At 37.5% G+C, this 71,047-nt stretch overlaps 7 protein-coding genes and 3 pseudogenes across 10 annotated transcripts; 2 read left to right on the forward strand and 8 right to left on the reverse strand.

Annotated features, from left to right (window-relative positions):
• Nucleotides 1-12,862: 12,862 nt before the first annotated feature.
• On the reverse strand, nt 12,863-15,424 carry LOC147920726 (uncharacterized; annotated as a pseudogene).
• An 891-nt stretch (nt 15,425-16,315) lies between these two features.
• On the forward strand, nt 16,316-18,239 carry LOC104766732 (B3 domain-containing protein At2g16210-like). The gene is made up of 4 exons (XM_010490673.3): nt 16,316-16,576; nt 17,107-17,401; nt 17,484-17,746; nt 17,823-18,239. Exons 1-4 carry the CDS (start codon nt 16,478-16,480, stop codon nt 18,060-18,062), a joined length of 897 nt encoding a protein of 298 aa, XP_010488975.1. The 5' UTR covers nt 16,316-16,477; the 3' UTR covers nt 18,063-18,239.
• A 102-nt stretch (nt 18,240-18,341) lies between these two features.
• Nucleotides 18,342-20,664, reverse strand: LOC104766731 (pentatricopeptide repeat-containing protein At2g15630, mitochondrial-like). 2 transcript variants are annotated; one of them, XM_087500454.1, is made up of 2 exons: nt 19,467-20,624; nt 18,342-19,204 (listed from the first exon to the last, which is right to left on the reverse strand). In XM_087500454.1, exons 1-2 carry the CDS (start codon nt 20,518-20,520, stop codon nt 19,158-19,160), a joined length of 1,101 nt encoding a protein of 366 aa, XP_087356580.1. In that variant the 5' UTR covers nt 20,521-20,624; the 3' UTR covers nt 18,342-19,157. The 2 variants fall into 2 exon arrangements, with proteins under 2 accessions (XP_087356580.1, XP_010488974.2); XM_010490672.2 differs by having other exon boundaries at nt 18,342-20,664.
• A 1,585-nt stretch (nt 20,665-22,249) lies between these two features.
• LOC104766730 (ferredoxin--nitrite reductase, chloroplastic) lies at nt 22,250-24,652 on the reverse strand. The gene is made up of 4 exons (XM_010490671.3): nt 24,123-24,652; nt 23,654-24,008; nt 23,279-23,567; nt 22,250-23,197 (listed from the first exon to the last, which is right to left on the reverse strand). The coding sequence occupies exons 1-4, from the start codon at nt 24,490-24,492 to the stop codon at nt 22,457-22,459; spliced, it is 1,755 nt and encodes a 584-aa protein (XP_010488973.1). The 5' UTR covers nt 24,493-24,652; the 3' UTR covers nt 22,250-22,456.
• Nucleotides 24,653-27,125: 2,473 nt separating this feature from the next.
• On the reverse strand, nt 27,126-27,913 carry LOC104766729 (uncharacterized). The gene is made up of 2 exons (XM_010490670.3): nt 27,488-27,913; nt 27,126-27,398 (listed from the first exon to the last, which is right to left on the reverse strand). Exons 1-2 carry the CDS (start codon nt 27,849-27,851, stop codon nt 27,304-27,306), a joined length of 459 nt encoding a protein of 152 aa, XP_010488972.1. The 5' UTR covers nt 27,852-27,913; the 3' UTR covers nt 27,126-27,303.
• A 5,203-nt stretch (nt 27,914-33,116) lies between these two features.
• LOC104766728 (uncharacterized) lies at nt 33,117-33,929 on the reverse strand (annotated as a pseudogene). Its single transcript, XR_015591658.1, has 2 exons — nt 33,457-33,929; nt 33,117-33,362 (listed from the first exon to the last, which is right to left on the reverse strand). The product of XR_015591658.1 is annotated as an uncharacterized LOC104766728 (transcript).
• A 1,268-nt stretch (nt 33,930-35,197) lies between these two features.
• Nucleotides 35,198-37,768, reverse strand: LOC147920727 (uncharacterized; annotated as a pseudogene).
• Nucleotides 37,769-40,139: 2,371 nt separating this feature from the next.
• LOC147920728 (uncharacterized) lies at nt 40,140-41,437 on the forward strand. Its single transcript, XM_087501199.1, has 5 exons — nt 40,140-40,491; nt 40,553-40,712; nt 40,777-41,068; nt 41,120-41,196; nt 41,278-41,437. Exons 1-5 carry the CDS (start codon nt 40,140-40,142, stop codon nt 41,435-41,437), a joined length of 1,041 nt encoding a protein of 346 aa, XP_087357325.1.
• A 4,518-nt stretch (nt 41,438-45,955) lies between these two features.
• On the reverse strand, nt 45,956-49,640 carry LOC104768004 (uncharacterized). Its single transcript, XM_010491955.2, has 9 exons — nt 49,148-49,640; nt 48,972-49,037; nt 48,499-48,864; nt 48,372-48,443; nt 47,879-47,971; nt 47,264-47,539; nt 46,785-47,086; nt 46,453-46,694; nt 45,956-46,028 (listed from the first exon to the last, which is right to left on the reverse strand). The coding sequence occupies exons 1-9, from the start codon at nt 49,638-49,640 to the stop codon at nt 45,956-45,958; spliced, it is 1,983 nt and encodes a 660-aa protein (XP_010490257.2).
• Nucleotides 49,641-57,873: 8,233 nt separating this feature from the next.
• On the reverse strand, nt 57,874-59,330 carry LOC104766727 (uncharacterized). Of its 2 annotated transcripts, none has more exons than XM_010490666.3 (3): nt 58,824-59,330; nt 58,564-58,676; nt 57,874-58,182 (listed from the first exon to the last, which is right to left on the reverse strand). In XM_010490666.3, the coding sequence occupies exons 1-3, from the start codon at nt 59,004-59,006 to the stop codon at nt 57,894-57,896; spliced, it is 585 nt and encodes a 194-aa protein (XP_010488968.1). In that variant the 5' UTR covers nt 59,007-59,330; the 3' UTR covers nt 57,874-57,893. The 2 variants fall into 2 exon arrangements, with proteins under 2 accessions (XP_010488968.1, XP_019096735.1); XM_019241190.2 differs by having other exon boundaries at nt 57,874-58,187.
• Between the last annotated feature and the right edge of the window lie 11,717 nt (nt 59,331-71,047).

Raw genomic sequence — 71,047 nt, forward strand, 5'->3', positions numbered from 1 at the left:
GCTGTACTATTGATACATTAAACGAAGATAGGACGTTTCGAAATCAAAAGGAATCTTAAAACATTTGCATTATTTATACGTATACATTCTTGGGCAAATGACACTCACACCCACTTTCTCACAAACAAATACCACCCACACCCACTTTCCACTCTTTCTATACTTTCTACCTGTAAAATTACATCTTACCCCTCAAAACTCTCTTCAGTCAATTTATTTTTACTTACCGATCTCATTTTCTTACCGATCTCATTTTCTTACCGATCTCAATTTTTTTTCCAATCAGTACATTTATTTTTTACAACCGTAAAAAACACAAAACCCCAATTCCCCCCCCCAAACCCGACATCCCCAATTCTCTTCAACCCTAATTTTGCATTTCACGAGTTTCGAATCCCTTGTTTCCTACCTCTCCTTAATTTGTTCCGTTTGTTCCATTAGCTCCATTTGTTCCGTTTTCCGATTAACTTGCCGCCGATAACCGCCTTCGGACATGGCAGAGCCCCGTCGTCGCATCTCCAAATGTTCGACCGATGAACCGTCATCTACAACTGTTGGTGATACTTCTGGAGAAAAATCTGCAGATTGGGATGATCGGCTCCCTCTCTGTCTGTTTGCAACTGACCGTTTCCCCGACGCTAGGTTGAATGTTTACTCACAACCTGATATCCTGACGACAGTCCACAATGTTCTCAAAGGCACTCCCCAATTCGATACGATTCTTAGCTCAAGTCTGGGTTCTCTATTCCGGCTTCGTATTGGTGAGTCTCCTATCTCCTGCAAATTACTCCACGCTTTGCTATGTAGGCAGGTTCTGTCCAAAAAAAATACGAGTTGTGGACTGTATTCGGTGGATACCCTTTGAGGTTTTCTTTAGTTGAATTTGGTGTTGTGACTGGCCTTCAATGTGACGAATTTCCGGAAGATTACGACCCCGAAGACGACCCTGCTCCCGAACCTCATGATGAATGTTACTGGGACACGTTGATTGGTAGAGATCGCAAGGGGACCCTGGGTGATGTGTCCACTATTTTTGAAGACCCTACTATCAAGGATTTGGATCGGAAGCTTCGTCTAGCGTTGCTACTCATAGTCGATGGTGTACTCATTGCCTCCAGCCAAACGAGCCGACCAACTTTGAAGTATGTTGAGATGCTTGAAGACATCGACTCGTTCCTAGCATTTCCTTGGGGCAGAGAATCCTTCTTGAAGAATATTTCCACTATGAGACCTGATCTCAAACCGCAATCCATACCAGTGGCTAAAAGACTTAAACGGCAGGGCAAGGTTCAACCAACGGACTCCGTGAAGAGTTTCACGGAGAAGTTACAACAGAAGTCCTTCCATTTGCATGGCTTCCCTCTTGCGCTTCAACTGCTCGCATATCGTAACATTTCTGGATTACGAGACAAGGTACCAGGTGCTGGTGACAGCCGCACTTTCCTGGAATGGTGTTCAGTTGGCCTACCAAAGAATAATTTACCTTTGACAGACGTCATAAGTGTTGAGCATTATCCAGATGTAAGTTGTCTTATATACACATTATTAACTTGGATTACATTATCCACGTGGATACACACATTATGACATTTTGTCTATCCCAACCGCAGCTATTAGTTTCTCCGTTTTTGGAAGCTGTCCAACACGAAGGGATTGTTGAATCTGGTTGGGGAGAGTGGGACGATAAGATTAAAGACAAAAGGATTGCTTATATGGAAAGTCTCATTCAGGCAGGACATATCTTCACCAAAAAGGAATGGCCAGGGGGTGATTGTTCTTTGCCTTTAATAACTCTACCTTATAAGAAGGGCAAAGGGCTTCACAGGAAGCACATTATTCCTAGGCGGAAAGAGATTTCTGCCAAACTTCGTGTCAATCAACCTTCTCCCAAGTCCAAATGCTCGAGTTCTAAGAGGCCCCGTGTTATCTTCTCCAATACTGAGGATAATGGTTTCGCTGATTTCAAAGCTGTTGTAGAGAAAGAATTTAATTCTATTAGGGATGCGGCAGATAGTAAGTTTAAAAAGCTGCAATCTGAGAACAGGAAACTACAACAGCAGATTAACTCCCTTCGATTCCGTAGGCGGTTAAGACTACCGCTAAGGCGCACCATTAGGAGGCCAGCATCCGTCTCTCCCTCTACTGTCAAGGAATCACCACCGGCCCCTGTCGCAGTCGATGAGTTTACCTGTCCGGAGAACGCAGCAGAGAATGTTACGGTCGGGACGTCATCCCCAACTCCTCAACAATCTCCGACCAAAGCAGTAACGTCTCCTGACGATATCCTTCTTAACCAACACGACTGGGAACAATATGTCCACCCGTTTGGGACAACGGTATGTTGTTGTTTTCCATCATCTTGGAGCTAGTCTGAATGCATTGGTATTCATCTTAGTCAAATTATACAGGAACATTCCGTTGGAAACTGCTCGTCCCCTATGAAAGATGTGATTCAGGATGATTCAGGATGTCCGAACTCTTGCCTCAATCCCATTTATGACACCGAGACTAAGGTTAGACACACTTGTACCTTTTATATAAAACTTCGAGTAGCTTCCTTTTTGTTAATTAAACTACTTTTTGGAAAACAACAATCCCCGGTATATGACACCGTCACCAAACCTGTTCCCTTGGATGACCAATCGGTACATATCCCATATTTTTTCTTTTTCAACATTTACCCCAGTTTACAAACTTACACTGTCCATGTGGATACATTTACAATATCAACATTCACCCCAATTTCCAAAACTTTACAAGCTTACACTGTCCATGTGGATACATTTTCAATATACAGGCTGCGACAGATATTGATCAAAATGGAATTAACTCCGCTGCTAATGCATCTCCACAACCCCTACAACCTTACACCAGCTTGTTACAGGGATGTGTTGGGAACTCTAATGTCAATCCTCAATTGCCTGCTCCTAGTCCTGTCCTTGACGGTACACCTTCTGACAATATTGAGGTATCTTTTTACCAAATTAATATACTTTCCGAGTAAGTCTCTATCCTCAACTATATCTCACTACTCAAACACTTGCTAACCTTCACGCAGAAAATTGACGCTGATAATGTGTTGGAAGCCACTCCCCTAACGTTAATTGAGGTAAGCAATTCCGTTTATTAATATTTCCTATCATGAATATCCTATCCACATGGACACCTCACTTAGGCTAGTTGTTTAATCACAACTTTAATGTATTCACATGGATATGCATCATCAATTCGTTGCCTTTTTCTTGCAGGACACCAATGTTGACATTGACAGAGCTTGTGCCGATGAGGTACGTCAGACAATTACTACTTCAAAATCATTTTGTTAACTTTTACCTCATAGTTATTTAATTGGGACCCCAACTTGCTTTATTAGGATGATGGTCGTGAGTCCCCCATACAACCTAACGAATCCGACAGCGAAGCCACCGAGGTATTCCATCCTTCTCTACTTTTCATCGAATCCCTGCCTAGTTTTTTGCTGCCTAATAGTTTGCTGAAAATGAAATCTTCATCACCTCACAGAGCAATGCTACGCCCACAGACCTTGTTGATGTCAGTGATTCTTCGCCAGGCAAACCTACACAAAAGGGTGTTCTCTCGGGGCCAGAAGAGACCCTTATCTCGGCTGTTTTGCGGATTCCTACACTTTCACCGTCCCAACTGCCTGACCTACTACTCATTGTCGACAAAGATTTAGCATCCCTCATGAAAAAGTCTCTGAAATCATGTCCAAACACGTAACTTTCTACACACCCTATGCCATTTTTTATTCTAACAATATCGGACCACTGAGCTAACCGTGGATACCATTTTCAAAACCTCCAGGGTACACATAACAAAATGTGGATACCCAGTTGACAACTTGTTTTTCAAACAGTTAGCGAAGCCTCAGAATTGGGTTAGTACATTGGTAAGTATTTCCTATCTACCAAAATCTGAAATCGTTTTTAGTTAATCTATACTTACACATTATTTTCACCCTCTTCTCACAGCATATGGAGGTTTTAGTGGATTTTCTACAAAAAAAGCTGCAAAAGTTCCTACTCATTGAACGCTCTCTCTTCCTCTCACCCTGGCTTGGGAACTACTTACAAGGGAAGTATCCTTCCTTCTGTCAAGCAAAAGTGAAGGCCAGAGTCAAGTGGGACAATAAGCTAAAACGTAAAACCTATGGTTCTCCTTCAGAGTGGTTTGTGGATTGGAACACAATATATATTCCGATGATTTGGGACAATTCTCACTGGGTTGGCTTAGTCATTAACCTCTCCAATTGGAGCATAGAAATCCTCGATCCTAATGTCAGTCTGTACGACGACGCTAAGGTTGCCACCTACATAGCCCCGTTCACAGAGCAGCTGCCATACCTTATTTCAAAACTTTGCACACCACCTCCAACTCAAGATCATGGCTGCACTCCATTCACTTGGTCGAGGGTACAGGACATTTACGTCAATGAGAGATGTGGTGATTGTGGTCCCCTTGCCATGAAGTTGCTAGAGATCGTCGCAACTGGGTTTGGTCCAGAACTCATGTCTCAGATCACCGACCAAATCGTCAATGATATCAGGTCACAATACGCGTTGGACATCTATAAGGAATATGTCGCACCCATCTACTCCAACTAGTTTAAAAACTTTTATTCGCACCCTCTGTTAGGTTTCTCTCTGTATGTTTGTATCATGTCGTACTTTTAGCGACCTGTATCCTTGAACTTCTCTGTCCGTATGCCTATCTACGTTAGGATATCGTTACCTTCAATAACCCCTCACAGTTATCCCCTGTATCCAAATGGACATGTTACCTACAATAACCCCTCACAGTTATCCCCGGTATCCACCGATGTCTGACCACATGACAAGTATGATTGCTCAGCTCATGTACACTATCTATTTGCGGCTTAGTATTAATCCATAACATACACCCATAACCATATCATATAGCCACGTATATCCACGTGGTCAGACATCGGTGGATATCTCTCACTACTTAACTAGTTAGCAGTTTTCACTCAAACTTAATTTACACCAAAAAATACATGTTGCTATGGTAAACCTGATAATACATTTTTTACATAAACCACTACGATCAGCTCCCCCACTGTGTTGATTCCAGAGTGTAGATTTAACAAAATGGAAGGAATCAGCCTAAACCCTAAACCCTAAACTCTACACCCTCAAACCAACACCCTAGACCCAACACCCTTTAAACCCTAAACCCTAAACCAACACCCTCTAAACCCTAAACCCTCAAACCAACACCCTTTACCCAACACCCTCTAAACCCTAAACCCTAAACCCTAAACCCTAAACCCTAAACACTAAACCCTAACCCCTAAACCTTAACCCTACCCCATGAACCCTTAACAGTAAACCCTAAAACATCGTCTGGAAATAACCCTAAAACCCTAAAAAACTCCCAACTGAATGAAATTTTGTGTCAGAAATTTGAAGATTTGGTTGGTGAACTCTAGAGACTAGAGGAGATGCGAGAATTGGTTCCTCCTCCAATTGATTGGTTGAAGATGAAAGTGAAATTCAACGATGAGTAGTGTTATGTCATGTCTTTATGTACTCGTTTTAAATTTTGAACTCTCTAATCCACGTTCTTTCTCACCACATCCAAACAATTTAGAACATTGTTTTCCGTCCCTCTTAAGCAAGCACCAAATGGATACACGTACATGTCAACCGTCCATGTGGACATATATATTTGGATACAGTTACATACATATCCATGTGGACTCGTACAATTGGCCCTCGTTACCCTATTCTACACTCATCAGATGGCCAACATTTTAGAAATAACTTGTCGAGAAGATCATAAAACAAATAAACACACAATCCACTAAAAAAAATTAGAGAAAAAATAAGGGATTGATTACATTTCCAGACCACACTACATCGTCCACATGGATACGAACTTTGTTCTTGTAACTTTCCAACCTCTATGTGGTTACAACCATGTGGATAAAGCGTTCCGAGTAGTGGCGTATTCCGCTGGATAAATCCATCTACTCCATTTTTCAAAGATTTGTCAGAACTTTAAACGTGTTTTCAGTATTCCCTCTCTCTCATAACTGTTTGCTCTGTTACACATTAAATGCTCCTTCAAAAGCACTGTCGTGATGTAACATTTTTGCGCCTACAACCGTAGGCTCACTGTGCTCTTCCGTAGACTACTCCGTCTGTTGGCTCAGCTTTTAAAGATGTCTACACCAACTGCAATAATTACCCCACAACCATTACTCTTGTAACAAATAATCAATAAGAACTTTTATGACCACAATATACTGTCCATGTGGATGTCTGTACTTAGCCCATTGTTTTGATATTAAAGTTGTTTCTTCCTAATCATGCAGAATTGAACATTATCTACTATCCACTAAGATGCTTACGAATAAAGTTCCCCCTGGAAACGTCCGCATGGTTAGGTTTTTGCAGTTACTATTTAGGGCTACGTGTTAGTGTCTTCGTTTTCTGATTCTACATAACCAGAGTATCTATCTGTTATGAGATAGCTGAAAATGATTCCGACGTACAAAATCGTCTGTGAAAACTGCTCTCAGGGAAATTGCGGACATGGCCGAATTTTACCTAAAAGACATTTCCCTCGCCCGCACAGTGCACTGACACCGGTGACTGAACGCCAACCAGCGGAAGAACCAACCACCCAACCTCTTGTTCGCCTGAATCCTGAGGTTTGTTTCATTCTTTTTACAGTACGAATCCAGATAGATTTTTAAGCACTGGTAAATTTAATATTTTTACTTGTCACTATTAAAGATTCCAACACGTAAAGATCTACACTTCCCAGCACCAATTCTGGCGAAAATTGTCAGCTGCGTAGCTCAGGATGGCATCAATCATTTGAGGAACTGGTTTGTCGCAGGGCGTGCAGGTAGAGTAGCAGTTCACTCGTTGGACACACTTTCATCAGTTAGGTTGGATCGCCATTCCAAATTCGTTAAGTGGTCAAGACCGGATTCTGTGTACTATGTTTTTTTTGGGTGGTGTTTATACGCTAAAAATCCTTACGCTTTGTATGTGAAAAGTTTATTCTTAGCTTTCCAATGTTGTAATCTAAAAGAGGCTGTCTCTTGGGTGAGTACCATTAAACATGTGTACCCAGTTGCTGAGCTGTTGTGGATTATGTTGAAGAGCTGCGAAGGGACGCTGGATTCGGATTGTTACTGGAACTACAAAAAAAAGTATCGTTTTGGTGATGTTGATAGGATGGCTGACTCTCTAATGTACCACATCTTCAGCATGCGGCCAAAGCGATGGGGGACTTATTCTAATACTTGGCGCTTTGAAGATGTGCCAAGTTGCGGTAATAAACACACAGCGTTCGGGGAATTCAATGGGGAAAGGTGTATCGACTGTATCTTCTACTATCTATCCAGAGATATAGTGCTTCTGTCTTAGATATAATGTTTGTATGTTGCTTTTAAATCCGCTAAAACTCCTGTCCTATAAGATCTGCTTAAGATTTGCTACTCTAATATGAATTCTACTTTTAGCATTTGAATTTTCTTAATTCACCCGACAATCTAATGATGTCCACTCGACTCAACAAAGAGTATCTACACACATATCCACAGCAAACCTATCCACAAGCTACTGCAGGTTAACTCTACCTCTACATACATTTCCTAAAAAGACAAAGGTTTCGACCCACAGGGTAATTGTAGGTGGCTATATTAACGGGTTAATTGCAGGCAAAGGTTGCTTTGTAGTTTTGTACATTATCCGTCGGCTAGATAAGAAATGACTATCTGTCCACTTGGATACTAAATATGTGGATTACAATAACAAAGATCATACGTCGTTGAGTTTACATCCTTTACACAATATTCCACAAACTGTTAAGATTAAAAGTTCCAAACAACTTTAACCCAAAAAAAAAAGGTTGGAAACAACAGCATAATAGGTTTAACGATACTTAGTAAATGCAGACAACAAGTCTTACCCGTAGCAAAATATAATATTCATAGTAAAATGTCGTACAAAACAGCAAACCCTAATCTTAACCTTTCACCAAAAAAAAAACAGCAAACCCTACTTAAGAAGCTTCTTAGACGTGAAATCCCTTCCATCAATCTGCGCTGAGACGAACAGCAATTTTCGACCAATCAATCGGAGTAGGAACACCACACTGCTTTGCGTCGCCTCTAACTTCTTGTGCTCTGCCTCCAAGTCCACAAGTTGCTGTGCCACTACTTCATTCAGTAGGGAGAGTTTGGCGTCAATTAAATCGACTTTATGCTTCAGGCCGGTACACTGTTCCTTCTTCTTCATATGATCTTTAATCATATGAAGAATATCTTTGAAGCGCTCAGCCGCCTCGGCCTCAGCCACGGCTCTGGTCTGACTGAAGGCTTCGCTCACGGCCAAAAGAGCTTCCTCCTCCCACTCGAAGTCAGCTTCCCGTACTGGGCGTTTGCTGGAACTCTCCCCGGCAACGGTCAGCGAGCGTGTTGCTTCGTCTTCCCACTCTGACATATGTTTTGAACGTTTCCTTGAACTCTCTCCCGCCATTGATCGACTCTCTAATGGAAGAAATCGATGGATCTGAGAGTTTATTTATAGTTGAAATGATTGAAGAGAAGGGAACGTCTCACCGCTTTAAGAGGGAGAAGGGAACGTATTCAGAGAACCAAAAGACAAGAGGCGCCAACGTTTCAATGCCATAAATAACCTCCAGATATCGGAACGACACCTAGGAATTCGAAACGGTATATGAAAATATCGAAACGATGCACTGAATATCGATGTTCATGTACACATAATAACTACCACGTGGATAGCAATACCCGATTAACACCCACGTGGATAGCAACAACGCGCACACATAACAAAACGATTAATGCTATTTGTATCCACAAAATAGTAATCCACGGACTATGTGTAAGTTATCTTCTTTATTTATGTTCAATTGTCCTTCCAATCACATTCAAATGTGTACACACCTGATAAACAAAACTCTAACACTTACTAATACATAGAAAAGTATGCGTTTGATCAGGTCTACTCGTAACTTTCCAACCAAACTTCTAGATTTATCATCAATAAAATGAGTTTAGTTAAAGTAGCCACAGAAATTCACCCAGACTACAATAACTTAGGATAAATACACAATATCTTTAGCTAGGTAAAAGTAGATACACTCCATGCATCTCTCCCCGTTCGCTTCTTTAAGAGCTTTGTGTTCCCACAAACACTCTGGAAAATCTTCAAAATACCATGTCTTCTGGTATGTGCTTTTTCTTTGAGGTCCGATAGAGTAGATTTGGTACATCAAAGAGTCCGCGAGTGTGCCTACTTCACTAAATCCATACTTCTTCTTAAACTCCTAGTACACATCCATATTTAGAATGCCAGCGCAGCTGCTCAACATTATCCACAATAGTTCTGCCACTGGGTACAGACTCTTCACCGTACCGACCAATTCAATTGAAGACATTGAAACGCTAAGAACAAGCTTCTCACATACAAAGCATACGGATTCTTCTGGTTTAGACACCTTACAAAGAAACCATAGAAGACATGCGAAGGCCTAGACCATGTCACAAACAATGGATCTCGATTCAACTTTACCGACGAAAGCGTCTCTGTGGAAAAAACAGCTACTATTCCCTCGCGACCAGCAAGTATCCAGTTTTTCAGCGCCATCGGGCCATCATCAGATACCAAACTCACGATTTTGGCAAGTATAGGGGCTGGGATGTGAAGATCTCTTCGCGGAGGTAGCTACAAAAAAATCCAAAGAAAAGGGTCACACATAACATATTGGTTTGGAGATCTATAACAGTATATGTAAGAAAACGAACCTGTAACTTTAGTTGCTCAATAGCATCGCTGATTGACTCCTCTTCATTTTTTCGGTCACATTTCATTGTCAAAGCACCGACAGGGCCAGGGTAATGTCTACGGCTAATCAAACGTTTAGCAGCCTCGTCGGCGGTGTAGTATGTTGGATCCATGTTCTCCTTTTCTTTGTGCTCTGTTTGCGAGACCTTACATGCTCCTTATAAAGCTGATTCTCCTAATTCAAACGAATCCACATCGATAATGATTACTTAAACTACTTCCTACTGAAAAAACGTAACCGATGTACATTGGGGCGACATTACTATCCACTTTTTATTAACCACATGGATATATTTACCATGGTTCCCTATATACTTGCCTAAACATCAGAATCCACAACAAACCATCCATGTGTTCGAAACATTCATTATATTAGGTACCTGTAGCTAATAAATACGTGGATAGTAATTAACAAAGGAACAACACTATATTATCTAAATTGATTGAATACCTACTAGTAAACTGCCTAAAAACATTGGCGTACAACGGTTCATGTATACAATCCATATCTCCAAAACGACAGACCACATGGGGTTGACAGGTGACCATGTGGTTATAGGCTATGTGGATACAATCAACAAGTCTTAAGTAAACCTAAAAATTACTCTACCTCTATATAAAGATTTTCAACCAGTTTACGCCCCCTACCACGACTAAAGAAGCAAAACATTTAATTCTGCTCATGGCCAATCTTGAGCGTCATGAGGTTTCTCTTAACGTAAGTTTCGTTTCACTTCATTTCATCCTTATTGAATTCACTAACAATGACAAACACTTATTTAGCTAAACAAAACTCCAAGGTCGAGTCCAATTGAGACTTTCACATGCCCACCGACTTACTAGACAAAGTAGATTCAATTCTGGGTGAAGATGGTGTGGAGGCCTTGAAGAACTTGCTACTCTCTGGAAAACAAGGTTTGGAAGCTGTTTATTCCCAGGAATGTCTCTCTACGGTCCAAATAGACAAGTCGAAAGATCTTTTGTGGTGGTCAATGCGATACTCAAAATACTACTGCTTCTTTTCTAAATGTCTAGATGCCCCCGTTGTGCACGACCAAACACTAGCGAGCATCAATTCACAGATGAACCGGCATGTCCTCATCCTTTCCACCTCTAAGCGTCGAATTTTGAAACTCCCCTAATCTGACACATATCGTTACTTTCAAATAATTCTCTTCTATCATTATTGATGTTAAAATATCGAATTGTTGACCCGGTATCCAAATAGAAGGCACCTTCGCTTTTTCGATAATTAACAAATACATAAACGTTTCAATATCCACATGGATTATTCTTTATTGTTATCCACATTTAAATATCCACACAGATATCCACACTTTAATTACATGTCTATAGATATCCCAATAATTTGCATCTGTTGTGGATAGCCCTAATTAACATATATACGTGTCCACATGGATACGTTTCTAAGAGTTTTAATTTAAACGTGTCCACATGTATACGTATCTTATAGTATCCAAACCGTAAACTTCACCATGACTTTAACGATTGAGAATAAAATGGAATATAGAAAAATTAAACACGTAGAACAAGGTTAGAAATAGTGCGGAGGTTGTGAGAAAGAACGTAGTTTACAGAGTACGAAAATAGAAAAAAACAACTAAAAAACATAAAATAAATCTAATAAACCTTCAATTACGCTTCAACTTTCGACCAATCGATTGGAGGAGGAACCCGACACCCTGCGTAATCGGCGTCCGCCACTTCTCGCAACTCCTCAAGACTCTGCAACTCTCCCACCAAATCTTCAATTTCCAGAGACATGATTTCATTAAGTTGATGGATTTTTGCATCGATGGTTTCCACTTGATGAAGGAGTGCTGCTTTCTCTTCCTTTTTCTTAAAATGTTCCTCCATCATATGACATATTGCCAAGTAGTGATCCTTAGTCTCCGCCTCGGTCACCTCTCGTGTCTTAGTTAGCGCGGCTCGCATGGCCTCCAGAACCTCCCCTTCCCATTCGAAATCATCATTCCTTTTGGGGCGTTTGCTCGAACTGGCTCCTGCGGTTGGCTCCTCTGCGAAGCGTTTAGGACATGCTGTTGAACCCTCTCCGGCCATCGCTGCACTCTTGAAATGATACGGTTGCTTGCAGAAGTTTCGGTCGATAATGAGAGGAGTTTTATAGGGGTCATGATCGAACATGCACATAAGGAGAATGAGACGATAGAATGCATATAGACAGATTCAATCGATACAATGAAATATCGGGGATGGAAACAATACAACGTTTCGGACTCATTTATAGTGTATTAGAATACGACAACGTTTCTACTTCAATCCCACTTGCTATTGGTTTGGTTAGGGATACAAATCTTAAATAATCTAATTTTTTGGTTCGGATAACCTTTACAGTATGTATCTTAACATAAACCTGAACGACAGATTAAAGTAAATGACACCCAACTATCATGTACACCCAACTATCATGTAAATGACAGTATCCACATTAATAAAATCCATATGGATACATTAACATCTCTATTTTGATCTACATAATATACACGTTTAAATATCCACATGAATTATGTTCTCCACATTTTTAATATCCACATGGATTATATCACGTCTGCGTTTCCGCATAATATAATCCACGTGGATACTAAAGCGTGGATACTAAAATCCTAACCTCAGAATATTTTACTTTCAATTCCACATCAAACCATAAGAAACTAACAACGTGGTTACTAACCTTTCTTCTCGATTACAATCCAATAGAGTACACCAAAAAAATCCGTTACTGACTACCCAAAATAAAACCATATCCATTAAAACAAGATGGAATGGATACCTTATGTATTTTCTAAGGTAGCAATGTAAGCAACAGTGTTCCCAATTACATCCACAAAAAACAACAAATCTGGACACTTCCAATTGACTACTATCCGCTCCTAATCCGGTTAGCTTCACCTCAAGAATAACCCAAAAAACAGTGCTCTCCCAATCTACCGCCAGACTGTCTACCTTCATCCTCATGGCAACGGGTTCGAACAACTTGTTCGATTGTGTCCAATCTCTTTGCACCTACCACAACGATTCACTTTTGTTTTCCCGAGTCCATTACTCTGCAAACAACATAACATATCCAAAAAAACGTGTCACGTTACACAAATGTTTATGTGGATACCAACACTACACATTTAAAAAAGGATTTCTCACAAATTAAGCCCACTTACACGAAATTCACCAATTGAAGGAATCCTACTCTCTTTTGGACGCCCAGCGGGACGTCGCGCCTTAGGAGGGTATAAAACACGGTTCTTTATTTCAACAGGAACTTCAGCATCACCAATTTCAGGATTAATTATCCCTTCGTAAGTCCTTCTCCATGTTTCTGTCTTGTAACAGTCACCCACCAAAGTCCCATAAGGGATCCCGTGCGTATCAGCTGCTATCAATGCATGCCCGCATGGTATTTTCAGCCTATCGTACTGCTTACAAGAACACTGCTTCATATCAAGCAAAACATGATGCTTTCCATTCAATAAACCAACCACTTCATAACTCCAACTAGATAGACTGCCTACTTTGCTACCACAAACACCAACCACGCTCTTCTGCATCTGTTTATCTACCTCCGGTGTAGTCAACCCTACATGTGTCTCAGCTTTCTTGCGCCTCGCACTAAACCACCTACTTAACATCGCACGAATGTACTTAAGTAGTTCAATAATATGACAGGATCTACCCTTTCCTAACACATGGTTTAAAGACTCTGCAATGTTGGATGTCATCAAATTGTAACGGTTCCCTTGAAAATAAGCCCTACTCCAATGAGCAGCTCCAATTTTATCCAGAAAAGCAGCACATTTGGCGTTTTTAGCTTTGATTTGTCTGTAGATTTCGAGGTAACCAGTTACCTTATAGGCAAACGATGCATTTGTCACAAGTTTTGCAAGTCCTTTACTATGAAACTTCGCATTAACATTCCGGGCTAGATGTACTATGCAAGCTCCATGATGTGACAAAGGAAACACCCTCTTCTTCGCGGTGTATATTGACGGGCACCTATCTGAAATTATGGTCAGGCTCTTACTATCAGCAACGATTCGTTCTAATTTCTCAAAAAACCAAGTCCATGAGTCTTCGTTCTCACTGTCCACAACAGCAAAAGCAAGCGGAAACACCTGGAAATTAGCATCTTGTCCACTCGCGGTCAAAAGAACTCCATTATACTTCCCATTCAAATGAGTCCCATCCACAACAATAACACGCCTAAGCTTCTTAAAACCTTCTATGGAAGCCCCAAAAGCCAAAAACATATACAAAAACCTTTCTCTACCATCTTCAACCACTTCAGTTTTAATATCGGTTATAGTACCAGGATTCGCTTCTTTTAAAACATGGAGATAACAGGGAAGATCCTCGTAAGACTCATCATCAGGACCAAATATTCCTTCCAAAGCCTTCCCCTTTGCCCTATGACATTTGCGGTAGGACGCATCGACCCTCAATTCTTCTAATACCATCTGCTGGAGATCCAAAGGTGCCGGTCCTTTAGTAGGATCACTGAACTTCGACTTGTACACTGCTGCAATCACCTTCGAGGTCGCTTTCTTTTGGTAATTGGACCTAGTCTCTATTGGGCATGTGTGTTCTAGATTAGCTTTCCTGATCACATAGTACCCGGATTCTTTCATTTCACAAGCTAGTACCCTCTAGTCACACCTATCTCCAGAACAACTAACTACAAACGACTCTTTCTTGGTCGTCGTCTGCGTGAAGTGAAACCTGTTCTTGATGGCGTATATAGCTAAAGCTATCTGGCAATCCTCTTTATTGGCAAAAACCTTACCCTTATAGATACCTTTCCCATCATCCTCATAATCAAGATCCGGTATTTCAGAACTAACATAATCTGTGTCATCAAACAGAGGAGGAATTTCAAACTCCTCGTCATCTATATCTTCTAGCCTGCGACCATCCAGTGCAGTTGAAACTCCCTGACCACGACCACCTGTCCACGTGGTTACATCAACAGATTCGCCAACAACTACTCCAACCTGTTCCAGACCACCAATTGTCCTCACTTTATTCTCCTCTTTTAAAGGAACAGCTCCGTTAACTAAGACAGTGTGATCAAAACAGGAGTTTGTGTTACACATAACCTCCACCACGTTCACCCGACCAAACTGATCGCCAATGAAATTCCCCCAAAACTCTTTATCATAGCTCCTTGGGCTCACAGCTACATCGGCTAAAACAGATTCTTCTTCTTCGTCTACATCTTCAAAATTATCTTCCAAACCGTCAATTTTTTCAACACAACCTAATTGTGTACTTGTCATCCCACGACCAACCCCATCTTCTACACCTTTACTGCCCTTCATCTTTCCCTCTATTTCTGCCAACTCAGCCATATATTCTTCATCAACCTGGCTTGTTTCAAAAGAAAATGGCTTCGAACCGGCTGTTGAGGCTTCCCCTAAAAACCCTTCTTCACTACCGCTGTTACTAAGCCCAAACGAAGAACCCGAACTACGTCTCTTCCGACTTAGCTCTCTCCAATCGGAAACCTCAGCGTCGTTACCCATTCCTCTCTTCTTAACATCCTCAAATGTTACAAATAAATTCAACCCACAGTTCTGACTAAGCATCTGAATATAATACTGAAGTCCTAAATTCGTTGTCACAACCACCGGAGGCGTCCTCACCCCGTCGTCAAATCCATAAACGTTGGTATGCAGTAACTCAGATTAGCCTTCTTCTCCACCAATCCGAATTCACCAACGACAAAAACTTCTAACTCTCCTAACGTTGTGGTCGAAGACAGTGGAACAACACGCGAGAGAAGTTTATTGTCAACTTTGAATCCCCAAACGCCGTCGTCAGAACAGCTCCAGCTACCGGAAATTACCACACAAAAACTCGGATCTTCACCCTACATCACAAATCAAAGGAAGATATCACACCCATCCACGAACATCAAACAGAGTTGCATTAATACGACCCTATCCACACAACGTAAACCCTACATCAACTTATGTCTCCTATCCACAAACAATCTTCAAATCTAACAAGGAGCATACATCCAACGGTGGAGAACAAAGAGAGGTAAGTAAGGTAATTTTTAAGAAGAGAGGTAAGTTGTTAGTAAGGGCAAAAATATAAAAGGAAAGTGGACACATAAGCAAAAAACTTGGGAAAGTATACCATGAGTGGAAAGTGGGTTTTCGTGACAGAACTCACACTGAAAATGGGTTTGAGTGACATTTACCCTACATTCTTTGGATTTCTTAAAATTTAGAAGATATCTACAGATTAATTAAAATGTCTTACGAATTCGTTAAAATATATTTTGAACGACCAAGATAACTTATAAGTTATAATCTTCGTAAATTGATACTTTATGATGAATATTTAAGGGGTCTAACTAATCACATACATTGGTATAACTCTGAACCGGTTTCCCTTGGTTAATCTGAATCCAACAAGAATTCTAATTCACTTGGGAAAATTTTAAGGCAACTACAAGAGAGAGAAGTAGATAGGAAGAGAAGGAGATAGAGACATAGAGTGTGTCTGAGAAAGTGAGAGAGAGAGACGAGAGGAAGTAGTAGAAACTCTGATTTTCTAACGAGAGAGAGATGACAAGGAACTCTGATTTTCTTGGGGCCATAAAAGAAAGGAATAACGGAAGCTTCTTCATGATTCTTCAGACTGTAAATGTTTCTTCAGAATGCATGGTAACATGGTCTAAACTCTTCTTGTTCTTCTTCAATTTAGTTTGGAAAGGTTGAAACTTTTTTGGTTCTCTGTAACAATGAGTCTTGCTTGTCCTAAAAGGTTGAATCTTGTTAGCTTTCTGTAACAATGGGTTTTGTCTTAAAAGGTTCAATCTTGTTACGTGTGTTTTAAAGGTAGGATCTTTTCGTTACGGTCTCAAATAACTCACTAGTTTTGTTGCTTCTCTGTCTGAATGTGAGCTGTGTTTCAAAGGTTGAATCTTTTGTTCAATTGTATTTAAGGGTCTCAAAAAAACCTCACTGCCATTTTTATCTTTAACGAACATGGTTTTGTTGAATCTCTAGTTCTCTTTCTGGAATGTGGATCTCTGCTTTATAGTTCACGTTTGTTTCTTCTTGATGTGAGTTCTGTCCTCTGTTCTTGTTGGGTTTGTTTTTGTGTTTGATGGAACAAAGTTCACTATATTTTGACTATTGTCATTTCAGTCTTCTTATATATTTGTCTCTTCATCTTATTTGCATAACCTAAGCGAGCACTTCCTCATGACTTTACGAGAAGCTTCTCGGACAAAGAGCTCTCCTGTAAGATGAAGATAAGAACGCAATGGGGACGCTCTTGGGAAGTAGGGATTTCCAAAAACCCGAGGTTCTACTTCATGGAGATGTCCGGATGGGAGAAGTTTGTGAGTGACAACGCCTTGGGACACAGTGAGTTTATTACCTTCACTCACAAAAGGAAGATGGACTTTACTGTGAATATCTTTAAGCAAGACGGCAAGGAGATGATCCAACCTCCACAACCCGCAGCCTTCTTGGCTTCTTCAAGTAACAAGATTTGCTTTTCGGATTATGAAACAGTGAACTGGATGAAGTCATTTTGATTCTTTACTTTTGGATGATGAATCAGGCAGTATCAAAATAGAACAAGAGGGAGATGACAAGAGGGAAGAGGTGGTGGTGCCTTCTGAGTTGAGTAATCGTGGCCGGACAACAGCAGCTGAATCTAATGGTAGGGAGCTCAAGTTTGGGAAGAAGCCAGCTGAAGGATCCCAAAGTTCTAAGAGGGCTGAGAAGCTGGTTTTTCCCGGGAGAGGTTCCCCAGGAGCCTCTTCCTCTACTGCTTTCAAATTCACCATAATCATCAAGAAACCATACTTGCTACAATACCTGGTGCGATAAGACAAAGCAAGACACTAATACGTGGTTGGTTCTCTAGTTAAAACAATTTTTTGTTATGTTTTTTCAGCTGATACCAAAATCTGTTGCAAACTATCATCATATGCCGAAAAAGAAGGCAACGTTCAAGATCCATCATCCAGATGGGAAAAGGTCATGGGATGTGACTTATCTGTTAAGAGAGACGCAAGACATTTTCTCTGCTGGATGGCTACGTTTGTGTAAGGATTACCCTCTTGCTGTTGGGAATACCTGCGAATTCACACTCATCAAACCAAAAGAGCTGCTTCTTGTTGTCTCCATACCCTAAGAGAGTCGCTACTCGCTAATAATGATGGATGTGAGGGGTGTCTTGGAGAAGAACCCACTGAGGAAAAAAGACTTTGTAATGGTGTTGTCTTTAAGTTTTATGTTATGACTTTAGTTTGGTTAAGTTGCCGTATAACTTTTATTATTATTTATCTATGGATCTTGATATGCTTCTGACTAATTTTAGGACAATACTTGCGAGGTTAAAAAAAAAAGACTCTCTGCTTCTCATTTATGTTGTTCATAAAAATGTATTGAGGCAAAAAAAAAAAAAGAGAACTGTTCATCAACAGAGCTATATTTATAAAATCAAGTTTCTGAAAAAATGTATGAACCTAAACCGACAAAATGAAATTAGAACTTGCGAACCAGATTTAGAGGTTACAGAATAACTCGGTACAATCAAGTTTCTCAGGCAAATTCGTGTCCCAAACGACCAGGTTACAGTATTCAACAGAAGCAGAGATCATTCAGATGAGTAAGTGGAACCGCAGATCTTCCTTACTGACTTTTCAGCAGCTAAAAATGCATCTCTTCGGTAAAAAGATCATGGCCTAAGCTTACAATGGTCTTTAATTTGCCATGACCAATCAATTATCCGATTTTTCTGCATCCAAATTAGACATTGCCTCAATGACAGAGCAGAAGGAGCTGTCATTAGGAGTAATGCCTTCACTTTTCATTTCCCTCAGTAGCTCCTCGGCGAGTTCACCATCCTGGTTTTTACTCAAACCTTTCAACAGAGCATTGTAGGTGAGAAGGGTAGGATTAAATCCGAGACTCAACATCTCATCCCGAACCATAAAAGCATGCTTTGTATCCCCTTTCTTACTATACCCACTTATTAGAGTGTTGTAACTAATGTGGTCAGGTTTGATTCCTCTTCTCTTCATCTCCCCCATCAGCTCACGAGCTTCCTCAAACTTTCCTTCTCCACAGAGCCCTCGCATCAAGCAATTGTATGTCACATCATCAGGATTGACATTCATCCTGTCCATCTCCTTAAGCAGTGAAAACGCACGGTCCATGTTGCCTGTAGCACAGTGACCATCCATCAAGGTGTTCATCATCACAAGATCAGGCTTCATTCCCATCCCTAGAACTTTCCCAAACAACTCATCGGCCTCCCTAGTTTTATTTCTTCTACAAAGGACATAAATAAGCGACGTGTAAGTAAACTGCGTAGGCTGAACTCCATCAGTCAGCATGTCATCGTGCAAAGCAAATGCTTTCTTTGCATCTCCATGCTGGCAATATCCATTTATGAGTATATTGTAAGTAACAGAATCCAATGCAATACCCTTCTCTCTAATCTCCCTTATCAATATTTCAGCAGCTTCTATCTTATTCTCCATAAACAAACCATGAATCAATGTGTTGTAAGTATAAAACGTCGGCTCCATACCTTGTTTCACCATCTCATCCCTATAAGCAAAAGCTGTCTCCAAATCCCCATTGTTACTACAACCACGGATCAAAATATTATAAGAAACAGAGTCCGGAACCAACCCAATCTCCTTCATCTCCCTCAACACATCAGAGGCTCTTCCTTCATTACACATCCAAGACAGAATCGGGTTGTATGTCTGCAAATCTGGTTGAAAGCCTTTAGATTTCATTTCACTGATAATCAAACGAGCTCCTTCGATTCGTCCTCTCAAAGAATACCCTTGAACAAGACTGTTGTAAGTGACAATGGTAGGCTTAATTCCAAGACTCTCCATGATCCATAAAAACTCTTTGGCCTTCTTTAACTTCCCTTCTTTGCACAGTACATTGATCATTATATTGAAAGTGTATACATTTGACTTAATCTCCATCCTATACATATCAGCATAGAAGACCCAAGCACTCTCTGTACGGTTCAACCTTGATAACAAACTCAAAATGCAGTTACAAGTTTCTGTTTTGAGATCAAAACCTTTCTCCTTCATCAGGTAAAAGCACTCTATAGCTTCATCGACCATTCTCACTTGACAGCAACATCTGACTAGAAGATCGAAAAGAATCGTGCTTTTAGTCTCCAATCGATCACGGGCAAGCACCAGTTCATCGAAAAGGTCTCTAATTGAGTTCTTATTAACAGCTTCTTTCAGCAACTGAGTAACGGGTTTGGGAGAAGAGAGCTTAGAGACAACAGCGATGGCTAAACACTGTGTTTGAAAGTCCAGGCGACGAAGGTCGATGTGGTTGACGAAGTTGAAGGCTAAATCAGGAGTCTTGACGAGGTTGAGCAGAGTTGTTGATACAAGCGAAGGTGTGAGTTTGTCTGCAAGGTGTTCGACGAAATGCCACTGAGAAGATCTTATTGAATCGACCAAAGCAGCAGAAGTTACCGGCGGTAAATCTGACTCCGTGGTTGACGTAAGGGACAAAGAAGAGATACGTGCGGCGGTCGGAGAACAGCCGGTGCCGGAAAGAATTGAGATTCGGTGGCGGGCTAATGTGAACCGTCTCATGGCGCAGGCCAGGGTTGACGAATTGAAGAGGTTCCCTCGGTTTATAAGTGATGATGCAATCTCTTGGTCCAATTCGGGGTTTAATTTGGGAGTGGTTATTTCATTTTTATGTTGAGGTTGATTTCGATTTTTTGGTTCAACTTCAAAGTAGATGTAATTACAAAACAAACCGAAATTAATTCAGTACATTTTGGTAAAAGTATCTATTTAGATATACAATTAAAATGAAATGATACAACATTTTGATTGATTTTTTGTTAAGTAAATTATATAAACTTTTGCTTAAATATGTCAAAAATAATTTTATTAATATAGTAGTTATGTAGCTTGTGGCATTCTCGTCATCATTTAATAATATAATTTATATAATATTTTATAATAGTTGAAGATTACATCAATCAGACAAATATAGAATGAAAAACATGTTAACAAATATTCCCTCCATTGATGTTTTGACACTTTCACACATATTAAGAAAAATTTTAGTTTTTATTTATAAATTAATTTGTAATTACTTTTTGGTAGAGAGAGAAAATATAAACTAATAACAATTCAAAAAATTTAAATATTTTCAATGATTACTTCTTGAAATTTACAAAACATCAATCTTTGTGGGACAAAAAATATGTCAAAACATCAATCTTTATAAGACAAAGGGAGTACATTACTAACCATAAAAGTCAATGATGAATAAGTGAATTTACACATGCTTTTTATACGAGAGCCTTATTGGCTAACAAATAATTAAAATCTGCTAATTTTTATTTTCATAATCAGTCTCAATCTAATGAAATTGTCATTCTTAGTTATCATTTTCGTGATGACTTTATAATAGTTTAAAGCTACTAATGATACTCAATATATATTTTTAATCAATTTGTTACGTCTATGTAAATATGATTTTTTATGTACAAAATATGATTTTCTTAAACTCGTAATCTAACACCAAAATATATCTGTCATTATTTCCACCGTAGTATTTTCCATGAGGATTGTTTCTAAGAGTTATGAAAATTTAACAAAGGTGGCTAGAAACTGAGATAAATGATTGTGAGGAGATTTATGTTTCCAACAATGAAAATAAAATAATAGCAGTTGTCAATTAGAAAAGAAAATCATTACACATGATCAAAACGCTTTTGAAACTGAAATTAGATAATCATCCTTTTACTCGCCTAAAGAAAATAAATTTTTTAATTATGTATGAGATTCCACATAAACAAATATATTTCTAATAATTTTAGATTTCTAGAATTTACAAATTTTTCTCTTTGCTAATTATGCTTTATTGTCTTTTACTTATTTTTAATACTAAGTACAATATATGTTTGATATGATGCACATATTATTTTTGATATGAAAGTTATATGTCTTATCCATTTTTTTGCACTAAATATGTCTTATCCATTAATATGGGATGTATAGGATTAAAATCTGATTTTTTATGATGTAAAATAAAGCTAAATCGTATTATAAGATGTAGTGGGTGAAATTTAAATCCGGTTAAAAAAATATTAAATAAAATATAAAATCAATATGCAATGTATTACTTATTTTCAATTAGTTTTAACTTTTAACTAAATTCAACATACTGTATATTTTGTTTACCCGCGTAAGTAGTGTTTTATAAATTGTAGTATTAATTTGATTTTGGTTACTATATCTGATTTGGCTTTATTCAGGTGATCAGGTCAATTAAATCAAATGTGTAGGTTGGATAAGACAAGAATTACGGAAAAGAATCAGAATTTATACTACATTAATAAAAACGAGATATTACAAAACAACCAAGGACAATGTTACAAAGTTACAACAAAGGGAAGCTACAAAACCCAAAATTATGGGCATAAATACAAGTATCAAGTATAAAAGTCTGAAACCAGAGAGAACCATTCATAGGCCTCTTGACTTATTAAGAATCCCAACAGCTTTTTGATCAATCTTCATTCTCTTCTCTCTCTCTAGGCACAGCACCAAACTCTTTGATTAGAATTTCAGCCACCAATGGAACCAAATCTGTGACACGAACACCTTTCTTATAGATCTCTCCAATATGCGAGTCACTTCCTATTCGTCCCCCGACATACACATCAGCTCCCTCAACTGGCTTTCCTTCCTCGCCGCGTGTCAAGCATCCCATAAACCCGATATCCGCAACTTGGACTTGTCCACAAGTGTTGGGACATCCTGTCCAATGCATCCTTATCGGTCTTGGCACAGATACAAGTCTCTCTACTTCTTCTGTCACTTTTAAAGCTCTTAGTTTTGTCTCGATGATAGCTTGTCCACAAAACTGGCTACCAGTACAAGCAACTAAGCCTTTCATCAAGATAGATGGCTCAGGGGAGAACCTGTTCTTGAGAAACGGCTCTTGAAGCAAAGCTTCAGTTTTCGAGGAATCCACATTTGGGATAATGATGTTTTGCTCCACCGTGAGTCTAAGCTCGCCTGAGCCGTAGGTGTCAGCTAACCGAGCAAGCTCATCCATGTCATCAGCTTGTAGCCTACCAACCGGAACATGAAGGCCAATGAAGCTAAGACCTTCTTGTTTCTGAGGGTGGACTCCAAAATAGTCTCTCCTCTCCCATTGTTTATTCACAAGATCCTCTGAAGATCCTCTCTCGAGTTTCCCATTTGGCATTCTCTTCTCTACTTCAGCTCTAAAACCTTCAACACCCTATACATATATTTACAGACAAAATCAACAATCAAGAACTTCAAAACAAGTAAATGATTGCAAGAAGAAGAATGTACTTACAAGTTCATCGATAAGCCACATCATTCTTGTCTTCTGTCGGCTTCCTCGAGTTCCAAGATCTCTGTAGGCCTCTAGAACAGCTTTGCAGAGTGGAAGAACATCATCAGCAGGTACCCAAGCATCAAGAGGAATAGCTTCTTCACATCTTTTGGGACTAAAGAATCCTCCAACAAGCAAATTGAATCCAAACCGGCCATCTTTATTAGCAGGCATGTACGCTAAGTCATTGATATGTGGATGCTCATAGAGATCATGAGTCCCAACCACACACACATTCCACTTTCTTGGCCTGCAATTAAACAAAAACAAAAACCCTTTTAGCTAATACATTCACGTACTCAATCTTAGCATCAACGACTCAAAAAGTGAACTCACAAGTTGGTGAAATCTGGATTGCCTTGAGAATTAGCAGTGATAAACTGTGAAAGAAGATTCGTGTAAGGCCTAGTATCAACAATCTCCTCCGGGTCAATCCCAGCTATAGGATTACCAACAGGGTTCCTAACATTATCCATTCCACTCTGTAGACTCGTTAACCCTACAGAAGCAAGACCTTTCAAGATCTCAGGCACATCAGGCAACACAACACCACGGATCTGCCAATTCTGTCTAGTTGTCACATCAGCACAACCATCTTCACCATACTTCCTAATCACACTCGCTAAATACCGAGTCTGTGCACTTGTAGTCACCCCATTTGGTAACTTCAACCTCATCATAAACTTACCATCTGCAACAACACCAAAAATAGATAAATCCAAATGTAGTAAAGATTCAGAGTAAAGACAAAACCTTTCCACTATTAGATCCCACAACTGAAAACAGAGGATTAGAGAGAACATACACTGATGCTTTCGACGGTGGAAGAGACCAAGCCACTTGAGTCTAACATCAATATCATCTTTAGAAGACTTTTCACTATCAAGCTCTTCCATTGACTTCTTAGCAAGCTCTTCAATAACATTCTCCATAAACAGCTTCATTGGCTCTCTCTCGATCTTAACCTTCTCCTGAGGATTGATCCCTTTGCGAAACTTCTCCTTGAGGATATAAAACCCATCTTTCAACTCAACCCTTGGCTCAAGCCGATCTGCGTCGACGGATGCGGTGGATTCCGCGGGAGCGGTGGTCTGAGCTGCAGCGACAAGAACGGATCTTTTGGGTTTGGAAGAAGGGAGGAGAGGAGCTGTGAAAGTGAGAGAGAAAGAAGTCATGGCGGAAGAAGGAGGTAGGAGAAGGTTTGAGACGTGCGGCCATTTTTGTAGAGGGAAGAGATGAGCTCTTGAGTAATCCAAAGGGTCAAGTCTCTCTGAATCGCGTATGTTGTGAGGATGAAACAGACACTTGTGATTTCTCTCTTTGTTTTATTCTTTTTTAAATTTTTTGAAAAAATATATATTTTAAAATTTTGTATTATTAATATATAATTTATTCACTTCGTCCATTGACTTTGTGTCAAAATAGAAAATACTAATTAGCATCATAACTTGTTTTTTTCCTTTAATTATGAGTACTCAACATGAGATATATTATTTGATGCTTCGATCTTTAATAATATTTTTCTTATTTTATATTTCAAACATAAAATGTTACAAAATATCATAAAGAAATTTTAATAATAGTGTAACGTCGAAATTCAAAGGTGCAATACATTTTTTTTTAATAGATTGAATAACAATCGAGTTTAAATGAATATGATACATATTATTAGTATACAAATTACTACAGTCTTTACCAAAACAATTTGTGTATGTGCTCATTAGGGATTTAGAAAAAGTTTATGATTCAATTATTAGAGAAGATTCAAGGCTGATGTGCTCATATGATTTAAAGTAAAAATGATTTATCACAAAATATCACAAGGTAGAAAAAAATATAAAAGTCTTGATTAAACAACTAAGACAAGTTGTGAAGCAGCATCTCAATCTAGTCGTGTGTGGAATTATGAATGGACTACTTTGAATAAACAAATGATATATATATTAACAATATAATATTGTTAATTAGGTATTAGTCACAGGCGTTCTTTAGCGTTATTCTAGAGACATGAACCAAACATCATCGCAAAGTCGTCTTTCTTGACAAGACCAAAACGTTAACATTGTTTATTTTCTCATACTTCTGTCTTTAGATTATTTGCACTATGCATGTGACTTCGGTTCTTTGGTTTGGTTGATTCGATTAACCGAGAAAATTAAAGACATGTCGAAATTTTTATTATTATTTTTTTTCTAAAACAGACATGTCGAAATTATCTAAAATAAAAATATTGGGCTCAGTTCACTATTAATTTTGGTTCTGAATTTCAAAAGCAAGATTCTGGTTATTTCAATTATTTTTGATTAAATTCGAGTTTTTGAGTTAAATTTGGATTGATTCGATTCAGGTATTAGTGAAAACCGGTCTAAATTAGTGCTTTCGACCCAAATCTATTGCTCAGGAAGGAAATGATTGTGTTGGTATAACTATTAAGGATTGAAAGAAAATAAAATTTAGGATTGTGTCATCCAAAATTTATCACTTTGGAATTAAAAATTTATCACTAGTGGCTCTTGTAGCTATTAAAATCTTCAGGACATAACGTATGACTTCTCAGAACGTCTAAATAACAAAAGAAACAAGTTGAGAAAGACCCTTCCCCGGTTCGGCCTAAGCCGCCAGCCATCCATCCATCCAAATTTATTCTCCACCGCTACTCCCACGTGTGGCTTCCACACTCCCTCCTCTCTCCTGGCTACTAAAAATATCTATCACATCTTTTGGAATAATTTGACCACGTGAATATCCATAAATCAAAACTTGACCAAACATAAAATCTATAGAGCCTCTCAAGACTATTATACACATCTCTACGTTTCGGTGTTTTATTATCTGGATTAATGTTCGAGTAGTAGAGTTAGACCATTCTCTAGGAGGCCCAAATAGTCTCCCCTGATATGCCCAATGCAATTATATGAAATAAATCCCACTTGAAAGTTTAATGAAGCCTAATTGCAGAATTGGAGTTAATTAATTATATGAAATAAATGCCAAGTTTCATTAATTAAGACAGAAATACTAGCTCCCCAAAATACAATTTTGGAGCATTTGACAGCGATAATATTAAAAGTTATGATTGAAATTTATATTATTTCTATCCGATTTAAATTTCTTCTTTTTAATTCTTAATTTCCATACTTTTCAGACATGGATATGATTTTTTAATTAATGGATTTTTATTCCGTTACTAAAAATATATTAACATAATAGCGACGACTAAACAGTAAATATTCGATATTATAGCAGTGTAGTAATCACTCGTTAACCAGTTGTGATACAATATAAATAATTGTTTATGATCGACAATCGTCATTAATATTTGTGATTTATGAATTAACGATAACAGTATTTTGTCGTTATATTTTTTGTCATTTATGTAATGTATATTCCTACGTCAAATAAGATTTAATGTATATGTCCAAAAAGATTATGTTTTAGAAAAGTTTATAGTTAATATTGAATAGAAAATATAAAGAAGAAAAATCATTGAAAAATTATATGAGTTATATATTTCATAAAATTAAAACGAACTTAAAGTACAGTACCTAATTAATTATTTCTGATCGGTAATCGTCATTAATATTTGGGATTTGTGAACTAGCGCTAGCAGTATTTTGTCGTGATATTCTTTTATCACCTTTGTACTTTATATTTCTAATTCTGCAAATAAGAAATATTGTCTATGTAGGAAAAAAAATTAAGATAATTTTATAAATATTGAAAAAGTTATATGTAAATTTTCTATTCCATAAAATTAAGAGAAATACCATAAAATTAATATGAACGTTAAAACAAAACAACAACAAAATAATTAAGGTTTTTTTTATTCATATTAAGTTTGACCGTACTAGACATTGTCTTATCCTGAGTACTTCACAAACCTCACTTGACTCAGACTAACGGTTGAATACAAACATTAATTGAACATTTTGTTATATTACAAAAGTGCCATTCTTCGGACATAACTAGAAGAGACTCTTATTTCATCAATTTGGTTTGCCGGAGGAGTGCCTCGCCGAACACGCGACCACCTTAGCCCATTGTTTCAGCTTCTTCTTCTTCATCATCTTTCCATCATCACCTTTCCAAAATTAACTTAGTTAAAATCAAACAAACGAAAAAAAAGAAAAACGAAGAAGTGATTCCAAAAAAAAAATGACATATATATACCTTTGTTGACAATAGTCATGGTGCTAGAGTTGCTGACGTCAGGTTCCGACGCAGATGACGAGGTCCGAGACAAGTGGTTGTTGTACTGGCTGTGAACTGCGGTGTACAAATCTAGAGCTGGGATGGTTTTGGAGAGCCTCGGGCTAAAATCAGGAGAATCTGGCTCAAACCCAAACCCTAGGTCGAAGCAGCCTTTAAGCTCCTCGATATCGTCGTTTGTGATGCAGCTCTTGCTGCGACGAAGGTGATCAGATGGATGCCTCTTCTTCATCCGCAGCCAAGCCTCGTCGCGGTTTACCTCCGCTGGCAAAGACTGTTGCTTCATCAGAGGTTTTGGCGGCTGTGGCTGGTTGTGGCTCGACATTGTAGTTGCTAGGTTTTTCTATTTGCCTTTTGAGTGTGTAAGAACCACTTCATATGAGGCTATATAAAACACGAGAACAGTACATACTGTAGTTATATAAGACTAGTATTGTTTATTGAAACGCTTATTCAATTTACTATACCATATAAGAGTCATTTATCACCATACATTTCCATATAATTTGAGTATGACTCATTTAACCACGCATATGGAAATATATTTTCAAAAAAAAAAAATGGAAATTGATATATTTAACATTACTATTTAATTTCGTGATTAGATATCACATTGACACATTATGCATAAGATAGACAGAATGAATTAAGTCGAACGGATTAAAAAATAGCTAGATGTTATAATCATCAAGCACATTACAATTTATATAATACAGTATATATATATATATATTTGTCATATGTTTTTGATTATTGGTAGAAAATGTGTTCTTGTTACAATTTGTTAATTCTCCAGAACCAGAACTCTTCAATCCCTTTTTGGGTGTTCCGTAATCTACTAGTTTAAAAATAAAAGAAGAGGAGGGACATCTTTTATTTTTTGAGAAACAATATAGTTAGAAGTATATATGAGAGAAGAGGAAAATACACTTGGGTAAGAAGAAATAAATTAATAAAATAAAATAAATTAAAGGCATTGCTTTGAAAAATAGAATGCATTTTAACTTAATAAGAAAAACAAAATTAAATTTAATTAGAGGCTTGAATTAACTAGGCTTGAATTTGGAAGTATTTATGGGTTAATACAAACTAATTAGTAACAAAGAAAAGTATTAGGTTGAATTTTAAAACGGAAATTGTAAACCAAAGAACACATTTAGAATCAATGAAGCTTTGATAACATTTTCATAAGTTTTTTTTTCTTGTCAACAAAATATATTGATTAGCTCAGATCAGCCGATTAAGAGCAATGTTATTTACACATATGTGATATAATGTGGGACGGTATGAATTTTTCGTGCCACCGCTTTTACATTTGCATTATGGAGGGTAAGAGACAAAGAGAAAGTTAGAAATTCTTCCCTATCAACTTTGATGAGTTGTATTATGAAAATTTATATTGAAGCTTACAAAAATAAAGTAAAAAATTAATTGCAAGTATATATTGGAGATACTCTACATTCTAATATGTGGTACATAGTGATTTTATCAGTCATCTATACTTATGTGTTGAAATTAGGCATGTTAAGGGCTAAACCGATCGAATCAGCTCAAAACCCGTAAAACTTGAATATATTTGAGTTCGGCTCAATCTGGTCCAAACATAGTTCGAACCTACATTTTAAAATCCAAATTTGGATCCGAGCCTACAAAAAAGATCAAATACGTAAACAGTTTTATTTAAGCATTGTTACAACAGTAGTTACATAATTTTGACGATATTTTTATTTCAACAATCTATTCATTTTTTTTAACTTTAATTTTATAAATGAATTTGAAATTATTTATAAGACGGTTATATATTTATTACTTTTTAAAATCCCTTTTCTAGGCTTGGGCAAACAAATTAAAGCCCAAACTAAATAAAATTGTGATCCTTTTTCTAGACTTACATTTTTTTTTAAGAACAAACTTCTTGGTTTTAACTTTAATTTTATTTTTCTATAAGGCTGGCCAAAATTTTAATTTTTAAATTTAAACTTTCTTTTGCTTCTATCATTCAATTCGTATTTTTTTTTCTTTTTATCATATCTGACATTTTTTAAGAATAAGTTTGACAATCTATATATTAATACTAGATTAGGACCCACCCGATGTGTGGCTTTAGAGTTTTTAAAATAAAATTAAATTTAACAAAGAATATAAAGTATTTTTTTAGTGAGTAAAAACTATCTATAAAAATAAATAGATACACGGAGTTGTCCAATGTGATATTTGATATAAAAAGTGTGACTCTGCGGTTAAGACTTTTAATCATGTTTTCTTTGAATGCCCTCGCTCGTGTGAAGTTTGAGATTTATTTCCGACTCTGGTGTCGTCAGAGGGTTTTCCATATGAGTCGGTGTACTCGAATTTGGATTTTGTTTTCTAGAGGGGTGCCTCTCAACAGGGTGATCCTGATCAACTTCTTCAATTACCATGGATTTTATGGACAATCTGGAAGGCCATAAATAAAAAAGTTTTTCAAGGTTTAGAGATCGAGGCGAATGATATAATTGCTCAGGCTTTGGTGATAAGTTAGTCTGGGAAGAGGCGCTCTCTTTTACGGCGGTCATGTCAGCTCTATCTACATCTTCAGATGTCCAGGTTTCTTCACCTGGTTTTCAGATTGATGGTTCTTGAAAAGCAATCAATATGCATTCAGGATTGGGCTGGTGGTGTTGCGTTGGTGAGGAGCAAACCTTGTTGTTTGGGGCCAAGTGTTTAAGACGGAGCTCCTCCCCACTACATTCGGAGTTAGAAGCATTGTTGTGGGTCATGGAGCGGATAAGTGCTGCAGGGATCGCTTGTCAACATTTTGAGACTAATTGTGCTGAGTTACTCACTATGGTGCAGTCTCTGAAGATTGGTCGTCCTTCTCCAACTTGCTCTATGAGTTTAACTCGCTGGAGTCCTCACTATTCTCCATCTCTTGGCACCCGCGTGCATCAAATACGAAGGCAGATTATCTTGGCCTTGCTTCGCGTTCTCTTATCTCTGAAGTTTCTTTTGTAAACCCCTTCCCTCCAGCTTGGACAACTAACTGAGGAATTTCCTTTCAATTTATCGTTTGGTTGAAAAAAATAAATAAATAGATACACTTTTAGTTTAAAAAATAAATGTAGATGAGTTCAAAGTTATTAAAATAAAATTAAATTTAACAAAGAATATATATTTAATTATTTTCATAAGTAAAACCAATGTTTAAAAGTAAAGAGATAAACTTTTAGTTATAGAAAAGATTTTCTTTTTTTTTGGTATAATACACTAATGTATATCCATTTACAAATCTAATATATATATTACCATTAAAAGTGTATTTGTACACACAAATATATTTTACTGTTAAAATATACTTTTTAGTCTTTACTACTACCAACAAATTGTCTTTATAAACACATTAAATAACATACTATATGTCTCTTTACTTTAACATTTTTATAGTTACAAAAACGCATACGTTAATCTTAAATACTCATATCTTATATATTACGATAGTAGTCTTTTTGAATAAATTATTTCATTGTGAAAAAAATATGAGATGATCTATTTTTTTTTACTTCAACCATCTTTTTTATTATGTAAGGGTGAGTATTTATATTTTTTTTGAAACAGTAATTAATTGTATATATTCGCAATCATTTTTTTTATCTTATATAAAAAGTAATCCTTTTTATTGTAAATTAGCAACTTAAAATTAAAATAAATAAAAATTTATAATTTCAAATTTCATGATATCTTGTTATATAATTTCCTTATAATGATTTTTTTAAATTTTAAAGCTGTTTAAATTTTATAATTTTCTTATAATTGCCTTTTAATATTTTTAAAACTGTTAATAGTTTTGTTTCACATTTGAAGGAAATTTTACCAAGAAAAACAAAGCTAGTAGAAATTATTTTGTTTGGTGTAAAATATATCATCATCTATTTGGTTACATAGAGAGGTGTATTTATAATCATTTTCTTTTTAGGATTAACAAAGTTTTTTTAATATAATAAAACTAGGTTTGGACCTGCACATACGTGCAGAGTTATTTTTACATATTTTAAAAAAAATATAAATGGCAAGCGATCAAACCCGTCTAATATGTCTGATTGCAACATTTAATTTTTTTTTGACTCGAAAAAACTCCATTCCTCGTAATTCATATAAGTAAATAGTATGTCCGCATATGTTTTGCTTGAATTCTTGTTCCCAAAATTCTCATCCTGTATTTTGTCATACATGAATATACCCACACAAAAATCTCATAACCTGATTACTATGGAACTAATTTGAACAATTTCCTAAAATATAATAAATCTGTTGTTTAATCTTTTTTTTCTTCTTAATATTTAAATTGGGTCAGTTTGGCATCATGGATATTTGATATGATTTTTTTTTAACCCTTAAGTGTATTCCCCAATTAATAGTATAGATTTCCTTCAATTATTGAATGAAATATTCTTTAGTTATACTAATCACAATTTAATGTAAATAATATAGTAAGAGAAGGGAAAATAATAAAATGGGATATAATTGGTCATTAGATCCCTTATATAATTGGTCTTAGTTATGATATTATATCACTGGATTTTATAAATTTTAATTGGTCATTAGATCCCTATATATCTCATTCTCAGCTATTGGTATAATATTATTACTTGTTTTCATTTTTATTGGACTGGATTTTCTAAATTTTAAGATTTCTGTAAAAACACTATAAACTACATATTTATATATAATGTTTAACTACATAGTTATCCAAATTAAAATATTTTATTTGGTGATTATATGTTTTTTGGGCAAATATAGTTATTGTTTTTAGTAAAAGAATAAACATTGAGCCACTTTCAAATGATCTTCCATTCTTTCACCATTAGAGCTTTATAAAATTATTAGAAAGGTAACATTATTTATATTTCTAAAGATATGATTTTAAATATATATATTTTTACATCTCATAATATAGTTATATTATTATATTACAATACATAGTGAAATTAATTTAATTTTGAAAATATGTAGGGGATAATATATATCAATTTTTGAATAATATTTACTAATTTTAGAATTTATATGAGCAAAATATTGTGTATATAAATAAATTGAACATCAGTTGCAGTTGACAAAAAAAATATATATATATGGTAGTGGCAGTTTTATGTAATTTTATGGAATACTAAGGGTGTACAATAAATTAGGTATGGAGCTTTCTGGCGACGACACATCAGCTTTTCTCCAGAATGCTTCTCTTTTAATATATAGGAGATTACAATTATTTTATGCTTCATTTTACCAAACTTGAAAATTGTGATTTTTGATCGTTAAAATTGACACGTGTCATGATATAATGAGTTACTAACTTTAATATTTAATAGTTAAAACTGACACGTGTCACAATTTAGTGAAAGTTTAACTTTGATATCTGATCGTTAAAACTAACATATGTCACAAATCTGGTGAATTACTAAGTTTGAGAACCAAACTTTATATAATAATTTTTTTGATGACCCTTAATTAGGGGACCCAACACGATAACTTCATCCCTTGTGCCTTAGGACCGGCTCTGGTGCTCTTTGCAGTGATTCAGGTGCTACTAGAAACAAAATGGAGCACAGAAAGAAACACTCATAACAAAAACAACAATCGATAATTTTGTTAAAAAATTGGTTCACAATGAACTTGGAGAAGAAAGTGTCTAAGCCACTATCATTCAAATACGAAACATTTTAGAGTTTTTTGTTTAACATTATATTACAAAAACTGTCATTCTTCTGACATCAATTTGTTTTCCCGGAGGAGTGCCGCACCGAAAACCCTACCACCTTAGCCCATTGTTTAAGCTTCTGCTTCATCGTCTTCCGGTCATCACCTTTTTTAAATGGCTCCTCAAAACCGGAGAATATTCAGATAAACAAACAAACAAAAACTGATACCGAAACTAGAATTTACACATACTGACATACCTTTGTCGACGATTGTCGTGGTGCTGTTGGAGTTGCTGACTTCATGTTCCGACGCGAATGAAGACGTACGAGACAAATGGTTGCTGTACTGTCTATGAACGGCGCAATACAAATCGAGAGCGGGTATTGTTTGGGAGAGCCTTGGATTCAAATCAGGTGATTCTGTCTCAAACCCAAACCCAAGCTCGAAGCAGCCTTTAAGCTCCTCGATATCGTCGTTCGTAACGCTCTTGCTGCGACAAAAGAGATCTCCTGATGGCCGTTTCTTTTTCTTACGAAGCCAAGCCTCCTCGCGGTTCATGTCTGGTGACCACGAGTGCTGCTTCATTAGTGATCTCGGCGGCTGTGGGGCGTTGTGGTTCGACATTGTATTGGCCATGTTTTATTTTTCTTTTGGTTGTGTAAGAGCCATTTCTCGGATATGTAACATCAAAATCTTAATGTTGTAAGAAAAAGTGAATGGTTTCGGAAAGAGTAGGCTCCTAAATTTTATATTAGTTTTGAAAAATGGTAAAGCCATATTAAAATCCATATTTTCGGGTCTAGTTGTTTTAGTATTAATAAGAAACATATTCGCCAGCACATTCCAGTTATATTACTTTTAATGGAGAAACTCTATCTCTAAAATGTGAATATATGAGGAAAAAAATAAATTTCAATAGATTTTATTTGAACAACACTGTATGTGACGCGTCAGCAATTATTTAAATTCTATATAGAGGGACATTTAAGAAATGAATTAACATCTTGTTGAGATATATTTATAAAGAAATTTTAGTATAAAGATAACCTTCTTAGTTTTTTTTTCAGACCGTTTAGGCAGTAAAAGATTTATGCATTCTTTTTTTTTTTTTAAATATATCTATGCATTCTTAATGATTAAGAAAATGGTTTTAATATATCTATGCATTCTTAATGATTAAGAAAATGGTTTGCTGACCAAAAAAAAATTTCTATAAGAACCAGTTTCAATATTTTTTTTTTTTTCTTTCTATTAAGTTACGACAATTTTGAGAGACGTCCAGAAAAAAAAAGTTAAAATATATTTTATATTCTTTTGAGAATTGGGTTATATTATAAACCGAACGAAAGTTATGGTCAAGCGAGTAAAAAATATGTAAACTTGTCGGGTTTTTGCTGATTTGATTACCATTAGTTGTGTAAACGACCATTGTGTCTGCCAAAGACAAACTTTTTCCGGAAGACAATGTTTTGTAAAGTAATCTAATATAAACACCATTCAAGAAAAGTAAGAAGTTTGGAAAACAAAATGTATAAATTAGGTGTAACCGTGCAAGTATGGCAACCGTTTCTAGACCATGTTGTCCATTATTTGCTCACTTGGATTGATCTTAACTAATGTATGAAATGTTGGTTTTAACTTTATGATGTATTGAATCATTGGCTGCAAATGATGATTAACAAACTGAACTAGCTGAATAGGTTGAATAATGATGGGCTGAATAAAAATGAGCTGAACCATCAAAATGAGCTGAAGGAATTGAACGAGCTGAAAAAACTGCAGAGAAATAAATTAGTATGCTAAATGGTGACCATTAAGTTGAATAGTTGAATACAAAAATATAATATTAAAAATCTATTTATAATAGTATCAGAAATTATATATATAACTAAATTATATATTTAAATATAAGAAATTAAAAAAAAAAAAAAACTAATATATTATTAATTTATATTTGGAAATAAATATTTTATTACAAAATATTATATAAAATAAAATCTAACGTTGCTGACGAACACTACGTCGACTTGCAGACCATATTTGCTCAGCAATTTGATCGCGGACGATCTTCATATAATTTCCATCGTGTGTTTCTTCTTCCACTCTAATACCTTGATCATCATTCACATCATCATTAACATTTTGCTGCCCATATGAAACATCACTATCTTTATCAGCTTCTTCAAAGTCATCATCTTCAATATTATTCTTGCGAATAAAATTATGAAGTCCCATTGTAGCAAATATAACACGTCTTTGTACTGCAATATTATACCTTGGAAATTCATTTAAAACTCTCCATTTTTTCTTCCAAACTCCAAATGTACGTTCAATGACTGAGCGAAGGGATGCATGCCATCTGTTAAACATCTCCTTGCTATTCCTTGGTGGCTCACCATAGAAAAACTCTTGTAGATGATACCTTGTGCCAACATTACTTTGCTTTCTATACGGAGCCAAATATCCACGTTTGTTGGCATAACCAGAATCTACAAGATAGTATTTGCCTTCCGCAGGGGTAGGAAACATAGGATCATCACGAATCGCTGTTGATAACACACGCGCATCATGAGCTGATCCCGCCATACCAACAAAGCAATATGTGAAAAGCATATCAAAGTCGCACATTGCCAAGACATTGAGACTCGTACTTCCTTTGCGGTTCACAAATCTAATGGTTTCTTGTCCTGGAGTCACCATAACAGGTACATGAGTCCCGTCTAAAGCTCCTATGAATCCACTAAAGTAAGGCCAATAGCGTTTATCTCTTTGTAGACGGTTTGATATAGCTTCAAGTTCTTGGGTAGTTCTTGGTCGTATGTAGTCCACAGCCATTCGTTCCATTGCTCCAAGAACTTCATGAAACTTCCGACATATTGTTTCTTGTGCATGACCAAACCTTAGACCAATGTCACCTTGAGAGTCATTCTGGCCACAAATCATAAGAAAGATTGCAACACTCTCATCAACAGCCATATTTTGAGTGTCTTGTAAGCTATACCTCCCTTGTAATATTTCACACAAACGCTGAAATGCCACTGTATTCATTCGTACAAGCTTTCAACATGAAATTTCACTAGCATAGATTTGCTTTCGAATCATGGCCCATCCACTGCCTCTATCTTGAGTTTCTGGTTCTTTGCAGAAGAATTTGCCATAATATTCCATCAATGGAGAAATGTCGGTCTCTAAGATTTCAGCTTCTTCAAGTAAAATCAGTTCAGCTATTTCTTCATCTAATAGATTTTCAATACCTCTCAAATGTAATTCTGCAATACGAAATACCTAGAAAAAACCAATGTTGAGATATTAATATATATACATATACGTATAAAATTGTTTGACATATATATATATATATATATATACATATAAAATTGTAGAAAACAAAATAATACCTTAGAATCCTCCGTAGCTTTAGAACTTGATGATGGACCAGCCTTTTGTTTATTTCTGATTTGAAAAAAAAAAAACACCATGATTGCTTCACTTGTTTTACTACTAATAATTAAATGTTTATTTGATGGATATTTAAAAACTTGAACTTCTAAATGACAAAGATACAGCAAGTTAATGAAACCAAACGAGAAACTAACACTAACTTAAAATAGCGTTTGCTAACTAATCAAGTCACTGAAACTAAACAATAGGAGTCTAATACAAATCAAAATACATAGGGAGCTAGAGATATTACCTTTCATTTTTCCCATTTTCCTAACATATAATGATAGAAGTAATTATAAAATATGTAAATATGTGGTGATCAAGACTGTATGTTCATATGTTTTAAATAAGTAAATATATGTAACTATGTAAGTATAAATAAATACTGCATGTTCATATGTTTTAAACTCACCTGGACTCTCTCTTGCCACCAAAGCTCCGGCATATCTATCTTTCCGGTTATGGAATTAACCGCAATACCAGTGCGTTTACATAGTTCGCGGTTACATTGCCATAAAAGCCGCATATAGTCGAGTCGATTTTTCATTTCAGGCTTCCAAGTCAACTTAGCTCCCGTCAGTTCAAAAAACTTTTCCACAATTTTTGCTTTTCCCGAATTGTCAGGTACTCTTGTGACATAGCTTTTTGATTTTAACTCCATGTTCACAAGTTCGAGAAATATTTCGGTATATCTAGGACTCCATACGTACTGCACAATTTAAAGTGTATAAGCTAAACATAAATGTGGTGAAATATATATATATATATACATAATACATTTAAAATTGTATAAAACAAATACCTTAGGATCCTCTGTAGCTTTAGCTTTTCCCTTTGATTGTCCCTTAGAACTTGATGATGGACAAGTGTTTCCATTTTTGCTTCGCTTGTTTCTGATTTACAAAACATACCATTCAAATATAAGCAAAACAGAAAAGAAAACACCATTAATTTCAAACACATGCACTTTTGCTTTACTTACTAATAGTTACAATGTTTTATCGATATAAAAAAGCTTGATCTTCTAAACCACAAAATAAACAATTTACACAAACTAAAAGAACAGTGATACAAATTGAAACTAATAAACTTCAAAATACGTAGAGAAATATACCTTTCACTCATGGCTACAATTGTTTATTATGAAAAAGGTGTTTAGCTCATAATTTTTTTTTCCTGAAGATAAATCGTGATGAGCTATGTATATATAGGATCTGATTTTATTTTTGATGTTAATCAATAAAAATATTAATTATTCAAAAGAGTTTAAAATTGAGCTGATTTTGCGTACTAGAATATCTTTTATTCGTAACAAATAATGCTAATTTAAATTATTTAGTTTAATATTGAACATTAAATAATGTGAAAAATTTTGGAAAAAAAAAATAGTTAATGAACGTTTGTTACATATTTCAAATATATATATATATATATAATTAAAAATATAACTTTGATTTACAAAAATAGATTTTCAAACTAACAATCTTTGACTTCCCTAGATTATCGAAATAACAATCTAGATTTTGACTATTGTTTTGTTAAATGATAATTTTTTCAAAAGCCAAAAATATTAATTTAAATATATAAATTGAATATATATATTTTTTTTTGAGTTTTCCATCTCGTTCAATCTATTCATCTCCTATTTTCTGGTTGAACAATTTTCAACCAAAAAGTGTTATTTTCCAGCTACAAGGTGGGACCCACTAAATTTGGGTTGAAAAGATATTTACCTTAAATGGTGAGTTTTTGGCTGAACAAGGTTGAAAAGTACGTTCAACTCATTCAACCAGGTTGAAAAGTACAACCATTTGCAGCCATTATCTCTCTGCAGACGAGATGAAAAAACTACGTGAGATTGTCTTTTGCTCTTACAAGACCCTCTCTTTAGTGCAATTGTCTCTCCAAGCTTCAATCATGATTAGTGTCTCTACTGAACATATTCATCATATTAACTTTTAAAACCATTATATGTCTATTTATTTTTTTATTCGAGTTACAAACAAAAATTTATAAATCCGACGTTTTTCTTATCTCTTCATCTAAGTGGAGGAGACATTACTAACTTGGATTTCCATGAGTGGCGGCGATTTTAAGGTTTCGACTCAGAGTTTCCAAGACTCGACAATGATGGATATGGGGGAGAGAGTCAGACCTCTAGGGGATCCAGACATGTCTTAGTCGTGGTTGCAGAAGGTAGTCGGTAGTATGGGGGTGGGATCATGGTAGTGGAGAAGGTGTTGTCTGATGAATTTGTGACTGAAAGAGTTTAAGAGTTTCGTTGGCTTTCCTGAATGGCGAAGATGGGGAGCCGGTGGTTACCATAGCGGAGGATGTGGTAACGATGATAAATGGCTTGTGGAAGTAGTGTATGATTGTGAAGGTCCTTGGGACGTAATGTTTCACTTCCTGATATGATTCGTAAGTTGAGAGAAATTTGGAAACCGAATGGAGTGATGAATATTCTGGACTTGCCTAGATAGTTTTTATAGTCCTGGACGTTCGGTGGTAACCGAGAAATCCGAACCGAACAAACCGACAAATTCGGTTATCGGAGAGAGTGTGAGATGAGACTGAATCCGATCGGCGAGATTATTTAAGGAATTCGGTTATCGGTTCGGTTTGGTTCGGCAAGCTGAAATCGATTGGTTTTCTCGGACAAAGGTAACACCATATAAAAATAGAAAACCCTAAGTTTTCTCATTCTCTTCTTTTTCAGTCTCTCTCAAAACAAAAAAAAAGTTCTCTCCTCCTTCGTTATGTTATACGTTCTTCTTCTCCATCGCTATTCTCATTTTCTACCTCTTCTCTATTGTAACATGTTCCTCTCTTTCACTGAGTTGTAACAAACATAATCAATTCTTTTCTATGGATAGTTCTTGGCTGTTTAACACGGCTAGAATCGCAGGTTAATCTTTAGATCTGATCGATCTACCTTTGATTTTCAAGTTCTCTTTGTTTTTTTTGAATTTTTTCTACTTTGGTGATAGATTGCATGTGGTTATGATGATGATTTTTGATGGATCTAGTTGGTGACTTATTTCATTTGCAGTTGGCGTATAACAAGCTTCATTGAACAGAGAGATTGAACGGCCAGTAATTACCATCGTCATTGCCCTCACTGTTGCCGTTGCAGCGCCGTCTCTGTGTCACTGCCTCACAGTCACCAACTGCGCAAAACCCTAATTTTTAATGGATTGGACTTTGTAAAATATTAATTGGGTTTGTACATTTGTTAACTTGGGCTTTGTTTTAGCCCAATTACCCATATGTTGTTGTAATTCGGTTCAAATTAATCGAACTAGAAAAAATTTGGTTTAAATTCGGAATTGATTTTAAATCCTATAACCGACCCAATAAACCGTATACCGACCGACCGAAACCAAAATTTATTTCGGTTCAATTTGGCAAGATTTCTCAAAAACCGAATTTTTTCAAAACTGAATAACCCGACCCGATTAACCCGATTTGATCGAACGCCAAGGACTAGTTTTTTATGATTTGTTTCGAAGATGAAGAATATTTGGCAATTTTGACTAGGGGTCTATGGAGAGTGTTTGGTAGTATTTTGACGGTGCAAGCTTGGTCTTCTAAGCTTGATCTTCTAGTTGATGAAATCGTCACAACGCCGGTGTGGGTTCATCTAGCCAATTTGCCATTGAGTTTTTACCACAAGTCTATTCTGATGGGAATTGCCAAGGGGTTGGGAAGACCGCTTAAGGTTGATAGTACGACGATCAAATTTGAGAGAGACAGGTTTGCTATGGTTTGCTTTGAGGTGAACTTGTGGATGCTTCTGAAGAGAACTGTGGTGGTGAAAGGGAAGAGGTTTTCTGTAGCGTATGAGGGTTTGCCAATATCTGTTCTACATGTGGAATTTATGGGCATGTGGTGTATAATTTCCCAAAGGTTGTGGAGAAGCAAAGTGGGGATGTATTGGCCAAGAGGGTGGACATAGGAGAGCCGGAAAATCAGGGGACTCATTTGGAGGAGGGGTTCACGACGGTCCAGAGACGAGGAGAAGGGCAGAACGGGTGGTGTCCGGAAAACCTCAAGGTATGACAGAAAGGTTCTTTGTAGCCAAGCGTTTGGATCAGATATTGTGTTGTGCTCATGCTAGGCTGAAATGGCAGGAGGCAACGACGACTCACCTTCCTTTTTTTGGCGTTGGATCATGCACTTGTGTATGTGCAAATGTCACTTGAGAGGAGAAGTGATCCAATGAGGCAACCATTTCGTTTTGAAGCAGCTTGGTTGACTCATTCGAGGTTTAAAGAGCTGTTGGTTAACTCTTGGGATGGGAGTAAGACAATGGTTAACTCTTGGGATGGGAGCAAGACAACTCTGGAGGCGCTTCAGGGTTTGCAGAGGAGCTTAAGGAAGTGGAATAGGGAAGTTTTTGGAGATGTTCAGAGGAAAAAGGAGGTATTGATGAGGGAACTAACAGAGGTTTAGTTGCATTTGGATACTGTGCAGACAGGTGTTTGTTTAGCGCGTGAGGCAGAGCTTCTAAAGGAGTTTGACTTAGTTCTGAAGCAGGAAGAGATCATCTGGTTTTAGAAGTTCAGAGAGAAACGGTTTGCACCTGTTGATCGAAGTACCAAGTTTATCCATACCTCGACCATCATTCGTAGGAGGAGGAACCAGATAGATATTCTGAAGAATGATGCAGGTCAATGGGTGTCAAATGCAGAGGAGTTGGAGGGACTGGCTACAACTTATTGTAAGCGGCTGTACTCTTTAGAAGATGTTGATCTCGTGGTGGAGCGGCTGCTTGATGAGGGGTTTCTGTGAGTGCCTACTGAAGACCAAGACGCTTTGAGTAAGCCTTTCTCAAAGATGGAGATAGAAAATGCTATTCACAGTATGGTCCGTATAAAGCTCCTGATCTAGATGGTTTCCAGTTAGTGTTCTACTAACACAACTTGGAGGTTGTTAAGGTGTCGGTGACACGTTTTGCCCTGGAGTTCTTTTGGACAGGTTGTTTACCACAGGGAACGAATGACACAATTCTGGTTCTTATAACAAAGGTGTTAAAACCGGAGAAGATCATGCAGTTCTGCTCCATAAGTCTATGCAATGTATTTTTTAAGACAATTACAAAGACTCTTGTGGGCAGACTCAAGGGAGTGATGACGATAGTTATTGGACCTACGCAAACAAGTTTTATCCCATAGATGTTGGAGACGGATAATATTATCATAGTTCAGGAGGCGGTGCATTCAATGAGGAGGAAGAAGGGGAGGATAGGATGAATGCTTTTAAAACTCGATTTGGAGAAATAGGGCTTATGATAGAGTTCGATGAGACTTTTTGGAGGATACTTCACGGTCAGTAGCATTATCTGAGGAGTGTGTTCATTTGATTATGAGTGTGTTGCAGGCCCTTCGATGAGCCTGTTGGGGAATGGGGAACAAACATAACCATTTAAGCCATCTTGAGGACTGCGCCAGGGTGATTCATTATCACCATATCTGTTTTGCAGATGATTTGATCCTATTTGCTAAGGCCTTTATGGGATAAATCAGAGTGATACGAGATGTGTTGGAAAAATTCTGCAATGCCTCAGGTCAAAAGGTTAGTCTTGAGAAGTTGAAGATTTTTTATTCAGACAATATGTCTAGGGAGTTGGGGGAGTTGATTAGTGCTGCAAGTGGGATTTAATCAACCAAGGATTTGGAGAAGTACCTTGGTATGCATGTCCTTCATAAGAGGATTAATAATGAGACGTTTGGTGAGGTATTGGTAAATGTTACTTCGAGGTTGCGAGGTTGGAAAGGAGGTATGCTGAGCTTTGCAGGTAGGTTAACATTGATGAAATCCTCTCATCGATTCATGTGCATATGATGAGCACTTTTAAACTTCCTCAGTGGACTTTGGAGAGACTACATAGAGTGTCTAGAGATTTTAGCTGGAGAGCACTACCGAAAAGAGAAAACAACACTTGCTTGCTTGGAAACAAATTTGTTTTCCCAAGAATGAAAGGGGCTTGGGGATTAGAGTAGTGAAGGATATGAATAAGGCTCTACAAGCAAAGGTGAGATGGAGAGCTTTACATGATCATACTAGTCTATGGGCACAGGTTGTGAGGAAGAAGTATAAGGTTGGGAGTGTTCAGAACCCTGCTTAGATGAACTCCATTTACATGGCAAAGTGTGGGGCTAGGTCTGCGGGAAGTAGTCAACAGAGGCCTGAGTTGGGTGGTGAAAGATGGGCAAACAGTCTGGTTCTGGAAGGACAAATGGCTGTCAGGGGAGTCGCTGGTGCAGTTGGGGTGTTGCCCCCAGGTCTTGAACAGTTAATGGTTCGAGATCTATGGCAGGATGGTCTGGGATGGGATGTTGCTCTCATATCGCCTTTTGTGTCTGATAATATAAAACTTAAGCTGGTAACAATTGTTCTGAATAGCTTCATGGGAGCTATAGATAGGATGTCTTGGGGTGAGACTGCTGATGGTTGTTTTACTGTGGGATATGCTTATGGTCTGTTTACAAAAGTTGAGATACTTGGTCAGAATATGAGTTCTTTTTATAAATGGATTTGGCAAGTTGTAGTGCCAAAGAGAGTTAAATTTTTTTTGTGGTTTGTTGCGCAGCAGGAAATAATGACTAACACGGAGAGAAAGCAATGCCACCTTTGGAATTCTGATGTCTGTACAGTGTGTAGTGGTGGGGTGGAAACGATTATGCATGTCCTGCGTGATTGTCCTGCCATGGCTGGTTTATAGAGCCGCATCATACCACCAAGCAAGCAGGGTGCGTTTTTTACGATGTCTTTACTTGAATGGTGTTACCATAATTTGGGGCAGGGGATGAGTACTAGAGAGGGGGATTGGTCTACTATGTTTGCAATGGCCGTTTGGTGGGATGGAAATGGAGATGTTGTGATGTCTTCGGGGTGCAAATGGTTTGCAGGGATAGGTTCGGTTTTGTTAAGAAGCTTACAGCAGAGGTGACAGAGGCACAATCGCTCACAATTACTCATGCAGGTCCAGGGGCACGTGTGATCAGAGAAGTTGGATGGGTTTTGCCTCCTCAAGGTTAGTTTATGCTCAATACAAATGGGGCATCAAGAGGTTATCCAGGTCTGGCATATGCAGGAGAGGTCTTGAGGAATAGCGAGGGTGCATGGTGTGGAGGTTTTGCAGTAGGAATTGGGTGATGCTCAGCTCCGCTTGCGAAGCTTTGGGGAGTATATTATGGTTTGAACTTTGCTTGGGAGGCGAAAGTTACGCGGTGGGAGGTGGAAGTGGACTAGCAACTTGTGGTTGGTTATCTCACGACAGGGATTGGTGATTTCCATCCTCTGTTCTTCTTGGTATGCCTGCACCATGTGTTTCTTATGAGGGACTCGATAGTCCGTTTTCGTCATGTATGTTTAGCTACCTATGCTTTCTCTCTTTCTTTAAGTTTTCATTTTTTAATACGGTTCTGGAGTTTGTTGACGGTATGCTACGTGCAGATGCTGCTGGTCATTTGTTTCAAAGACATATCCATGTGTAATTGTTATTTGGTCTTTTAATAAAATCTGGGGTAATACCCAGGTACTTTACCAAAAAAAAAGCTCTTCATCGCCTTGATCCCAATATCACACTTTGCCTTTACCTGCCCCACAACACAAACGAGAGGCGTAAGTATTACAAGAAATACTTTGTGAGGCAATCCTTTCATCTACTGGGCTATACACACAAGCAATAAGATCTCTCATTCCACAAACAACAACAAATAAACAAACCAGAAACATGCACAAAGCAACAGGACCTAAACCGGTCACTTTCAAAAAAGTGTCAACTGACATCCGAAGGTGTCGACCAACACTGGTCATCTGGTGTCGACCGACACCATACTGGGGTCGACTGAGGTCGACCGACACCTGCTCGACACTCTCAAAACCCTACCGGTCTCGACCGACACCTCCACATGCCGTCGACCAACGCTCGCTAAATCCCCGAGTCATCCTCGCGTTAGTGTCGACCGACACTAATGCCGAGCAGCGATTTCCTTTGAACAGAACCTCCGAATCTCGCCTCCAAGCTTCTCCTTTTCGTCCCACACAAACCCAGGAACGAATCAAAGCCTCAAGAGCTACGAAAAACTCACAAACAACCAAAAGAAACAACCACACAACACACAAAATCACAGAAACAGAGATCTCAGCTTAGATAAGCCATGGTCATGCACTCACCTTTGCCAATCAATGAGAAAATCGACCAACCCACGAACAGAAACCTCCACAGCAAGCTCCTTCCACGTCCTTAGCCTTAGATCTCACTCCCCAAGCACAAATCTCTCAAAAACAAGCAAGGATCCTCACAAAAACTCACTGGAAAGCTTCTCTCTCTTTTATCTTCTCTCCGCAATGAAATGACTAAAGGAGAATGAAGAAGTCAACTTTTACCATTTATAGTCGAGTTTAGGGCTTCCCCGAGCCGACCACGCAAACCAGAGAATTAAATTGAACCAATTTGATCAGCCGCAAATGGTGTCGACCGACACCACAAGGAGTGTCGATCGACACCCCTTCCAAAAATTCGATTTCTGGTTTACGAATGTTACAATTCTCCCCTACAATCATAGATTCATCCTCGAATCTAGCACTAAACCAACTGCCAAGGATCTCCCGCACATCCTCTGACTAACTACAAGGACTCAATCTAGCTAATAACCCGTGCCTCTGACATTATACGCTCTCAACTCATGCATATCCCTCGCTCTCAGGTCTCGACCTTCGAGTCTTATCGGCTCGCCATCGGGCCTCAGCCCTCTAGCTATGGTATCAGGAAGTCAAATCTTGCTCTCGGGCTATCACCCTACAGCGCGCCTTCAGATCGTCACACAGAGTTGATATACCAATTATACCCTCATGCCACAAAGTCCCTCGAGATAATAGTTACACAGGAACCTAACCGTCCCCTCATGAGTTGTTCAAGATCTCATATCTCTAGAGCAATAATACTGAGCTCGACCGAGTACCACGCTGACCAGAACTACTCTTATGGCTCTCGTAGGAATATCGCAATGTCCTACGGCCAACACTCGCCACTAAGGCTACCGAGACGTCACAAAGACCCTAAACACGTCACAAAGACTCCAAACACGTCACAAAGACCACACAAACGTCCCGCATGACCGCCACTAAGGACACAAAAATGTCCAAAAGGACCGCCACTAAGGCCACAAACGTCACGAGGACCGCCACTATGGTATCCGATGTCACTAAGACCACCACCAAGGTATCCGGCGTCAACAAGATCACTATCCCTGACCGGCGTCACCAAGACCACCATCAGGTACAAAATGTCACTAAGACATACTACCACTGACAAGCGTCACAAAGATCTCTGTCACCAAGACCGCTGTCAGGGTACGAAACATCACTAAGACTCCTATCAAGGTACAAACGTTACCAAGACCACTCCATGCCATGATACTAAACGTCACAAAGACCGCTACCCAGGCACACATCCCGCAGGATCATCACGAAGATCACCACACTTTCGACAAAACTTTCCATTTTTAGAAACTTTCTAGTTATGGAAACCTGCTTTTTAGGAAAACTTTCTATTTATGGAAACTTCCAATTATAGAAACCCAAGCTATTTCTCTTTTCCATGACAACACTAGTAAAAAATAAAGAAATACTCATCCTATTAATCTTAAAATGTCATAATCGTTACAACCTCAATGAAAATATATAAGAAAAATAAGATACAACAACACTGAGCCAACGACCCGCATCCCGAGCACAACCTCATCTTGGTACTTAGTCGCACAACCAACCACTTCTTAATGGCCAGAAAATGTGCAGACTTGGTCAGACGATCCACAATCACCCAAATAGCATCCATAGTTTGTGACACAGGCAACCCAACTACAAAGTCCATAATAATCATATCCCACTTCCACTCTGGAATGGGTAAACTCTGCATCAGGCCTCCCGGCACCTGATGCTCAGCCTTCACTAGGTGGTAAGTATCACACCTCGAGACCCAACTAGCGATATCCCTCTTCATTCCAGCCCAATGATAATACCGTTTAAGGTCACGGTACATCTTGGCAGCTCCAGGATGAATAGAGAACTTGCTCGAATGAGCCTCTCTCAGAATCTCCTGCCTCAGACCCTCATCCTTGGGCACACAAACCCGACCATGCACCAGGATAGTCCCATTAGCAGATACCTGATACTCTGAACCCTCAACCTTAGAGGTGTTCACCAGCCCCACATCACTCTCCTGAGCCAACCGCACTCTACTCAGAAGATCCGTTCTGTCAATTGCCTCCAGTCCCAATGGCTCTTGTGAAATAGCACATAACCTCAAAGTACTAATTTCACTCACCAAAGATTCCATATCCTGCTCCTGAGCAGAAGCCGTCCGCTTCCTGCTCAGAGCGTCTGCTACCAAGTTAGCTTTACAAGGGTGAGAAGCTATATCCAGATCATAATCTGCCACCAACTCCATCCACCGCCTCTGCCTCAAGTTCAACTCAGGCTGACTAAAGATATACTTCAGGCTCTTATGAAATGTGAACACCTGTTCCTTTCCGCCATAAAGATAAGATATCCAAATCTTCAAACAGAAAACTACAGCTGCCATCTCCAAGTCATGGGTAGCGTAGTTGCCCTCATGCTTCCGCAATTGCCGCAAAGCATAGGCAATAACCTTCTCCTCCTGCATCAGCACACACCCCAAGCCAACTCTAGAAGCATCAATATACACCACATATGGCTTATCCTGCTCCGGCAAAGCCAATATTGGTGTACTTGTCAACATCTGCTTTAGGCTCTCAAAAGCCATCTTGCACTCCAATAACCACAGAAAGGAAACATCCTTCCCTGTCAGCTTAGTCATCGGTTGTGCCATACTCACAAAGCCCATCACAAACTTCTTGTAATACCCTGCCAACCCAAAAAAACTCCTGATCTTTGTGGCGTTCTACGGTCTAGGCCAATCTCTGATGGCCTGAATCTTCTCTGGATCCACAGAAACTCCTGCTACAGACACAATATGACCCAAGAAACCCATCTCTCTCTGCCAGAAACTGCACTTGCTCAGCTTAGCGAAAAGCTTCTACTCCTACAACTTCTTCAGAAATGCTCTCAGATGGATATCTTGCTCCTCACAACTCTTGGAATTCACCAGGATGTCATGGATGAAGATGATGACAAAATCATCCAGAAACTCCTGGAATACGCTGTTCATCAACCTCATAAACGCAGCTGGTGCATTGGTCAAACCAAAAGGCATCACCACAAACTCATAGTGCCCATACCTTATCTTGAATGCTGTCTTCCCGACATCCAGCTCATCTATCGGAATCTGGTGGTAACCTGACGCCAAATCAAAGTTGGCGAACCAAGTAGCACCCCTCAACTTATCCAACAACTCATTAATCCGCGGGAGAGGGTACTTGTTCTTCATAGTGACTCGGTTCAGACCCCGATTATCTATATACAAGTAGAAACTTCCATCCTTCTTCTTAACAAACAACACCGGTGCTCCCCACGGTGAAATACTATGACGAATGAATCCCTTGCCCAACAAATCCTCCAGCTGCTTCTTCAGCTCTGCCATCTCTGCTGGAGCCATCCTGTAAGGAGCGTTAGACAATGGCGTAGTCCATGGTTCAAACTCAATCGTGAAAGGATCAGACCGAAATGGTGGTAACCCCTGCAACGACTGAAAAACATCCTCAAACTCCCCAACCACAGGGATCTCACCAACACCAACCTACCCCACAAACTCCAGCATCGAAATCGTAGCCAAATATGCCTCCCGTCTCTTTCAGATCATCTTCTCTGCCTGCACAGCAGAGATAACCAGACTGAAGTCGGCCTCACTCCCTCATAAAACTAACTCTTCGCCTCGAGCCTATCAAACCCAACTTTACCCCGATGGCAATCTAGATGTACTCTATACAGGTGCAACCACTCCATGCCGAAAATCACATCATACAGCTCCACTGGACTTATGACCAGATCTGCCAGCATCGACTCTCCCGCCACCTGTATATCTACATCTCTCGCCCATCCATATACCTGTAACATCCCGCCTCCAGCAACCTTCATGGTCCTGAACCGCTCCCTGGGATCTCCACGAATGTTGCCCCTCTCGGCACACTCTAGGGTAACGAAGCAATGAGTAGCTCCAGAGTCAAACAACACATGAGACGGAAATCCTCCCACCAATAAGGTCCCTACACACACCTTATGCACTAAGAACCCTAAGATTCATCACAGACACCAAAAATCCAAAAATGAAAGGAAAACACAAGTCAAGTTTAGAAATTGTACCCGTGATCGCGTTAGCACTGCTTCCTCCTGTCTGCACTGTCGTGTACACACGCGGTGCCATTAGCAAAGGCAACACTGTCTGCCCCGCCTGCTGCACTCATGACTGCATTACCAACACAGCCGTCAGATGTAGCTTAGGACACGAAGATCTGAGATGTCCCGCCTCTCTGCAATGGTAACACACTCAAGTCGTTGGTGTTGTTGGGTAGTTACCTCTGTGTGGACAACTCGCCACCCTTTGCTCTAGACTCCCACACCCAAAGCATCCCGCACCACTGAACCCTGACCTCTGCATAACATCGAACTTCCTCTTCTGCCCTTGTGGAGGCTTACCGCCCTTTCCAGAAGTAGAAGGCGGCTGAGTCTGCTTTGGCTGCACTGGAGGACTGACCACCACAACCTGTGAACTCAAGTCATCCTCTATCCAACCTGTAGTCTCTACCAGCTCTGCTCTTGTAGGATAGCTCCTCACTCTACACCGAGTCCTCAAGTCATCCTGCGGAGCCAACAAGAATCTCCGCACCTGAGCCGACTCTGGCTCCAAAGCCCGACCTGCAAATCCCACAAGCCGACTGAACTCTGCGTCCAGCTCCCTCACGGTACGGTTCCCCTGAGTCAAACCCAAGAACCGTGCCTCCATACGATCAAGTGCCTCCTGCGGAAAATACTTGGCGTTGAACTCTCCCACAAAATCCAACCAAGTCATCTCACGCTGCACCCTCTGTGCCGTCACCGACCTCCACCAGACCCTCGTATCTCCCGAAAGGTAGTGCGTTGCCAAGTCTACTCGATAGTGGTTGGGACACCGGACCGACTGGAAAATATCCTACATACGCTCTCTCCACTCATCCGCTACACTCGGATCTGTGCCTCCTCGAGAAATTCCCGCACCCACATGTCGTAGCTGCACCAGCATCTGAACACACTGAGCATCCACTACCTCGGCCCCAGGCTGCACACCTGCCTGCACCCCAGCAACAAGCTGCACCGCTGGACCCTGCCCACCAACCACTGGCGGCACCATTGGAACCTGCTCACCAACCACTGGCGGCACTACTGGAACCTGCCCACTATCCAATGGCGGCACCACTGCTGGAAGCCGTGCCAAAACCTGAGCTAACAAGCCTGCGAAGAAATCCTCTGCTGCAACCCCCACTCCCGGGGCAACACCAATATTGACACCGGGTCCACCTGCCCTGCCAATACCACCAACAGCCTGGTCTCCAGACACACTAGGATGAACCTGCGACTCTGCCACCTCTTCACTGGCCATGCTCTGGATCACACTCTCACTGACCTCGGGAACCTGTCCCCGCCCACGGCCACGCCCATGATTTCGACCAAGACCACGACCACGCCCGCGACCAGCAGCTCCCTCACCCCTAACCAGTTTTATCACCAAGAACAGAAGGCTAAGCAAACAAACGACTTTAACTATACAAGGAACACAAATCACCGTGGAATCACAAAGTAGGCTCGAAGAGGATGTTCTAGGACCCCATGCCACACACAAGAATTCAATCCAACATCCACAACACAAAGCACACAGCAAACCCGTACCTAGAATTGTATGGGCTCTAATACCAAAACTGAAAACAACGCGATCTGTTTTTTTTAATAACCTAATATCTAGTGATCCCATACTCACTAGAAACCTACCCCCAAACATCAACAACAACAGCGGATAACAAAATAATAAATCCAGTAACCAATAACCAATAAAGAAAGAACTTAACACCAATCCGATAGCAATCCAGAACATAAAACAAATCATAACCAACAACCCTAGCATCCGTTATAGACCACTAAGTTCCACTCTAGCATCCTAACAAAGATACAGAGCAAACAACCGAGCCTCTAGAACATCCTCCTCTTCATCGCCTTGATCCCACGATCACACTTTGCCTTTACCTGAGCCACAACACAAAAGAGAGGCGTAAGTATTACCAGAAATACTTAGTGAGGCAATCCTTCCATCTACTGGGCTATACACACAAGCAATAAGATATCTCATGCCACAAACAACAACAAATAAACAAACCAGGAACATGCACAAAGCAACACGACGTAAATCGGTCATTGTCAGAAGGGTGTCAACCGATACCCGAAGGTCTCGACCGACACTGGTCATCTGGTGTCGAGCGACACCATACTGGGGTCGACCGACACCTGCTCGACACTCCCGAAACCCTAACGGTATTGACCGACACCTCCACATTTCGTCGACCGATTCTCGCTAAGTCCTTGAGTCGTCTTCGCGTTGGTGTCGACCGACACCGATGCCGAGCAGCGATTTCTTTCGAACATAACCTCCGAATCTCGCCTCCAAGCTTCTCCTTTTCGTCCCACACGAATCCAGAAACGAATCCAAGCCTCATGAGCTACGAAAAACTCACAAACAACCAAAAGAAACAACCACACAACACACAAAATCACAAAAACATAAATATCATCTTAGATAAGCCATAGTTATAGTTATGCACTCACCTTTACTAAACATTTTTTATTTAATGTGAATTTGCAAGCCCAAATCAATTTTTCATTTGTATAACTTTGTTCGCTATGGGTCATGTGGCGAAGCTCACACATATATGTTTTTGACTATTACTTTGAATTGGTATTGACTTAACATACAATAATTCTCCCCTCAAACCATGGAACATATTATTTTGACAATATCTGCCCGATTATTTTCAGTATGAATCTTCACAACACTTACACGTCTCCTATTGAAATCATGTATCAGATAAAGTGAAGTCAAACGTTTATATGTTTGTCTTCTCGTGGTGAACATGTTAGAAAAAGCTTATAGAACTCTGGCAGTGACAAACACATCCACTATCTCTTGTTTAAAACTCATTTTATGTCATTAAACAATTTAACTAGAAATTTTCTTTGGTTATTTGAACAAGAGCCATATGTTATGATCCGGTGGTCGATAGAGAGCAACTTGAAGAAATGAAAAGCTCAACTATGCATCCACCTATGTTTGTCATGAAGAAATGAAAAGCTCAACTTGAATGGCATGCTTGCAGTGCTGGCTTAACTACAAGGAAGAGCAGTGCCATCGCCCCATATCAAAGATCCAACAGATTATTTTGTATGAATATAAGAGGTCCATTTTTTTTTTTTAATACGAATAAAAGGAGGTCCATATAATTTTTTATAGGAATAAAAGGATTTAAAAAAAAAAGTTGTGAAAAAATGATGCATAAAATAGTACTAAATTTTCTTTTGGTCGAAAGAAATATAATTTTTAATAATTTTATATATATTAAAATGTCTATTTTAAAATTTGCACAGAGGTAAATGTTTGAGCCGGTACTGCGATACGTGATGTTGAGAAAGGGAGAGCATATGTGTTCATTAATTTGTAGGCTTGCAAGTGCAGATTTGGAGAATATACAGTTAAACTTCTATAAATTAATAAGGTCGGGACTATGAAATTTTATTAATTTATAGAGGTTTTAATTTATCGATAAATTAATAATTATTAATTTATCGATAAATTAATATTTTATTAATTTATGAAGAGATTTTCTCATTTTTATATTGAAAAATTTTCTATTACAAAATAAGATACTTTTGTTATCATTCACATTTTTAAAGAATTTTCTTAATTTATAATCTTGGTTATCGTAATAGCATGAATGTCAATTGTTTAATAGATTATCTAGGTAAAAATGAGAAATGTTAGAATTTTAGAGTTTAAAAAAAATTGTTACTTCTATCCTTCATGGTAATGATGAAGTCGCAAAAGATATTACAGTACATTTAAAACCAATTACTAAAGAAACAATTATCGCATCTATGACTCTTCAAAATTTAGGGATGCGATTTGAAAATACAACAATGAAAAAATTAAAGATGAGCTCAACAAGAATGCAAATTCAAGAATAAGCAAACAACAATATAATCATATTCACTAGATTTTCTTATATATATATATACATATTAGTTTATCTAATTATTAATCTATGATATTGATGGGACCATATTTTTGATTATAACAGGAGTTCTTCAAAATAAAACTTCTTTATTAGACAATCTATTTAGTAAACTTACAAGTTTCACTCAATCAATTATCTAATCTCTCATGTTCATGGATCTATACACAATCCAAGAACCTCTCAAGACAAACCCCTTAGTCCCATTAAGTGTTATGCTTTCCTACAAGATACCACATAACCTTACTGTCTAAGAATTCTATTGCTCTTTTGTGCTCACCTCTACAAAGGCTTAGCCCCCTATTTATACACAATAGGTCGTGGCCATACAAGCTTAAATTCCTATTCTAATCCTAATAGGAATTGCCAAATCTCTTTGCAAATTTCCTTTTCTTTTATTGAATAGGAAAGTCTTCTTCATGTTTCCTTTTCTACTAAAAAAAGAATCTCTTTATGCTTCTAGACTCTTCTCCAAGCTTCTAGTCTTCATAACTTTCCTGGTTTGAATATTAATCGCCTTAGCTGATTTTCTTATTTCAGCTCCATGTTATCTGCTTCGTTGAACTACTTCTTGTAGTTCTCTGAACTAGTACATCGACTGCATCAACATCTTCATCTTCATCTATGCCTTTCATAATTGTTTTTTTCTTTCTCTTTTCATCTTGTTGTAAAACTCAGTTAAGAATACATCAACAATCTCGTCCTTTCTTATTGAGTTTTACAATCCAAGCTTCACACAACATAAACTTCAACTACTACTTTGATGATCTCCAAACTCTCCCTTAATCTCCAAGTAAATATCTTTGCAGCATCTAAAACTCAATCTTCATAACACCAACAATTTCCCTCTTGATGATTGAGTTTTAGAACCAAAACACATACTTAATGCTCAGATGAAAATGTCATTCTTTGTTTTACATCCGCATCACTTTGTTGTATTATGTCATCTCCCCCTTTTTAACTTTGTGTGTCTCTCAAGCACAATATAATTGCAGCAAAGAACTGAACATCAAAATCCATATTCTTCTCCCCATGCTTGTGAGCACACAAAAGTTAAAAACATCTTCGCAGGTTGACACACTCACTGTTTTCTTTCCAGTATTAAAGAACTCTTTTAACAACTCTTACTTATCTGTCTTGAAACAGCGAATAACCAGAGTAGTAAAACCCAGAAAATTATGAAACTTGGTTGATAAATCAACAACATTCATATGAAGCCATAGGAAGAAACAGATCACAATTTGCAGTTATGGTTTTAATGATATGGCAAGATTCCTATGACAGATCCAGAGTGAGACAATCCTGTGAGCATCCAACTTCCGAAGGGATTTTCTATCAAACTATAATGAACCCAACAACGTTCTCTATATCACTGAAAAGACCTCGCTCTTAAGATTCCAGAACACCTTTCAGACGTAAGATCCGAAATTTGTAGCCAAAGAAAACGAAGAAGAAATAACCACGTCATGAAGATTATGGACCAACAAATTTTTCTCTGTCTCACTGGATTTTACTTTCTTTTATTTTGATTTTTATTTTCTGGGCTTTGACTTTGATAATGCAGACCATATATTCTCTTCTTATTTCTTCTCCCCAATGGATGTAGCTCTCTCTAATAACCAGCAGAGACAAACATTGGATCTGATTTTGAAAGATTTCCTTTAAATCCAAGACCATATCGATCAGTTTTGCCAATGTTCAGAATATGATCCAACTGTTTTGTGCCATTATTAAGCATTCTCAAATTCTTTTGAGTTTCTTCAAGTTGTATTCTAACTTGTAATGCTTCTTCTTCTTTCTCTACTGCATATTTTTGTATTTCAGTAACCTTAGCCTCTGACTTAAGTTTCTCCTTTGTCAACAATGAATTCTCCTCAGCTAGTTTAAGTCATTTATTATACAACATTGTGTAGTTGACACTCTCTACCTTGCTGCAATCTTTAGTTGCAGGTTCTGTTGTAGTTGTAGGTTCAGTAACAGTTTCAGTCTTAGTTGTAGTCTCTGTTGCAGTTGCATTATTTGTAGCAATGACAGTTGCAGTCTCTGTTGCAATTGCATTCTCTGATGTAGAATTAGGATTTTCTACACATTCATGTTCTGTTGCAGTTTCAGAGTCAGTTTCAGGTTTCTTCTTTTACTTGAGAATGATTCCAATGATTCCTTCTCTTTTCTTAACATTTTGTAGATTGCTCGAGGTCCTGTCATATGACATGAAATCTCATCATCAATAATCTGATGTTCCTTCCTCTTACACATACTTGATGCCATCTGATACAAATCAGATTTCTTTACCCAGATTTACGAAATCCATTCCACAAAATTTTTTTCTTGATTTTGAGTCTACTTACTCTTTCTTTGAATCTGTAGCAATATGCTTTTATGTGCCCATTCTTCCCACAAAAATAACAACCAATATGTTTGGTTGTATTACTACCAGATTTGTATTGATTTGGTAGAGAAACACCTTCAGCTACAAACTTGATCTGCCCTGTTTGAAATCCTTCTTTTCCAGTATATCCAAAACCTTTGTTAGATTTTCCTGTTCTAGTAGAGATTGTCTGCTTGTCCTTCATTAATGTTACACTTTCTTGACTGATTTTCTTTGTATCCCTCAATTCAATCTGCAGTGACTTAATAAGTGCATCAAGACGACGCTTCTCTTTTAATAAGGTCTGATTTTTCTTTCCAATCTTAATCAGTGTTTCACGCACCTCCTTGTAACATTCTGTAAATTCATCTACCTGTTGCCCTTCAGATTCAGATTCTGAAACTTCCTCTCCTTCAGCAAATGTAGCGACTCCCAAGAATGCACCAAGCTTATTTAGTTCTATTCCATTATCATTATCTTCCTTTGAATCATCTTCAACTCTCAGTTTAGATTTTTCTTTTCAAAGTTTCTGATCCTTACCACATTCTAGCTGAGTATGTCCAATACCTTTGCACATAAAACATTTAATTTCTCTTCTTTTGATTGTAGGACAATTATTTTATAGTGTTCATATCCTCTGCACTCATGACATTGCATGTATGTTTTCTTGAAAGCTTCACCTTTCTCTAGATTATTTTTGATCAAGCTGAACCTCCTCTGACCTAGTTCTTGTTCTGCTTCTTTCAACACTCGACTAAATTTTTGGGCCAGCAAACCAATTGAAACTTCTTCTTCTACTTCGTGATTCTCTCTTTCAAGAGCAAAAATGTCTCGTTTATTCGCACATTCCAGTTCCATCTCATGAGCTTGAAGCATACCAACAACTTCTCCAAAACTAAGATTTTCCGTGTTATGAGACACACTCAAAGCAGTCTTGTACGCCATGAACCTTGTAGGCAAACATCTTAGAAATTTTTTCACCAATTTCTTGTCTTTATATTTTTTCCCAAGAGTCAATGCTTCATGAGCTAAAGAACTTATCTTGGAACTAAAATCAGATATTGACTCATAGCTTTCCATCTTTAGATTTTCAAATCTTGAAGCTAACATGTCTTTCCTTAATTTTTTCACCTTAGTGCTTCCTTCAAAGTGAGTTTGCAAGATATCTCATGCTTCTTTTGCTGTTTCACATCCTGAATCAATTCAAACTGGTTTCTTCCAACATTATTGTGAATAGCGGAGAGTGCTATGGCGTTATCTTTTGATTTCTTCAATTCGTCGTTAGTCCAGTCCTTCTCTGGCTTAGCAACTTCCACTCCTGATTCATCCTTTATTTTTGGTTCTTCCCACTTTTCCAATATGGCTTTCCAAGCATATACATCAATGCCTCCTATAACCGCCTTCATCTTTGATTTCCAAAAACCGTAGTTTCCATCACCTAATATTACTCTTGAACCGAAATCAAGTCCATGATAGCTCTCCATCTTCTCCACATGATCTCACCTGTATGTAATCTCACAAGTGCCGCTCTGATACGAATTGAAAACGCAAGAGCTATTGATATGTATGGAAACTGAGACACAAAACTGAGTCACAAACTAAGACATGGGTTCTTCAAAATAAAACTTCTTTATTAGACAATCTGTTTAGTAAACTTACACGTTTCACTCAATCAATTATCTAATCTCTCATGTTCATGGATCTATACACAATCCAAGAACCTCTCAAGACAAATCCCTTAGTCCCCTTAAGCGTTATGCTTCCCTACAAGAAACCACATAACCTTAATGTCTAAGAATTCTATTGCTCTTTTGTGCTCACCTCTACAAAGGCTTAGCCCCCTATTTATACACAATAGGTCGTGGCCATACAAGCTTAAATTCCTATTCTAATCCTAATAGGAATTGTCAAATCTCTTTGCAAATTTCCTTTTCTTTTATTGAATAGGAAAGTCTTCTTCATGTTTCCTTTTCTACTAAAAAGGAATCTCTTCATGCTTCTAGACTCTTCTCCAAGCTTCTAGTCTTCATAACCTTCCTGGTTTGAATATTAATCGCCTTAGCTGATTTTCTTATTTCAGCTCCACGTTATCTACTTCGTTGAACTACTTGTCTTTCACAATTGTCTTTTTCTTTCTTTTTTCATCTTGTTGTAAAACTCAGTTAAGAATACATCAACACTTACAAATTAATTTTTCAGTTTCAGTTTCTAGAGTCTAGCCTTTTTTAAAAGAACGTTGTTGTTTTAGCGCAAGGGATTGATAGTAATTTTGATCACTATTGCAATGATTTAGTTGGGAAACATTGGATCTCTTGATGCGAAAAGAAGGAAAGTACCAGTCAAGAGAATTCACATATTCTTAGGTTAAATGATTGATATCTCAAGCTATGATTCAAAAGACACGTGAGAGTGTTTTCCAATTATAAATCTTTTTGTCTTACTTTTTAAATAAGCCCAATAAAAACAAAAAGGGTGTGCGTGAGTTTTTGGGTTTGTGTTAACGGACACGTAGGATTTGAGACTCTTGGCGATGAAGTTAAAGTTGTCGATCAGTGTTAGTTCATTTATGTTTAAACTCCTAACAAAACTAAGATTTAGCCAGCCATAAACAAGACCTAGAAATATGACATAAAAATTATGGCATTTAATTCCAAATATCCGTTCTACAATAAGGGCAATAAACATTGGTGTCTAGCCAAGGCAATAAGCATATGGAGTGAAACTTATGGGCACATGGTAAGTGTACCAATTTTTCACCCTTCTTGAACCGATCTAGACATATCGCACAGTCTTGTTGTTCCCTGACCCGCCACTTGAACCATTCCATCAGCCTTCCTCGGCTCTTCTTCAACCCGACCACTTCGGTCAGTAACTCCCCGTGAGGTTTACCTTTCACTTGCTCCGGTTTATTTCCTTTGTCTTTACCATTTTGCCTGAACTTAAAAATCGAAAACAAAATTCAAGAGAGAGTAATGTCAAAAGTTTTGGTTTTCTTGGAAGCTGCCAAGTAGTTTCCGGGAAGTTTCCAATATCAAAACAAAACACCACGCAACTTATAACACTTGCTAAAATGCGCCAACCTGACCCAACGTGGGGCTAACTCTAAAGAGATAATAAAATAATTTGTCCGACAAAAGGCGATCTCACAATTATATCTTCATGTGATACCACATGTTTAGAATTAGAATACATTATCATGCGTCCTTTCATGAAAAATATAGAGCTATAAAAAGGCTTTGAAGCTTCTAAGGCGCATTTTAAGGTGATTTATGAGTTGAGTGTACTATCATACGCCGTTTTTAACTAAATCGAACCTTGTGCGCGGGACTCTCAGCCGCTCGTTAAGCCTCTGCTTCGCCTCTTTGGCTGCTCCGTCGAGCTTCTCATCGTTGTCCTCTCCATAAGACTTGCTTCTAACACTTCTCTCCTGTAAATTTTTAAAAACTTAAGATTCCAATTTCTCCCAAAGAAATGTTTTTTTTTGGTAAAGGATCCCAAAGAAATGTTTTAACTACATATTATTTTAAGAACATAAAAAACAAAACATACATATTATACTATTTCATTTTATTACCGAGAAGGAGACATGTGCCTGGTGGCTCTCATGATTGGTAGTGTAGAGAGAGAACGATGGTCGCCGAGTCCACACGTGTCCTGCCGTCGCCGCCACAGCCGTGTTGGAAGATTCAATCGGTGGAGCACCGCCGTGGAAACGTCGCCTCCTTGCGCACTCAACTCCAGGAAGCATACCAGCCATAGAGCTTTGTGTTGTTTTGGTTTTGCTCAGAGAGAGAGAGAGAGAGAGGGAGAGAGAAAAAAAAATGACCCGCAGCTACTACAAATATTTATATTTGTATATTACTAATAATTGAGGATAGCAAATATTGGTATATATAAAGATGGGTTAATTAGGTAGACATCACAAGTTTTAGAACTTAATTAGATAACTCTATTATATATTTACTTTTTATCTATCTTATACATACTATGATTAACGGTTTCGTCAAATTGCTTAAAATATGTAACGTTAAGATGAGAAAAACGAAATTTAGAATTCATCACATTGCAACTCTGATGTGATAAGGTCATTATTTAGGACAAAAGTATGAGAAGATGGTAATACTTACGCTACAAGAAAACAAGTCATTTGCGATTCCTATAATAGTCACTAAAAAGTCACAAAACCCTTATTTGCGACTACTTAGCAATCATTTATGATCATTATAAAATAACGGTCGCAACATGGTCTTAATAATAGTCGTATATAAGTGACGATTAATTGACTCGGAGTGGGAGTTGCGCATTTCCAAATAAAATGCAATTAAGTTTACTTAAAGACTCTTTTGTGACCATATTTAGTAGTCATATAGCAGGGCGGTTTTGTGACTAATTACAAGAGTCAGAGTTTGGAGTTTTTTTGTGTTATTTGGTTTGGTCACAAATTGGTCACATGTTTAATATTGGTTAATTTCCAATTTAAAACGCTATTAAATAAAAAGAAAATGATGATTAAAAATACTAATCATACTAAAAGATTATCCTTATCATACCAAAACATCATCCTAATCATACCAAAAGATCATCCTACTTTAAACCAAATCATCATCCTAAAAGAGTTTAGAACAAAAAAGATCATCCTAAAAGAGAGGAAATACAAATCAAGTTCATATGGTGGAAGAAGTGTTAGACAAAGGAGAATTAGCAGCTGAGGTGGTGCCTACTCACATGGCTTGTGCGCTGCCTACTCTCGTGGCTGAGGTGGTGCCTACTCCCTGGCTGAGGTTGTGCCTACTCTTGTGGCTGTGTCCATGGCAGGTGTGGTTGGTTCATGGTCTGTAGGAGCAGAAGCCATAAACTCGCCCAACTCAGGATTTTTTTTCTTTCATGAAGGCAAGGAGCTTCTTGAAGCTATCATCACGTCGTGCATTTTCAGCCTCGTATTCAGCTATCTTGCGCCGAAGTTGATCTTGAAGATCCAGAACAGTTGATGTAGGGCTTGCATAACTCTCTTTCCTTTTTCTTTTGTGAAGTGTCTCCACAAAAGATCCAAGACCATAGACTAAATGTAAACAAAAAACGAAATGCAAAAACAATTGATCAAAAAACATTAAGCATTAACTTATCCATGCTTAACAGACGAAGACAATCAAAAACATTAAGCAAAATATAAAGAGAAATTACCTGAAGGAAGATCTCATTCTTTTCACCAAGGTTGAGAGTTCGATGACTTGAATGTTCCGGGGAATTATCTGAAGTATGTAGACCATCCTCATTCATTTTAGACAATTTCTCTTCTATGGCCTTCTCATACGTATCAGCAACCTGTTTTGCTTTTTGATCCACAAAAGCTCCATCAGCCCGAGTATGTGTTTTCATAAACACTTCGCTAAGTGATACTGGACATCCCAACTCTTCCTCCTACAATGTTAGTCAAACAGATTAAATTCACATAAGCACTATTAGAAAATCAGAAGTTAAGTGATTGGATGGAACCGAAGACTAGGCATTTCTTGATGAACTTGCACAAATGACTTCTGACCGGTTAAGTGTTTGTGCACTCTAAGACCTTCACGAGTAGAGTTTCTGCACTGGGAAGCATTCTCACTCTTCTCAATAGCATCAGGGTTGTCCCAATGTGCCCACATCTCAGCCCATAATGTATCACGAATCCATGGTGGTTGTATACCACTCCTCTTTGCTTGACTGACAATGCCTTTCATCAAGTTTGCCTAATTATAAACAAAGAAAAGTCGTTTTATTTTACCTAGTTATTAATGAAGGAGAGTCACCATTTGGTCGCAAATGAGTCGCACAGTAAATTCACTACATACAGTCCTAATGTAGGGGCAAATCAGTTGCAACTTGCGACCATTTTGAGAATACCTAATATACATCACAAATTAAAAATCTTGAATTCTACACATTATGAACAAAACTGTTTATATAAATAACTAAGGAGATGCTCATAGTAGTATTATAAAGTACATGTAATAATAAGCTTTAGTAAAACATTGTTTTCATCACTTATTTTTGAAAATTTTCTTCATTGCAACACGTTCTCATAAAAGAACATGTAACACTTAAGATAAATTTAGAACTTATGGATGTTTAGTTTAGTAGTCATTGAAATTTAATAATTTGAGAAAGTTATTATTGATAAGGTGGAGCAAAACAAAGCATAAACATCAACTTAAACATGTAAATGAATCTCAAATGTCAAATTTCAAAATAAAAATTATTCAGAGTGGGTAAACTGTAAGATCCGCGAACCGGAATCCTGGTTTAAGGGATGATTGGTTTTTACGAACGAGTTTAAGTTAAACGTTACGTTTAGGGTTTAGGAAAACCCTGAAATCTTTAAAAGGAGGAACTCGAGGGTTTGGTCGAGTTTGGCTGTTTTTGGAGAAAAAGAAAGAGAGAAAGAAGTTCTTGAACGTTCTTGAGAGTTCTTGGTGTTTTGTGGCTGTTCCTGTAGAGATCTGTAGCTGGGATCGTTGTAGAAGCTTCCGAGGAGTGTAGATTTGCTTGTTTGAGGGTCAGAATCTTCTTGGCAAAGGTGAGTGAATGACCATGGCTTATCTAAGCTTAAGATTTCTATGATTTGCATGTTTATGTGTTCATTTTGTCTTGTTAGAACGTTGTTGAGTCGCAAGAGGCTTTGGAAAGCTTCTTGGTGGCATTGGTTTGTGTTTTGGTGGTTTAGGGACGGAGATCCGGCGAGAAGTTACGAGGAAGAACGATGCTCAGCATGTGCATCGGTCGATGCACTTTGTGTGTCGGTCAATGCAATGCGAGTATGACGCGATTTGACCTAGGAGCATCGGTCGATGCCATGTGGAGGCGTCGATCGATGAAATTAGGGATTTCGTGCAATGTCGAGCATGCGTCGGTCGATAGAGTGTGAGTGTCGGTCGATGCATTTGAACCTTGCATCGGTCGATGCAAGCTTATGTCGGTTGATGCAACCCTAGTTGGTGTCGGTCGATGCATGGGTTGGTGTCGGTCGATGTAGTTGTCCTGGTTTGTTGTTTGGCTATTGATTGTTGTTTGATGGTTAGAGATATCTCAATTGCTTGTGTGTATATCCCAGTAGATGGAGGATTGCATCACTGAGTGTTTATAAAATACTCACGCATCTCATTTGTGTTGTTGTGGTGCAGGTAAAGGCAAAGTGTGATCATGGAATCAAGGCGATGAAGAGGAGGATGTTCTAGTGGCTTATTGATGTGTTGTCTGTCTTCTGTTAGGTTGCTAGAGTTGAGTCAGTAGGACATTGCTAGATTGTTGATGTTATGATTTAAGACTTGGTTGGATCATTACTATTATTGGTTAATTAATTATTGGTTATTGGTTATTGGTTTATTGGTATCTGTTGAGTAATTTCTGTTGTTGGTTTGATTGTGGTTAGGTGACTAGTGGGTATGGGACCACTAGTTGATTAATTAATTATTATTATTAAAAAAATGGATCGGTCGTTTCATAAACAGTCTTAAAGGAGTAGCTAAATCAGATGTTAGTCGCAAATTCTTCAAATATCAATCGCAATAAAGTCGCAAATTGTGACCTCTTTATTACTAAATAGGGGTAAAAATTTTGGATGCAAATAAGTCATCAATATGCAACGTTTTTGCAGCTGGGTATACCGACTATATAATGGGTTACAAAATAGTCGCAAACTGTGACTGTTATGAGACCAGTATATTTCCGACGCAAACTAGTTCTAATATTGTCGCTTATTTAAAACTCTTTTGTGATCTTTATGTTTCACCATTAATAAGCGATGTTTTTTCTTTAATTATTTTATAGTTGTTGAGTCGTCGCAAAATATTTTCAGAAACATCGTTTTATTTTGCGACCGAATAAGTAGTCACAAAAAAATAGTCTCAAATTACAGGTTTTCTTGTAATGTTAGATAAATAATGTCGGAATATTGAAATGCTATAAATAGGACGAAAAATTATATTAACAAATTAATTCTACGAGGAGAATTGAAAAAAAAAAGAAAAAAAAGAAAACTAAATGGAAGTTAGGTGGATGTGATTTAAGTGTATGTTTGATGTGTTTCCCATTTATAATTAAGTGCTTAAAAAACATTTTTTAATCCTTAGATGTGATAGCGTTGTCCTTGATGATTAGTATTAGAAGTTGCTAACTCTTACTTTAGATAACTAATCTTGGGATTTCTTTTTTAGATGTTATAAATAACACCTAAAATTATATTATCAAATAATTTTTTATAAGGATAATTGCAGAAGAAGAAAAGAAAACCTAGATGGAAGTTAAGTGGATCTGATTTAAGTGTATGTTTTTCTGTTCAAGTTGTATTACATGTATTATTACATAATTAACAAATTTATGTTAAAACGTAATAAAGAATATGAGATAGAGAAAATGGATTTAAACCATACCAAATATGAACAAAAAAGCTCATGAAAATACTCCTACATATACTTTTCTTTTCTCGTGGCTGACACAGTAGTCCATTTGTTCTTTTTGTTATTATTGGTACTTGACATGATAATATTACATTATAATAGTATTTTAAATATAATTTAGGATTCATTTTTACTATTATTTCTAGTATATTTTAAATAAAATGAAGTATACTAGTTACGTGTATTAAAAATAAAGTGTAATATTTTATACTATTTACGTGTATTAAATTATTATAGATTTATTTTCCTCTATGAAATCATTTTTACTGTTTTCATGATTAGTGTCTCTATTAAACAGTAAAACTGATTTCATAAAGGAAAATAAATCTATAACATTTTAATACACGTAAATAGTGTGAGCATCTGGCAGAATAAGTAAGGGAAAAACAAATGCTGCTAAATGTTGTTTTTTTTTCTCTTTTTCTTTTCTTTTCTTTTGATAAGGTGCTGTACTGTTACTTGTTTGGTGCAAAACGTTAAAATCGTTTTGTATTGTTAAATCAAGTTAAACTGACAAGTACGTAGTCCCGAGAATTCTTGTAAATTTGTTATTGAGTTTGTGCAGCTCATCGTATAAATACGTGTAGTGATTATTGAAAGATATATATATATATATATATATATATATATATTATGTAGAGAATTTGAATTATTATGTTTCCGTTTATGACATAAAATGAAAAGAAATAAACTGTTTCCTAACAAATAATCTCTGATATGAAGTTTAGACCACATATATTATATATGGTCACTGCATTTGAAAGAATAATTTAGACAATGTGAAGATTTTGTCTGTGGACCAAGAAAAGGACGAAACAAAGCTCGCGGCAAATTATCATACACACAACACAGCCTATGCATTCGTCCAGATCTAGACGTATCTTCTTTTCTAAGAAAAAAAGATGATTATTAATTATCATTATGATAATTAAATAACTATGGATTTGATTAGTAATTATCATTAATTTACCATTTACAAATTTCTAAGAAAAAAAAGATTGATTTGATTGAAAATCTTTTAATCAACAGTCATAAGAGTTGGAAAACCTACAACTACAAGGAAGAAAGACAAATCAAAATGAAGTTTTTTTTTTACCACCTACTGTTTTATGTCACAGATTAGGTCTGATATATTTTCAGTTATTGACAAAAGAAACATACATTTCATTATTTGACATAGCACTTCCCTTATAACGTGAATTGTAGTCTTTGTAGAAGATATATGCTTTCTCTGGTTCCCTTATAACGTGAACCGAGTTCATTGGCTATACGAGAGCTATCATTGTCAGTTTGTCAATGTCAGACTTTTTCTGATGGATGCCAAGTGGCGAGCCAGGCCATCGGAACGAGAACCTAGCCATCCAAGACGTGGCCGAGGAAAGATAAAATCTGTGCATATACCCTGAATCTTGGATGTTGAATAGTATAGTGGGATGATCCACACTTTTATTCTATCTAAAATAATCGACAAAATTTCACACCTATACCAAAATAATAGACAAATATCACTCATCTACACGTATAAAATGGAATCTTCTTCTTTCCATCAATCATATTATAAATATATATTTGCTTTTCTGAAGGTCTTGCGAGACCTGTGGCAAAAAATTATGTTTGAAGTCTGGTCGTCTTATCAAGATATCAACCCTTCATCTCATCTTTTTAGGATATTATCCTTTTGGATAAAGTCTCCAACAAGTACAATAAATTTCTCGGTACAATTACCAAGTTAATTCTTTGATAAGTGATTTACTACATTTGGAAAGAAAGAAATCAAATACTCTATTAAAACTTCCAAATCATCACCATCCATATTACATATTAGTGAAAGAAATTGAACTCAGCACCAGAAGAAAATTTACTTGGCCTGCCTTGATCGTTTGTCTCTCCAAGACAAGCGACCTCCTCTCGAGCCAGAATTGCTGAATCGTATCTGTTTAGGTGGTTTAGATACATCCAGTACTAAGGCTATCAGTTGTCCTTTAATCGTATCAGTTGACCTTTAATCTCATCTACTCGGGTAGCTTCACTAAAGTTTGATTATTTACTTGCATGCATGATCCACTGTTTAATAAGTTTTTCCTTCTCACTTCATTTTTCATCTTGTATTCTAAAAACGTTATTCCTCAAAGACAGAAGATGATAAATCATGATGTAGCTCGTTTTATATTACAAAGGAACAAGAGGATAAAAAATGAATTGAGAATCTATATATGGAAATACAATGCTTGGCTAAAACATCAGCCGGTTTGTTGCAATCTCTTTTCACCCAAATGAATTGGCATCCTTCTAATTTTTCAGACCATGTCCGAGCTTCGCGTACCCAATTGTGGGCTCCAAAATTGATCTTGATCCCATTTAGAAGGTTCACTAACTCTTTGTTGTCTCCCTCAAAACAAAGTTTTATGTAACTCTGCTCCAACACAGTTGCATTGAGATTATTGAAACTTATAATTAACTATATAAGGCTGAGTTCGTATTCCTTCCTCTTGCTTGTCTTGATGCTATGTAAATCCCTCTCCCATCATGTATGATCCAACCTGCTTTGCTGGATCATCTCGAATGTAAGAACTATGAAAGTTACATTTTAACAATCCTTTATCATGTTTCTTCCAGCAAGAAGGGGTCACTAGTCGGTCGGGTGTTTGGTTTTCAGAAGCTCTTAGCTCTAATTAATGCAATCATCTTGGTCATGCCACTATTTTAATTTGCATCATTCGTGCTTGGTGTATTACCGTTCTTCATAGTACATTCTTTTATCATAAAGTAATTAAGACTGTTGTGGCTCTTCCATAATCACTAGATAATCCAAACGGGTACACATTTTAAGTGAGGAACCTGAGAAGACGTATTGCGTGTGAAAATAGTTCTCATTTTTTCTTCTCATGAAATTGTTGAATCTGTAAGGATATGTTCATGGCTGGTCCTAAAAATTTTGAGGCCTAAAGTATTTTAAAAAGTGTGGCCTTAATATTTATATTGTAAAAAAATGCACACACTACATATATATATATATATAATATACATATGTATACATTCAACAAATAATAATATTAGTGTTACATTGAATACAAACTACAAAGATAAATTTTCAGAAAAGTCAATAGTATTCCAAAAAAAAATATATATGCTCAACCTATATATTAACACATGATCAAACTTATTTTGTAGCTCATATGTTCATATTATGTAATTATATTAATTATAATTTAGAAATAATTTGCTAGCAATTATAAAAGTCGTATATATATATATTAACACTTTCTTTTTTCCTACTAAATTCATTGGACACAAAAAATTGAATTTTTTCCAAAGATTTTGTAAGAAAATTATTAAAAAATTTAAACAATTGAGAATGATTGTAAGTTATTAGAAAAAGAAAGCCAAGGTAAAAGAAATAATAATGGGGGCCAAAAATATTTTTGAAAATGAATATCATGAAAAGGTATTTTTGAAAAGTGACATAGAAAAAATAATATTTTTAAAAATCCTCCCAAAATATAATAGTGACGTAAAAACAAGCTAATTATATCTCTCTTCATTTTCATCACTTTTTTTTGTTTGAAAAATTAAAGCAATTATTTAATTTGATTTTTTTTTGGTGAAATAAAAAAAATATCAGAAATGGTGAAATAAAACATATCAGATATATTTTGAAAATATATAAAAAATTTGGTTTTAAAAAAAAAATTGAAAAAACACTAGGACTTGATTGAGATCGTGATAAACTAAATGTTTTTTTTTACAAAAAATAAATAATTTAATCACTTTTGCTTTAAAAACAAAAGTTATATTAAAAAATGTGTTTGTTTTAGATTGAGACGTCTATGATAGTAAAATTGAATAAAAAGAAGATTGATGGTTTTTTTTTTTTGGACAACGTATGGTTTCATTCATTCAAAATCAACCAGTACAAGAGTAAGGGATTATAATCCCATAGTTTAGAAGGTTACAAAGAAGGGATTTCCCCAAAGCCATAAAGAAAGAAACAGAAAACCTCAAGTAATGGTCCATGAGAGCTTTGAAGCAAGTACTACAAAGTAGCTTAGGACATGTGAGATCATGGTTGAATGAGTGATCATCCTCGAGGGACCCGAAGGACGATAAGATAGTCGTGGTCTTAAGACTCTTTCACTTTAAATGGAGAATGGGAGTCAAGTGCCTCACCATCGTGAGGTACAAATGCAGAAGCCATGCCTTGACAGAGATTCGGTAGGTAGCAGATAGGATGGTGGTGATGATGGTGCTGAAGTTTGGTTGTCTAGCTCCGTCAGATGAGAACCTTGGTGAACCGGGCGAGAGACCAAAGGGTGATGCAGGTGGGTACTCTCTCCGAAGGCGCCCATGGTCAAGGAGATAAAGGATTCCACACACAGCAGGTAGTCGGAAAGATAATGAATAGTAAGCGGAAGGCATGTACTTTTGGGATGTTGGTGTTGCAGGCCGGGTGTTGTTACTGGAGATGGAACTGCAAGAAGGTTGCTTTGCTTCGTTGAATGAGCATTACAGGGCAAAAGACCATGTCGCTGCAGACCTTTATAAGCAGACCAAAACAAGGAGATGGTGGTTTGTGTTGCCGCTAAAATCAGGATTCGCCAATACAAAGTGCAAGGCCGTAACAAACCAGGTGAACCCTCTCTGCCATGGAAATGATGATCAAGAATATCACACAAGGTTAGAAAACGGTGAGACACTGACATATAAAAAATAGACCTGATTTTCGGACAAGAGGATTGATGCAGGGTAATGGGGTTAGAAACATTCACCAATGAAGCTAAGAGCAGGTGCAGAAGATAAGTGGAAAGCCGTAACATAACAGGTGGATCCTCTCTGCCATGGAAATGGTGATCAAGGATTCCACACAAGCTTTGTAGTCAGCTAGACACAGGCAAAAGGACGACAGACCTAAGCTTCAGAAGCGGGAAAGATTGCTGACGGTTGATAGGGTGTTGTTGATAGCTGGAACCGCTAGGTAGCATAGGAATATAAGTCATTTGGTTCTTCCAGTTAGCTAACAATGTCACTGATTGAGCAAAGACCAAGGATCTAACATACACTTTGTTTCTACCGAACCATCTAGGTAATTTGATTCCCAGATGCAGTCTTCGAACATCGAATTTAACCAAAGAACCTAGATAAAGTTTACCATATAACATAAGGGTAGGTAGAGAAAACCTGGGATTTTGAAAGTTGGGCGAGACCATTTGAGATACTAGCAAGCCGAGTTCATATGCAGGGCCCATCCGCAGAGAGAGTGGACGTTGATTCGTGCAGCGGCTAACCGGAGAGAGTGAAAGATTCTGCATCTCCGGTGGGCGTAGGCCTGGGTCTGCCAAGCTCATATGGTGACAAAACATTGAGACGGGAGTCCAATAGCGGAGATAACTCGCAAATCTAAAAGATCCCTCGCCAAACATCGACTCTGGTGCCGTTGGTGGAGAGGAGACTTCAGGGGCGAAGTCTAATCCGGATAGAGGAAGTGGGGAGCACAAAGACATGGGTACCGTCGACGGTAAGGCTGGGCGAGAATAGTTGAGAGTGGGGTTCGCCGGACTCCACATCCATTTACAGGGAAACAAGATCAAACCTTCGTCTGGATCTGGGATACTAGTTTGATAGGGAATCAAAAGGGTGAAATAAAAGGGGAAAAAAGATTGAGAAGAGTAACTAAGAGAGTAGAGGAAGCAATAGAGGATCAGAGAGGTTGAAAGTCCCTGACGCCGGCGAGCCGGAGCCCTGTCGGCGTCGGAGAAAGATGGTAATAGTGGCTCCTCGATAGTCGTGTCTGGGAGAGAAATAATTAGGGCGAACGTATATATTTTTCAACCTTAGAAGTTTATGTTGAACTTGAATGTGGAATATAAATATATAACAAATCTGCTCTGATTCCATGTATAAATTGATTCGAGATATAGAATATGAAGAATATATAATAGCTCTCATAATATTAAATTAAATAACTAATTATTTTCAGATATACTCAAGAATATTCAAGATCATTCTTGATACTTCTATTGTGACATTTACTACCCACCCCCATTGTGATTGTTTAAACATATTGCAACTTTTTTTTCATATCTTGTTTTAAGTTATTATCAAAATTTATAAGAAAAATACTCATGAAAATAAGATAATATGATGTAACGAAGAAATAATTAACATAATATCTCATTTTGTACTCTTTGTGTACCACTATAGCTATCTAAAAAATTTCTAATTGAAGCACCAAATTAAATACTACATCACTTCTTAATACTGAGTTTTTTTTCTTAACCTAAAAATTTATTTAATATTTGATTAGAACTCAACCAACCAATAAGAAAAAAAAAACTATAGATCTCTATTCCACATTAATGATGCAAGTATTTTTTTTATTAGATATTATAAAAAAATTTATGAAATGTTTTATAAAATTTTCAAATCATATGGTTGATGATGTAGTATTATATCACAAGATAGTATCTTTGTTTTTAAAACCCAATCCACATCTATACTTGTTAGGCACATGTAACGTCAATAGTTATAGCTAGTTTAGACTTTGTTGCTGTTGGGATAATTTTGAAGGAAAAGATAGCTTAAGTTTGAAGTTATCCTAATCCTACCGAGTAATGGTTCTCTAAAGGATTAGGATTAGCTTATGTTTAGGAGTTATCTAAACATGAATATAATTTGTATTAGGATTAATCTCTATATATATATAGAGTTACCAAGGTGTGGTAAACCTATGAGCTTGAGAGATTAAGATTGAGAAATTGTGAGAGAGAGCTTAAATTTTTGAGTTATTTTCTTTAAGCTAATAAGAGAGTTATTCTTAAACAATATTATGTTCTTAATACTTTCTTGTTTGAACTTGATTTGGTATCAGAGCATCTAGGTTCGATATTTGAATCATGAGTGAAATAATCGAAGCAAGTAACAAACCAAAAGACAACGTCCCCTCATCCATACAATGTCCGATGCTAACCTCAATCAATTATACGGTTTGGGCAATGAGGATGGATGTTGTGCTGCGTGTTCACAAAGTCTGGGAAGCAATTGATCCTAGAACAACAGAACCATAGAAGAATGACCTTGCAAGAGCCCTCCTATTTCAATCCATACCTGAGTCCATGATCTTGCAAGTTGGTGATCAAGTTACTGCTAAAGGAGTATGGGATTCAATCAAAGCAAGAAATCTTGGAGCTGATCCAGTAAAAGAAGCTAAACTGCAGAATCTCATGGCCGAATTTGACAGACTAGAGATGAAAGAAACCGACACTATTGATAACTTTGTTGGTAAACTCTCGGAGATCTCCACAAAATCTGCATTATTAGGAGAAATCATTGAAGAGACAAAGATTGTGAAGAAATTTCTAAAAAGCTT

Source organism: Camelina sativa, chromosome 19 (genome assembly GCF_030686135.1).
Source record: "Camelina sativa cultivar CO46 ecotype springtype chromosome 19, ASM3068613v1".
Classification (NCBI taxonomy): Eukaryota; Viridiplantae; Streptophyta; class Magnoliopsida; order Brassicales; family Brassicaceae; genus Camelina; species Camelina sativa.

Coding starts and splice junctions, on each gene's coding strand:
- LOC104766732 (XM_010490673.3), top strand. CDS start 16,478: ATGACAAGGAACTCTGATTTTCTTGGGGCCATAAAAGAAAGGAATAAC. Junction 16,577..17,106: donor ATGTTTCTTCAGAATGCATG/GTAACATGGTCT, acceptor GCATAACCTAAG/CGAGCACTTCCTCATGACTT. Junction 17,747..17,822: donor CATACTTGCTACAATACCTG/GTGCGATAAGAC, acceptor ATGTTTTTTCAG/CTGATACCAAAATCTGTTGC.
- LOC104766731 (XM_010490672.2), bottom strand. CDS start 20,520: ATGAGACGGTTCACATTAGCCCGCCACCGAATCTCAATTCTTTCCGGC.
- LOC104766730 (XM_010490671.3), bottom strand. CDS start 24,492: ATGACTTCTTTCTCTCTCACTTTCACAGCTCCTCTCCTCCCTTCTTCC. Junction 24,009..24,122: donor CCACCGTCGAAAGCATCAGT/GTATGTTCTCTC, acceptor GTGTTGTTGCAG/ATGGTAAGTTTATGATGAGG. Junction 23,568..23,653: donor AATCCAGATTTCACCAACTT/GTGAGTTCACTT, acceptor GTTTAATTGCAG/GCCAAGAAAGTGGAATGTGT.
- LOC104766729 (XM_010490670.3), bottom strand. CDS start 27,851: ATGTCGAGCCACAACCAGCCACAGCCGCCAAAACCTCTGATGAAGCAA. Junction 27,399..27,487: donor CATGACTATTGTCAACAAAG/GTATATATATGT, acceptor AATTTTGGAAAG/GTGATGATGGAAAGATGATG.
- LOC147920728 (XM_087501199.1), top strand. CDS start 40,140: ATGATTTGTTTCGAAGATGAAGAATATTTGGCAATTTTGACTAGGGGT. Junction 40,713..40,776: donor CCTCAAGGTATGACAGAAAG/GTTCTTTGTAGC, acceptor CTGAAATGGCAG/GAGGCAACGACGACTCACCT. Junction 41,069..41,119: donor ATGTTCAGAGGAAAAAGGAG/GTATTGATGAGG, acceptor GATACTGTGCAG/ACAGGTGTTTGTTTAGCGCG.
- LOC104768004 (XM_010491955.2), bottom strand. CDS start 49,640: ATGACTTGGTTGGATTTTGTGGGAGAGTTCAACGCCAAGTATTTTCCG. Junction 48,444..48,498: donor TGATAGGCTCGAGGCGAAGA/GTTAGTTTTATG, acceptor TCTGCTGTGCAG/GCAGAGAAGATGATCTGAAA. Junction 47,972..48,371: donor TGCTGGAGTTTGTGGGGTAG/GTTGGTGTTGGT, acceptor ATTTGGCGTCAG/GTTACCACCAGATTCCGATA.
- LOC104766727 (XM_010490666.3), bottom strand. CDS start 59,006: ATGGCTGGTATGCTTCCTGGAGTTGAGTGCGCAAGGAGGCGACGTTTC. Junction 58,677..58,823: donor AGGCACATGTCTCCTTCTCG/GTAATAAAATGA, acceptor AAAAATTTACAG/GAGAGAAGTGTTAGAAGCAA. Junction 58,183..58,563: donor CTGAGAGTCCCGCGCACAAG/GTTCGATTTAGT, acceptor TTTTAAGTTCAG/GCAAAATGGTAAAGACAAAG.